Source organism: Lepidochelys olivacea (genome assembly GCF_965140295.1).
Source record: "Lepidochelys olivacea isolate rLepOli2 genome assembly, chromosome: 2".
NCBI classification, from domain to species: Eukaryota; Metazoa; Chordata; order Testudines; family Cheloniidae; genus Lepidochelys; species Lepidochelys olivacea.
Window position 1 is genome coordinate 198291868 of NC_140412.1, and position 71778 is coordinate 198363645.

Below are 71778 nucleotides of genomic sequence, written 5' to 3' on the forward strand. Positions count from 1 at the left end.
CACCCACTGTTGCATTCTTCCATTGGAGCTGATGCATTAATAGCAACAGTGGAAAATTTTAACCCGAATTCCCTAAATGTCACTGTAGCCACAAAACTTATTTTCTAATCAATGCTTAAATTTTTACAGAAACTGAGGAGGCCACTAAGGAAGTGCAGGGACAGTGATTTGGACCATGCCAACTCACTGCAACCCCAGCCTGTATTGTTTTTCTTCCAGTTCCTTCCCTTCCTCCTCTAACACTTGCTTTTTTTCTTCTCCTAGCTTTTCAGTGATGCTACTGGAAAATGGAAATGAAGCTATTTTTAAAAGATCACACCAAGGAATGTAGCTTCTTTTTTAAGCATTCTTTGACATCAGTTGACTAACAGCTGGAGAGTAGCTCTTCAAGGCACAGATTGTGTTCTCTGTCAAGGGACACTCGTCTGCTTTCTCACACAAGTCCTGTCTATTTTGTAACTTTTTTGAAATTGTATTGTTAATTAAAAACACAATGAACTCAAATTAATAAAAAGAACTGTCCATCTCTCACCTCACTGTATAGTTTTCAAAAAGAGATGAATTACGGACAGGCTATTTAATTAAAAAAAGACATTTCCTTTCTCTTTTCAGTTTAATCCCTAAACATTATTTAAAAATATTTTTTTCTTCAGATTGTTTGTCTATGGATTGAATAATGAAATCAAGCCTTTCTTATTTAGGGCCTGATGTAAAGCATGTTGAAATCAATGGGCTGTGGACTAGGCCCTTACAATAGGATTTTTGCCTGAGTAAGGGCTAAAAGATTTTGCCCATATTGTATTGAAGGAGATACAATATTTATGAATGAATATATTTTGTCCATGAACATACATATTTTTCTTGGCTCCTTCCTTGTGCAATTGGGAGCTGAGATGTGGATATGCAGTGTGCTTACTAGCTCATCTTTAATGAAGAGGTGTTTTCTCTCGCTCAGCTGTCATTCTTGGCCACATCACAGATTCTTTCAGACAGAAAAATAATTGGCCATTTTCTTTGAGCTTAGAAGCAGGAAAGCCATAGGGAATTGTGCAGTGTGTACAAATCTGGGACGATTATTATAGTGGCACCCACGAGCATCTCCTCAGACATAGGGATTCAACTTTCCATTAGCCTCCCGTACCTCCCAGGCCTTGTCACTCAGCTGTAAGCACTTGCATGACGTTTGGCATACATTTTCATGAAATTTAACATACAAGGTCCAAATCCTCAAAGGAAAAACATATCCCTTTCTGAGCTGTTAAACGATGGGACAGACATGCCAGTCTCTCCCACCCCCCAGTCTTCTTTAACTGAATTATTTTGGGATATCTGTCCAGACTTTGAATTGGCTTCTTTTGCTGTTTCCTTTAAAGAAGCATTTTTAGACCTACTGGGCTGTTTTACTTAGGAGTGCCTGCACATTGTGTAACAGCCACCTTCATCAAATATCGCACAGGACTATTCACGATGCAAAAATATTCAGCATGTGTAAAATGTACCCCTTGCTAGCTCCTAAACACCCAAGCACATGTGATGTAGCTATGCTGGCAGTCTCCATAGTATAGATATACCCAAGGATGGTAGCTCAAGCCAGCCTCTCAGGTACATACCCAGGGAGTCTGGGAGGGTTTGTGCTCAGGCAGCTAACCCCAGCCGGCATCCTTGCTACCCCCAGCTACACTGCTATTTTTAGTGCACTAGTTCCAGCAGAGCTAGCACCTGTCTGTCCTCCCAGGCTGGGAAGCATGCTCCCAGCTGAAGTGTAGACATTCCAGAGTGACTATGCAGCTGTATGACCGGTGCCCAAGTTGGAGATGTATTCTGTTCTGCTTCTCGGCCCCCTTCCCCTTTATCCTATCCTCAACTTTATGTGGTCTGGACTTAATATTTTGGAAGCCATACCCTTTAACAGTCCCTTTAGGGGAGCAGTCAATTAAAACTCCATCATATGAATTTAGTTAAATATTCTGGGCTGTTTTGATGGGTTTTACAAAGGGAGAGTATGAGATGGATATTTTTAATACCCAAAAAAGTCTAGGTTAAGTTGACACATAAAGGAAAAACCTTGTCTTTTTTCGCTTCTTTAGAATGTAAAACAAAGTCTTGAAAGGTTGTTGCTGTCTCTCCCTCACTGTCTTTGTTTTTATATTAGATTAGAAATATCAGATCTTTCTCTACTCTACTGTTGCTGGAGGACAGCTGGAAAACTAGTGAGATTATAATGTCTTAAGAGACTGAAACCTGAATAGGTGAGACGGGAAGGAACATTTAATCAGACTATTTACAACCATTTTTTGGTGGGTTTTGTTTTGTATCCTCTATATAATTCAGACTCCTTCAGGGGGACAGAATTCCCACTCCAGTTATCTAGCCCTTTGAAGTTATCCAGTAACATAAAGGAAGACAAAACTTAATATTTCCAAGTTAGAAAACAAGCAGAAATAAACTTACTGTGTGGGGAGCAGAAGGACCCTTTCAGACAATCTTTCCATGTCATGGAGGAGTGAAAAATGGCACCAGCATAACAGTTGTTCCTCTGTAGGTCACATTTAAAGTGACCACTTTCTTCATAATGTAGCTCACTTCATTGTACTAGGATATTGTACCCTATATACTGCACCTACATGGGGAAAAATCAGATGTGTATTTCTTCATTGGCGGTCGCAATAACAGAAACCATAGTATTGACAGGGCTCAGATGTTTTATCACTGTGTTGCCTAATGTCTGAGGGCTTGTCTACTCTACCAGCTAGATCGATGGGCAACGATAGATCCAGCGGGGGTCAATTTATTGTGTCTTGTATAGAGGCGATAAATTGACTGCCAATTGCTCTAGCGTCGACTCCAGTACTCCACCTCAACGAGAAGCGCAAGGGGAATTGACGGGAGAGCATCTCCCATTGACACACTACAGCGAAGACACCATGGTAAGTAGATCTAAGTACATCGACTTCAGTTACGTTATTCACATAGCTGAAATTGTATAACCTAGATAGATCTCCCCCACCCCTGTAGTTTAGACCAGCCCTGAGTCCTCTTGGCAGTAGAATTTCCTCCAGATGACTGACGTGTCTGATTTTTGCCAGTATAAACACGCCCGCCTTGTCTACACTAGGATGATTAGGACCCCTAATTCTCTACTAATGCATCCCCTCTGGTGGTAGCACAGTAGAATAGACAAGGCTCTTGACAAATATTTTAAAACCTGAGAGCCAAAGTTGGATTCTTAAATCTTTGTCTGGGCACTTATGTAGAGCTGACTCGATTCTGAGTGCCCACAAATGCCAGTAAAGTAAATCGGAGCTGCAGGTTCTGTGTACATTTGGAAATCAGGCCTCTTAGGTGCCTACATCTGAATTTTGAAGCTTAACTTTATGTAACCAGGTGTTTTAAAAAATGGGCCCTTGTGTTTTTTCCCATACTAGCCTCTTTTGCCTGGGTCTTGCAAATACTCACATGAGTAACTTTGGAGCTATTTATATACATAAAACTACTCTGGCGTGCAAGTGTCTAAGGAATTGGGTACTTAAAATGCATTCTTTAAATTAACAAATGAATGGCACCAGGAAAGTGCACTACCATGATCATATACAATACAGTAACTTCAAAGTCTCATGTTTAATCATCCCAACTGTCTACAAGCAGTCATTTCAAATTGTATGACCATTTCAAGGTGCTTTTTTATAACAGTCTCCTCTGTGATCTTGCTAAAAGTTTTTATTTGTTTACTTTTTACATGGTTGAACTATTTAGGAATGTATAAAACAGGAGTGAAGTATACAGAATCATTAATATAATCCTTACGTAATACAGCAATTGAATATAGTTATCTATTAATGGAGATTCTCTATGTCCTAGTAAGGAGGAGAGGATGGACGATGATAAAATGTGAGTAGACTCTGATGAGAAACAGTCAAATAAAAAAGAGTCCCGTTCAATATTATATAATGGCAGAGAGCTAAAAAGTGGCAATTTTTTGAGTGCTTATATCCAAATGCTGGATCTAAATAATAAGATGGGTGAACTTGAGTGCCTCGTATTAAATGAGAATATTGAGACAGCAGGCATCACAGAAACTTGGTGGAATGAGGATAGTCAATGGGACACAGTAATACCAGGATACAAGGTATATCGGAAGGACCAAACAGATTGTGCTGGTGGGGGAGTGGCACTATATGTGAAAGAAAGCACAGATTCAAATGAAGTAAAATCTTAAATGAACCAAAGTGTACCATAGAATCTCTATGGATAGTAATCCCATGTTCGAACAATAAGAATATAGCAGTAGGGATATATTACTAACCACCTGACCAGGATGGTGATAGTGACTGTGAAATGTTCAGGGAGATGAGAGAGGCTATAAAAATAAAAAACTCAATAATAATGAGGGATTTCAACTATCCCCAGATTGACTGGGTACATGTCACCTCAGGACAGGATGCAGAGATGAAGTTTCTTGACACCTTAAATGACCACTTCTTGGAGAAGCTAGTCCTGGCACCCACAAGAGGATAGCCAATTCTTGATTTAGTCCTAAGTGGAGCACAGAATCTAGTCCAAGAGGTGAATATAGCTGGGCCGCTTGGTAATTGTGACCATAATATAATTAAATTTAACATCCCTGTGATGAGGAAAACACTGCAGCAGCCCAACACAGTAGCATTTAATTTCAGAAAGGGGGACAACACAAAAAAGAAGAAGCTAGTGAAACACAAATTAAAAGGTACAGTGCCAAAAGTGAAAACCCTGCAAGCTGCATGGAAACTTTTTAAAGATACCATAATAGAGGCTCAACTTAAATGTATACCCCAAATTAAAAAAACATAGTAAGAGAACTAAAAAAGTGGCACCATGGATAAACAACAAAGTAAAAGATGCAGTGAAAGGAAAAAGGCATCCTTTACAAAGTGGAAGTTAAATCCTAGTGAGGAAAATAGAAAGAAGCATAAACTCTGGCAAGTGAAGTGTAAAAACATAATTAGGAAGGCCAAAAAATAATTTGAAGAACAACTAGCCAAAGACTCAAAAAGCAATAGCAAACATTTTTTTCAGTACATCAGAAGCAGGAAGCCTGGTAAACAACCAGTGGGGCCACTGGCCGATCAAGATGCTGAAGGAGTCCTCAAGGACAATAAGGCCATTGCAGTGAAACAAAATGAATTCTTTGCATCGGTCTTCACAGCTGAGGATGTGAGAGAAATTCCCAAACCTGAGCCATTCTTTTTATGTGACAAATCCAAGGAACTGTCCCAGATTGAGGTGTCAGTAGCGGTTTTGGAACAAATTGATAAAATAAAGAGTAAGAAGTCACCAGGACCAGATGGTATTCATCCAAGAGTTCTGAAGGAACTCAAATGGGAAATTGCAGAACTACTATCTTTGGTTTGTAACCTATAATTTAAATCAGCTTCTGTACCAAATGACTGTAGGATAGCTAATGTGATGCCAACTTTTAAAAAGGGCTCCAGAGGTGATCCTGGCAATTACACGCCAGTAAGCCTAACTTCAGTACAGAGCAATCTGGTTGAAACTATAGTAAAAAACAGAATTGTCAGACACATAGATGAACATAATTTGCTGGGTAAGAATCAACCTAGTTTTTGTAAAGGGAAATCATGCCTCACAATCTACTAGAATTCTTTGAGGGGGTCAACAAGCATGTGGACAAGGGGGATCCAGTGGAAAGAGTGTACTTAAGATTTTCAGAAAGCCTTTGACAAGATCACTCACCAAAGGCTCTTAAGCAAAGTAAGCTGTCATGGAATAAGCAGAATGGTCCTCTCATAGTTTAAACACAGGAAACAATGGGTAGGAATAAATGGTCAGTTTTCAGAATGGAGAGAGGTAAATAGTGGTATCCCCCCAGAGTCTGTATTGGAACCAGTTCTATTCAAAATATTCATAAATGATCTGGAAAAAGGGCTAAACAGTGAGGTGGCAAAATGTACAGTTGATATAAAACTACTCAGAATAGTTAAGTCCAAAGCAAAGAGCTACACAGGGGTCTCACAAAACTGGGTGACTGGGCAACAAAATGGCAGATGAAATTCTATGTTGTTAAGTGCAAAGTAATGCACATTGTAAAACATAATCACAACTATATATGTAAAATGATGGCATCTAATTTAGCTGTTTCCACTCAAGAAAGAGATCTTGGCTCAGTATCTGAAAACATCCACTCAGTGTGCAGCAGCAGTCAAAAAAGTGAACAGAATGTTGGGCATCATTAAGAAAGGGACAGATAATAAGCAGAAACTATCATATTGCCACTATATAAATCCATGGTACAACCACATCTGCAATACTGTGTGCAGATGTGGTCGTCCAATCTCACAAAAGATATATTGGAATTGGAAAAGGTCCAGAAAAGGGCAACAAAATGCTTAGGGTATGGAAAGGTTTCCATATGAGGATGGATTAATAAGACTGGGACTTTTCAGCTTGGAAAAGAGACGACTAAGGGGGGTTATGATAGAGGTCTATGAAATCATGGCTGGTGTGGAGAAAGTAAATAAGAAAGTGTTATTTACTCCTTCTCATAACAAAGAATTGGGGGCCTCTTCAAATGAAATGAATAGGCAGCAGGTTTAAAATAAACAAAAGGAAGTATTTCTTCACACAACGCACCTTTGTCAACCTGTGGAACTCTTTGCCAGAGGATGCTGTGAAGGACAAGACTATAACAAAAAGAAGAAGCTAGTGAAACACAATTTAAAAGGACAAAAATTCAAAAAAGAACCAGGTAAATTCATGGAGAATAGGTCCATCAGTGGACCAGGATGGGAAGGGATGATGTCCCTAGTCTCTGTTTGCCAGAAGCTCCGAATGGACGTCAGGGGATGGATCACTTGATTATTATGTTATGTTCGTTCCCTCTGGGGCACTGGCATTGGCCACTGTTAGAAGACAGGATACTGGGCTAGATGGACTTTTGGTCTGAGCCAGTATGGCCATTCTTATGTACAAATTCTGATGGAGGCTAATCATTGAGGGCCTGATCCAAAGTCCATTGAAGTTAATGGAAAGCTTTTCTGAACACACTAGCATTGACTTCTCATCAGGTCAATAGGAATCTTTCCAGTAATGGTTTTATGCTTTTAGCTAGTATCAATAAACATTGTAAATAGATTTTAAAGGTTCATTTGTTTGGCTTTCTCATTTTCTTCTGCATGATCTCTTTCAGTAGCTAATAAGCATTTTTGTGAATTTGCATAATATCTCATTTAAAAGACAGAGAACAAATGTGCTGTTCTGCTGCTATGAACTACAAATTCCTGATCTGTGCCCATTTAGTCTGCACACTGGAAATAGTCTGCGTGCATCTACTGGATTGTAAACAATGGGGAAACCTACAGAAGAGGAACCACCTGCCTCCCCAATGTGTCATACAGATCAGAAAGTTCCATCCTTCAATGTAGAGACTAACCAGTTTATTTGAGCATAAGCATAAGCATCCGATGAAGTGAGCTGTAGCTCAGGAAAGCTTATGCTCAGATAAATTGGTTAGTCTCTAAGGTGCCACAAGTCCTCCTTTTCTTTTTGCGAATACAGACTAACAGGGCAGTTACTCTGAAACCTATCCTTCAATGTGAAACCCACTCAGATCTCTGAAATTTAGCAAAGAGCTCCCCATTATCAGCTGATTTACAAGAAATGCACTTGCCTGAGGCTAACAGGAACGCCTCACTCAGCTCCCCCTCCTCCTTAACACTGATCACAATACAGCACCCCAGTAAAGTGATGGTCCCTGATTCATGTCATCCCTGAGAAATAAATATGTGTCTGTGAGTAAATCTTGCAGATCATGAACTAGCTTCCGATATTTAACTATTTAAATTGTTTTCGGTGTTATACAGCTCAGTCCTTACAAGCATATTGTTTCTCACGGACACACACTGCCCGGGAATAAGACGCTTTAAAGAGGCTCGCTGCGTGATGTGAAACTGGCAGCAGATTATTGTCAGTCTTCCAGAGGGAATGCTATATAGTCTTCCAGAGGAAATATATAACATTATGCACGCACAGGGAGCCAAAGCGTATGTCTGAGTACGTCTTGAACGATATATAACATGTTCTCCCCTCAGTTCTCTCTCTATGCCCGCTACATACATGCCTTGAGAGAGCGCTAGCGAAAGGTGCGAGCACTAGGCGCCCTGTAAGAAGACGCTCTGTAGAGAAACGTGTCCAGTCAAGAGCTCCATAATCATATATCTGCTGTGAGCCACACGCCCAGCGGACTATAGCTGCGGACCCCTAGGCCGTGTGCACGGGCTGTGGGGCGGCACGGGGGCGCACACGCCCCGTGTCTGTGGCCAGTGTGGGGGGAGGTGGCGGCTGTGGGCGCAGCCCTGCGCTCCGCTCTCTCTTGTGAGACTCCTAGTCAAGTCCGTGGGCAGCAGGACAGGATCGGGCCCTCAGCCCGGAGACTTGGACACGTGCGTGGCTCAAATGAAGGCAGCCCAGGGGCTTGTCAACGCCTCGGCCGCTTGGGCTGGGGGGCGGCCGCGGCGCACGCAGCGAGCGAGGCTCCAGCAGGGCCGGGGCTTGACGCTGCCGGGGGCGCGCTGAGTGTCTGCGCTCGGTGGGGGCGGGGGGAGGAAGAGGCCCCGGGCCGCGCTGGACAGGGGGAGCCCGGGGCGCTCCCGAGCCGTGGGCGGAGCGCGGCGCCGGCCGGGCTGCGCGGGGAGAGTGAGGCGGCCGGGGCCATGGCAAGCTCTTCAGCCGGCTCCCCCCCGGGCCGCGCTGGGTGGCTCCAGCCCCAAGCCAGCTGCGGGCCCCTGGGCCGGACGCCCGTGCCCAGCCCATTGGAGCCGCTGGGTCTGTGCGGGGGCGGGCTCAGTTCCCCTCCCTCCCACCTCCTGGCCGGCTCCCCAGCTCACCTTGTAGGCCTGCCCCATGTTCCCACCCCCTGCCTTCACAAATCCGCACACACGCCCCTGGAACCCCCACCTGGGGTATTCTGTCTGCTACCCAAGATCCATAAACCTGGAAATCCTGGACGCCCCATCATCTCAGGCATTGGCACCCTGACAGCAGGATTGTCCTGCTATGCAGACTCTCTCCTCAGGCCCTACGCTACCAGCACTCCCAGCTATCTTCGAGACACCACTGACTTCCTGAGGAAACTACAATCCATCGGTGATCTTCCTGAAAACACCATCCTGGCCACTATGGATGCAGAAGCCCTCTACACCAACATTCCACACAAAGATGGACTACAAGCCGTCAGGGACACTATCCCCAATAATGTCACGGCAAACCTGGTGGCTGAACTTTGTGACTTTGTCTTCACCCATAACTATTTCACATTTGGGGACAATGTATACCTTCAAATCAGCGGCGCTGCTATGGGTACCCGCATGGCCCCACAGTATGCCAACATTTTTATGACTGACTTAGAACAACGCTTCCTCAGCTCTCGTCCCCTAATGCCCCTACTCTACTTGCGCTACATTGATGACATCTTCATCATCTGGACCCATAGCAAAGAAGCCCTTGAGGAATTCCACCATGATTTCAACAATTTCCATCCCACCATCAACCTCAGCCTGGACCAGTCCACACAAGAGATCCACTTCCTGGACACTACGGTGCTAATAAGCGATGGTCACATAAACACCACCCTATACCAGAAACCTACTGACCACTATTCCTACCTACATGCCTCCAGCTTTCACCCAGACCACACCACACGATCCATCGTCTACAGCCAAGCTCTATGATACAACTGCATTTGCTCCAACCCCTCAGACAGAGACAAACACCTACAAGATCTCTGTCAAGCATTCTTACAACTACAATACCCACCTGCTGAAGTGAAGAAACAGATTGACAGAGCCAGAAGAGTACCCAGAAGTCACCTACTACAGGACAGGCCCAACAAAGAAAATAACAGAACGCCACTAGCCATCACCTTCAGCCCCCAACTAAAACCTCTCCAACGCATCATCAAGGATCTACAACCTATCCTGAAGGACGACCCATCACTCCCACAGATCTTGGCAGACAGGCCAGTCCTTGCTTACAGACAGGCCCCCAACCTGAAGCAAATACTCACCAGCAACCACACACCACACAACAGAACCACTAACCCAGGAACCTATCCTTGCAACAAAGCCCATTGACAACTGTGTCCACATATCTATTCAGGGGACACCATCATAGGGCCTAATCACATCAGCCACAGTATCAGAGGCTCGTTCACCTGCACATCTACCAATGTGATATATGTCATCATTTGCCAGCAATGCCCCTCTGCCATGTACATGGTCAAAGTGGACAGTCTCTACGTAAAAGAATAAATGGACACAAATCAGATGTCAAGAATTATAACATTCAAAAACCAATTGGAGAACACTTCAGTCTCTCTGGTCACTTGATTACAGACCTAAAAGTGGCAATACTTCAACAAAAAAACTTCAGAAAAAGTCTCCAAGGAGAAACTGCTGAATTGGAATTAATTTGCAAACTTGATACAATTAACTTAGGCTTGAATAGATACTAGGAGTGGATGGGTCATTACACAAAGTAAAACTATTTACCCATGTTTATCCCCACCCCCCACTGTTCCTCAGACGTTCTTGTCAACTGCTGGAAATGGCCCACCTTGATTATCACTACAAAAGGTGCCCCCCCCCTTCCCCGGCGCTGTTCGGCTGGTAATAGCTCACCTTAAGTGATCAGTCTCGTTACAGTGTGTATGGTAACACCCATTGTTTCATCTTATCTTTGTATATAAATCTCCCCAATGTATTTTCCACTGAATGCATCCGATGAAGTGAGCTGTAGCTCACGAAAGCTTATGCTCAAATAAATTTGTTAGTCTCTAAGGTGCCACAAGTACTCCTTTTCTTATTGCTGCTAAGGGATTCCACAGGCCACCAGCCTCTTCAGCTAGCTAGGTGCTTTGCGGGTATCAGACCATAAGAACGGCCAGACTGGGTCAGACCAAAGGTCCATCCAGCCTAGTATCCTGTCTACCGACAGTGGCCAGTGCCAGGTGCCCCAGAGGGAATGAACAGAACAGGTAATCATCAAGTGATCCATCCCCTGTCACCCATTCCCAGCTTCTGGCAAACAGAGACTAGGGACATCATTCCTGTGCATCCTGGCTAATAGCCACTGATGGATCTATCCTCCAGGAATTTATCTGGTTCTTTTTTGAACCCTGTTATAATCTTGGCCTTCACAACATCCTCTGGCAAAGAGTTCAACAGGTTGACTGTGCGTTGTGTGAAAAAAATACTTCCCTTTGTTTTAAACCTGCTGCCTGTTCATTTAATTTGGTGACCCCTAGTTCTTGTGTTATGAGAAAGAGTAAATAACACTTTCTTATTTTCTTTCTCCACACCCGTCATGATTTTATAGACCTTTGTCATATGCTCCCTTAGTCATCTCTTTTCCAAGCTGAAAAGTCCCAGTCTTATTAATTCTTATTAATCTATCCTTGTATGGAAACCATTCCATACCCTAAGCATTTTGTTGCCCTTTTCTGAACCTTTTCCAGTTCCAATATATCTTTTCTGAGATGGGACGACCACATCTGCACACTATTCAAGAGGTGGATGTACCATGGATTTATATAGCGGCATATCATATTTTCTGTCTTATTATCTTTCCCTTTCTTAATGATTCCCAACATGCTGTTCACTTTTTTGACTGCCGCTGCATATTGAGTGGATGTTTTCAGAGAACTATCCACAATGACTCCAAGATCTCTTTCTTGAGTGATAACAACTATTTTAGACCCCATCATTTTATATGTATAATTGGGATTATCTTTTCCAATGTGCATTACTTTGCATTTATCAACATTGAATTTCATCTGCCATTTTGTTGCCCAGTCACGCAGTTTTGAGAGATCCTTTTGTAGCTCTTTGCAGTCTGCCTGGGGCTTAACTATCTTGAGTAGTTTTGTATCATCTGCAAATTTTGCCACCTCACTGTTTGCCCCCTTTTTGAGAGCTATGTTGAATAGAACTGGTCCCAGTAGAGACCCCTGTGGGAAACCGCTATTTACCTCTCTTCATTCTGAAAACTAACCATTTGTTCCTAACCTTTGTTTCCTATATTTTAAGTAGTTACTGATCCCTGAGCAGACCTTCCCTCTTATCCCATGACAGCTTACTTTGCTTAAGAGCCTTTGGTGAGGGACCTTGTCAAAGACTTTCTGAAAATCTAAGTACAGTCTATCCACTGGATCCCCCTTGGTCACATGCTTGTTGACCCCCTCAAAGAATTCTAGTAAATCGATGTGGCATGATTTCCCTTTACAAAAACCATGTTGACTCTTTCCCAACAAATAGCATTCAACTATGTGTCTGACAATTCTGTTCTTTACTATAGTTTCAACCAGTTCACCAGGTACTGAAGTCAGTGAATTGATCCCCACTTACAGCTGTAAGCATCATTTTGATTGTCCCCCCAATAATCTGTACTCAGCTGAGGTGCCTGCAGAAGCCTAACACAGAACAAACCGTTAAAGATGAAATCCTGACCCCACTGAAGTCAATGGTAAAATCCCGTTGATTTTAATGAAGCTGGGATTTCACCCTAAGCAGGGTCGTTCCTACCCATACGCAAAGTACCCAGCTGCGTAGGGCACCAGAAAATTTGGGGCAGCACATTTACTGGTGCCCTGAATAGCTGCGTGCTGCTCCAGCCCTGCCCCGCCTCTTCCCAATAGCCACCGCCCCTGCTCTGCCCCAGCCCTGCTCCCATTCCACCCCTTCCCCAAAACCCCTGCCCTGCTCCGCCCCACCCCTTCCCACCCCCGTCCCCTGAGGACTCCAGCAAGACCAGGCCTGCAGTCACCGGCGGCAGGAAGTGCAGCGACCCGGCCCCAGCCATGCCGCTGGTGAGTGCTGGGGGGTGGTTCCCCCCTGCTGCCCAAGCCAGCCCCTGCTCTGAGGAGGCCTGCCCCCCTCCACATGGGGGGGCTGTGTTGGGGCCCAGAATAGCTAGGGATGGCCCTGACCCTAAGTGTTTTCTCTGTGGGTTTTCCACCAGCCTTTTTCTTCCTTCACACTGCCCACCTTCATGATCATCTAATGTAGACCTGCCACTGGTCTTACAATCGGGGGGGCTTCCACCTTTCTCCATGCAGGTCTAGACCAAATGGTGAAAATGCTGGCACCTTGTCTACCTTAGCCCATTGCTACCACTGGGGGCAGTAATGTAGGAAGTGCAAAAGGAAGGGCTGATGTGAACAAGGACCAAGATGCAGTGAGGCTGACCCATCTCTATTATTTGCAAGTGCTCCTGTAGTATGTACCTAGCTTTGGTTCTAATTTCTCCATATTTCTGTAGTTGACTTACTCTTTATTGCTGCAGTTAAGTAATATCTGGGTACTCACTAAACTTTCTTGTGTGATGGTTATCATAAGTGGTACTGGAACTTTCTTGTGTGATGGTTGTCATAAGTGAACAGTTACTGCTTCTGATATTACCATATCCCACTGTTAATTATTTTTTCAACCCACAGAGTTAATTGTTTTCCCACTGTAAGCCTCAGCTTGAGTCCACCTGGAGCAAAAATATCAAAAATGTAATATTTCTCTACTAACGTTGTCAGCAGGAAATATTTGATAGCTCTGACATGAACTCCAGTTATGCAAGCAGCTCAGCATGGGTTTTATCAGGGCCATCAGGATGAAAGTTTACTTTTTAAAGTGCTAGGGGAAAAAACAAAACATTTACAGAATTTAAACTGACAACTGCAGTAAGCAGATGGAATAAAGTCAATGATAGAAAGACAGAACAGCGGAGCTATTTCTGTTATCACAATCCAAGCATATTACAGTGAGCTTGTCAAAATTGTCTTGAAATCAAACAGAGTACTTTAAAGTGTATCCTTCTAATGGCACTGTATTCGCAACAGGGATTTGTTTTAGCTATCAGTGATTATTTAATAGAACAATATTTCCTTTTATAGTGAGACTGAGAATTTCAAAAAATCTATGTAGTAGGTAAGTTTGCCTTAAAAAAGTTTCTCCGAATTGTCTAGGCTCTCTTAATTACAGGTTATTGGAGGAAAAAAGCAAGTACTTGACGGAGTACTACTTTGGGAGCTCACAATAGGTGTATAATATATAATATGAGATGTTATATTATTTGTGGTTGAGGTTTGTTCTGTGGTTATTCAATCCTTACTCTAGTCTTTCTGCCCCTTCCTTTCAACTTATAATATTCCTTTTGGAGAAAAGAGAGCCACCAAACTGCTAATTCAACTTAATTCTGTTGTTATCCCTGTCCCAATCCTCTCTGAACCTCCCCTGATGCTTGTTGAAACTATACTGGCGTCCAACTTGCAAAACCTTCTACCTTCTGCCAGTGCAATGTTTCTTGTCTGTTTTTATAGCCCAAGGTTGCTAATTAAATTTGCCTTGCCTGTACAGATGGAACCAAACTACAGCTTTATCTACATTAACCAAAGTATCTTTTGCTGACAATACAGTAGATTCAGCTGGACCTAGTTTTCTCTCTAGCTAACCCCCACTTATGCCGAGCCTGGTTTAGCCTTCTCCATTGCTTACACCTTGAACTTCCCAGAGTGGGATGTGGGATCAGACTCTGATTAGCAAAGATCATCAAAGAAATCCATAGTTTCTAGTTGCTGTGTTCCATGTAACCTTGTAGGTGCGGGGAGAAGGAAAAGTGAATGGTTGCAATTATTTTAAAGTTGTTGAGAAGATTATTTTATTTTCAGACACTGAGCACTACTCTACAATAGATTCCAGCTCTTGATTCCTTAATTTTTGCCTGTTTGTTCTTTTCATTTGAGTTATTCCTGGTAGTCACTGATCTTTCCCATCTGTTGCTGAATTTTCAGGTAAGCGTCTTTCTTTTTAGTGTATGGTTTAGTTTAATGTTTATGCCCTGCCTTCCGCTATTTAAAATGTTCATGTTCTAACCTCTGATTTAAAGGACTAAATGGCCTATTCATCCCATTCACATTTTCCATAGCTCTGGGTCCAATTTTATCTTTCAGTAATTATTATAAAAAGGTAAATCTGATGATAGCCTAGTGAATGTTAAAGACAAAAGAACTTCAGTTTGTAGGAGTATTGTTTGCTTCTCTTTAAAAATAAGTATACCCTAGTTCTGATGAAGTCCAGCTTCACCTTTTAGCCCTAAAGGAATGCAGATTTTAAACTGCTACATATGGCAGCTTTTAAAAAATGTACATTTCAAATGCTCATCGAATATATCATTGTTTAATCTGACAGATTGGCCATCTTGATTACCATATAACACCACTTTGTACTTCTTTCTCTCTGGGGATCTCAAAGCACTTTACCAACACCCAGAGGAAGTAGGTGAACAGTTTCAGAGTAACAGCCGTGTTAGTCTGTATTCGCAAAAAGAAAAGGAGTACTTGTGGCACCGTAGAGACTAACCAATTTATTTGAGCATGAGCTTTCGTGAGCTACAGCTCACTTCATCGGATGCATACCGTGGAAACTGCAGAAGACATTATATACACAGAGACCATGAAACAATACCTCCACCCACCCCACTCTCCTGCTGGTAATAGCTAATAGATAAGCTATTACCAGCAGGAGAGTGGGGTGGGAGGAGGTATTGTTTCATGGTCTCTGTGTATATAATGTCTTCTGCAGTTTCCACGGTATGCATCCGATGAAGTGAGCTGTAGCTCACGAAAGCTCATGCTCAAATAAATTGGTTAGTCTCTAAGGTGCCACAAGTACTCCTTTTCTTTTAGGTGAATAGTATCATCCCCATTTGACAGACGAGAAAATGAAAGCAGAGAGAGGTATGCAGCCAACTTTCAAAAGTAGCCATTCAATTTCAGTGCCCAACCTGGAACAGCTGGGCCTGATTTTCAGAGGTGTTGAAAGCCGACAGCTTCCTCGACTGCCGCACAGGGCAAGCTATAGATGCTCATTAATTTTGAAAGTGAGGACCAAGCTATCTGAAGCAGGGCATATGTAAACGGAAGCATCCAAAATCAGTAGCCACTTTTGAAAATCTTGGGCTTAGTCACTTAGAAAATGTCACACAGAAAGTTTAAATATAGGAAAAAAATAAGACCTAGAACTCCTGACTTGAAGTCCCCATGCATGAACCACAAGAGCATCCCTACCTCCTTTGTTTGACCAGGTTATTTTTATTTGTATGTAGTAAAAAGGACAAACTAGGTGAATAGAGCACCTATGACTTCCTATTTCAAATATGTAGTATATATAAAAGCCTCCCAGCCTTTGAGATGGCATCTGTGCCAACCAGGCAGCAGGAGTTTAAAAGGGAGAGGCCAAGATACATTTAAACAAAAATAAATCCAAAGATAATTAGTCAAAGCCACAGATAATTTGCATATTTATCTAGGGTCCAAGAGAAGCCATGATTACCTGTAAATCTTGAGATGTTTCAGCAGAAAATGAACAAAGTGTCTGACCAACATAGAAAGTGATTGGATAACATTCTGTTAGTATGGATGAAAGTAAAAGTTTTCTTAAACTATTGATCTGGATCCATTGGGATGTGCATGAGAGAATCATGGAAGCTAGATATGGAAAAGACCTACTGGATCATAAGGTCTTTTCTTTAGGAGACCCGGTTCAGCAAAGCACTTAAGTATGTGCTAAAGGGCTTTGCTGAACTGGCAGCTGTATTTTGATATACAGATCTCATATGAAAGAGGTAACAGTTATTCCACTTAATCTTATCCAGAAGGCAACAAGTGTAATGTACATTAATGATACCTTACTGTAAATAAAACCGCATAAACAGGGTCTCCTTGAATAGATATTGCTTTTGATTCAGTGAGATTCATATATTTGAATTAAGTCGAACAATTCATCATTCTATGAAACAGTCTGAAACCTCAGATTTCCTTCCCCCCCCCCCCAACATTTATTTTGTGGTTTGGGGATCGTTTTAGTAGCTGTACTTTTTTGACACTCTTCTTTTTCTTTCTGGAAAGTCTGCACGTACCGTAATTTTATTTGAAGAGTTCAGTGATCCAGTTACAATCCCATATGCGTTATCCAATACGCGACTAAAATATGGCTCAGGCTTGCAGTGTAGTTAGGACTGAACTGCTACAGTTCTAAATCCATCATTCAAGAACATGGTTGTAGCTCACGAAAGCTTATGCTCTAATAAATTGGTTAGTCTCTAAGGTGCCACAAGTCCTCCTTTTCTTTTTGGTTCATTCCAGTATCCAATAGAAGGCTTAACTTTGCTTTTACTATCTCTGAGAATTACTGTCTTGTAACTGGATTCCCCTGTAATATAGATTTTTTTACAGTCTAGTTGGAATTAGAAAGTCTAGAAACAAATTGTTTTGTGTTAGCAAAGAGTTACAGAATAGATAACTCTTAATGTAGAGTGGGGCAAATTATTTTTCAACCATAGGGACTGTCTGTCGATTTCCCATGCAAAGAACAAACAAGTGTAAAAATATGTGTGTGTGCTCAAACCATCATACGGCCAGATTTCACCCGTGTGTATTGGGGGGAAGGAAATAAAATGTTAGTATATCCTTTATGCAGAGTCAAATCCTGCAGCTCTTACTCTGTCCAAAATCACATAGATTGCAATGGAAATTTTGCCTGAGTAAGCACAGAATTTGACCCATGATGAATAAGCAAGTTCCTAGCTCTCTGCTTCTTATTTCCCCAAAAGCCATATACTGTCCGTAGGTGTTTATACAACCTCCTCGGACTGCTGTGGGAGTTCCATGTCAGGATCGAGGCCAGCATATGTTTCTCGAAAGGTGATCTGAAATCTTAAAAGAATACTGAAAATGTAAAGAATCTGATTAAAATCTTAAATCATTAGCAGAATCCATGTGTAATCTTCATTACAAATATATTTGAAAAAAAACCGAAAAGCTTTACCTGTCATGGGTTTTTGTCTTCTCTACAGAAAAATCCCTAAGGGGATATGGAGTTGGAGTTGTTCCTGATTAGCTGATCCTGATAACTCCACGTGTGGTGTGGACAGGATATATTCTGGAATAACAGTGCCTTGTTCTTGCTTTTAGTTTAACTCACTTGGAAAGTTAATCAGATACAATTATTCGGGAACAACTCCATGGGTAGACAAGCCCTTTCAGGATCCTATTGAAACTCATTGGAGGCTCCAGATGAAATCAGTGGGGAACTGCAACTAGTTCGTAAAGCAGTACAAGGAGCTAAGCCTGTCCAGGTGGGATGTTCTCCGATTTTGTAGGCGAACTAAGGTCTGGGTAGATAGGTACGGGAGGACCCACTCTGCGACGCTTTGGATGACAAAGTGTACTTGTTATATAGTATTTTAATGATTTGGCATTTAAAATACTTTTTAGAATTAAACTCAGTTCACCTAGGTTCAAGAGCATGTGAAATAGAAATGTCTGTGCAGCGCTTAGATAGTGGGGCTTATAGGCGCTATATAAAAACCTTTGCTAGCGAGACGTTTTTCAGTATCTGTCGGGTGCGCTGCAAGTTCCACACGCGGGAGGAATTTTGATCACAGTAACGCCCCCCTTTCACGAGCGGTGGTCACTTCGCTATTGAATAGTAAATGGGGTGAGGTCTGCAGATCGCTTTGCCGTCCACTACTAGTGAAGATCCGGCTGAATGGTTTGTATCTGCGCCGCTCTTCTCCCCCCAGAACAAACCCATCCCCTTGCCGAGAGAAATAGCCGCGGTCCCAGCGCTCAGGACCTCAGCGCAGGCAGGTCTCCGCTGAACGCCCGGGCTCCTGACTCGGCAACTGGTTTGTCTTTTTCGTTCGCACCGCAAAAAGTGAGGCAAAACTTTACAAGAGCGAGACGGGACGAACCGGGGTGGCAGATAACAGTGATAACTGCAGGCTGTGAGCCGACCTGTCCTGCAGCACCAGCGGCCGCTTTACCATCTCCCCGTGCGTTTTGTTGCGCTGCAATTTAAATTTAGTGCTTAAGTATTTGCGAGCGTTTCGCTTCTTTCTTCGGCTTCTGATCATTACATACTAAGTGCACATCAGCTGCCCTTTAAACTGATCATCTAGCCTCTTTGCCTACCGTCCTTTAACCAAACCTTTGGCTAATATTTACAAACAAGCCCGGCACCAAATAGCATCGGAGTTCCTGTAACTGCAAAAGTTTTGTAAAGCTGGACAAATGTATTTTGATCCACGGGGATGCGCGGGTTTGGTTAATTCTGAGCGCCTTATCTTGGCTTCATGTGACCTTGTCAACCTGTTATGTTAAAAAAAAAGTCAAAATCCCGAAGGAGTTGCTCAAGGCAGTCAGACAAAGCGTGGCTGGAGTTTGGACTGTTATGTATTAGTAACTGTTAATTCATAGCGAATATGCTTCCGTCGCTTTTTTTCAGCAACGAAATATTGGGGTTTTTTTTTATAATTTGCTTTAAAAATTGGATGTTAGGAATATTCACTCTGTTGAAGTCATGGCAGATTTAGGCATCTGCACGAAGAGAGGTCGAAGGGGTTCAGTCATGACCCCATGCTCTGACTTTTAAAAATCAGAAATCAATCTAATTCTTCTTACATTCTAGCTCTTCGTCTGTCGGGGTTAAAACAAAACTACCCGCTGTATCAGTGATGGGGAGACATATAAAATTCTCCATCTGGAATTGTTAAAACAAGGAATCTATCAGACAATTAAAATACAATTCCGTTTTGCAGCACCGGATTATTGAAGCAAATAAATTTTATTTATTTATTTTTGGGCGGGGAAGGGTAGAATTGAAATAGCAAAACAGCCCTTACAGTTGCTTGAAAGAGAAGCCCCTGATAAGGTGTAAAGAGCTCTGGGTCATCCTGATGTAAATGATGCTCTGATCTTTGGTATAAAGGCGTTTCTACCCTAGCTGGCATGGCTGCAGAAAGGCTGAATTGTTTCAGGGGCGAGACCGCTGTTGAGAGCCTTTAATCTCGCCCATCAAATTTAAATGAAATGTGGATCTCGTTTCTTGGCTGGCAACGATAATCGCAGATGTCTCGCTTGCTAAATTGTTAAACACCGTCTACGAAGGCACTGGGGAGCAAAATCCGTGGATCTTTAAGGCTATATAACTACATGGATTTCAGGCTGCATCACTGACATTTTGTCCAGATCTTCTCTCTTTCCCCTCTGAAAGTTGCTTTCTTCCCATTAAAGTCTTCCACATGCAGGGTCCTTTTCTTTATACCCAAGCAGCTGTTATCTAAGAGGCCTGCATCATCTTTATTAAGAGATCGTCATTTTGCTAACGCCTGGCGGCGGGGTAAAATCCAAAGTAGATCACCCTAGCCACCAGGAAATCCACTTCAAGTTCCTGCTTCCTCTCTCCCTTTACCAAAGCAGGACACGAAGGGATTTTGATCTCCCATCAGGAGCCAGTTAAAGGGGGGGCGGGGGCGGGAATGGAGTCACAGGTGACTTGTTCCAATTAGTAGCTGTCTAATTAAATTAGTGTCACAGAAACCAGCCAATGGGCCAGCCAGGATGACGGGGGCTGCCACGAACTAGACCTCCCCAAGCCCCTCCCCGGCGGCCCGAGGAGCCCAGCGTGCCTATATAAATAGTCTCCGTTTAATTCAGCAGCAGAGGTGGCTTGTTTTCAGTGGGGAAGGTAGGAGTAGGGAGGGGGGGGCAGCGAGGGGGTGGGGAAGTTGCAGGGGAACTTTCCGGGCGGGGGGCCCTTGCGGCTCGGCACTTTCCCTCCCTGGGAGGAGCCGCGCTCCAGAGCAGCCCCGGGCTCCCTCCCGACTGGCGCTGGAGAGGATGCAGCTCGGGGAGCAGCTGCTGGCCAGCGCCGCGAGCCTGGCCGGGCCCCCCTTCTACCCGCCGGAGAGCGGCGGCGCCCGCGGCGGCCACCGCAGCCAGCCCAGCTCGGGCTCCCCGCAGCGCCTGGACTTGGACAAGGGGCCGAAGAAGTGCGGCAGCGCCGGGCCGGGCATGCTGAGCGAGGCGGAGGCCGGCGAGCCCTTCCCCGGCGCGGGCTCCAAGCAGGGCGCCCCGGACGGCCGCAAGGCGGCCCCTTGCGGGGAGGCCGAGCTGCCCCCGGCCGCCGCCGCCCGCTACCCGCTGGACAGCCTGAGCGCCGAGCGCTACTACCTGCAGTCCCCCGGGCCGCAGGGGGCCGAGCTGGGCGGGCCCTGCTCGCTCTTCCCCTACCCGGCGGCGCAGCACGGCTCCGTCTACCAATCGCCCGGCGGGGCGCGCTACCCCTACGGCTCCGTGCTGTCCCCGGGGGGCTTCTCGGCCGCCGTGTGCTCCCCGGGCGGCCGGGCGCAGTTCGGGGGCGGCGGCGGCGGCGGCTACCAGTACGGGCAAGGGGCGGCGGGGCCCCTGTACAGCCCCTACCCGGCGGCGGGCTCCTGCGGCGGGCTGGGCGCCTTAGCCGTGCCCGGCTCGGGGCCGGGGCTCCGGGCGCAGGTCTTCCTCTGCAACCGCCCGCTCTGGCTCAAGTTCCACCGGCACCAGACCGAGATGATCATCACCAAGCAGGGCAGGTACGGAGGGGCCCGGGCCGGGCGTGCGGGGATCCCCAAGCCCCACACCGGCTATAACCCCCACGCCACCGATTCCTTCTGGGCCCCCGGTGCCAGCCCTGGGCGTCAAGGGGGCTCTGGGTTCGCCGCCCGCTAAAGCGGCTTGTGCGGGGGGCTCGCCTGGGGGGCATCGGGCTCTTCCCGCTTCGTTTTACACGTCCCGTTTCTCGAGGGCGATCTGGAGCCCCGAGCTGCCTCTTGCTGCCCCTGAGCCGCGGGGGGGTTAATTTGTTGCCACGTTAAAAATCAAACCAAACCGACGCTCTTTTTTTTTTTTTTTTTTTTTTTTTTGGCCAGTGAAACTCGACGGGAGCCGGAGAAGGGCCATTTAAACGGCGCCTCCCCACCCGGAGCCCGCTCTGCCCCCGGGCTCGGGCTCTCCGCCCACGGGGAGGATTTGCGCTAATTCGGGGTTGCCCTGGGCTTGGGCGAGTGTGGCGGGCAGCGAAGCCCAGCAAGCGCCGCGGTTTTGGTGCCGGGCCGGTTTTCTTTTCTAAGCCGCCGACCTGGAGGACCGGAGCCCGTCCCCGTGCGGGGCAAAACCCCCGGGGCTTCGGGAAGGGTTTGGCGGAGGTGGCTGGCGGGGGAGCAGAACTCGCGGCTCCCGGGGAAGCGAATCGGATTGGGGGGGGGGTCAGTAAGTGTAATTGTGTGTGTTTGGCGGGGGGGTCCCGTTAGGGTTTCGGAAGGGCCAGTCTCTTAGCCGAAAACTCGCTGTCCGCGGGGCAGTGGCGGGGGTTGGGTGGGAGGCGGATGGTTTCTTGCTGGGGGGGGAAGGAGCCAGAAATGTGGCTCTTGCTGAGGTTTTCTTCGCGCCGGGTCCTGTGAGTAGCTCGCCTGTTGTCGGTGGGAGACTGAGGGGAAGGGAGCAGCGCCGTGGGGGCTGAAATCTAGCCGACTTGATAACGAATCCCAAGTGGAAATGGCCGGGCCCTGGCGGGGCTGGTTCCCCCCCCCCCCGCAAAGCCGAGGTCGATTTGGACCCCAAGAGCCGCTGAGACCCCCTGGCCGTGACCCTCCGAAGGCAGCCGGCTGGGACAATCCAGTCCCTGCCTCAGTTCCCCCCCCCCCCCCCCGCAGACTGCTTGGGCTCCAAGCGTCCCGGTGCCTGGCAGAGCGCCCCGAGCCGCGCCCCAGCGGGCAGACCCGGAGCCGGTCCCTGAGCTCTGGCTCGGAGCCCTTCCTTGGCGTCCCCGGGCGCGCCGCTGACTTGCGCGGTCTCCGCTTTTTTTCCCTCGCAGGCGGATGTTTCCCTTCCTGAGCTTCAACATCACCGGCCTCAGCCCCACGGCCCATTACAACGTGTTCGTGGAGGTGGTGCTGGCCGATCCCAACCACTGGCGCTTCCAAGGGGGCAAGTGGGTGACGTGCGGGAAAGCGGACAACAACATGCAAGGTACCTTGCGGCCCGGCCCCTCCAGCCAGGCTCTGGGAAACCGGCTCCCGATCGGCCCCGGCCCTTCCCCTTCCCAAGCCAGCCCGGCCACGGGGCGTGCTCCCCCCGCTGGCTCTTCCCTGTGGCCTGTGAGCAATGGCCAGGCCCGCAGGCGCGTCCCTGGGACATTTGCAGGGCAAACCCCAAATGCTCAACCCCCTTTCAAGGGTGGTGAAGGGTTTTAACGCGCGTGAGAAACCCCTGGGCTGGAAGATGGCGCTGCCATGGCCTCCCTGCCCCTCTGCAGGCGGGGCCAGGTGCTGTCCCCAAGCCGAGCTGGGCACTAAATGAAATTTCACAGCATTTAATATACAAAGATGTACGCTTGTCCTTCCGGGAATCTAGCAGCACCCAGGGACTAACTTGCAGTGCATCTGCCTCCCCTCCCTTTGTCCCATGGCTGGTGCCAAAGATGATCCCTGTCACTCCAATATCTGCTTCCTGAATTTTGTGTACAGGACTGCTCTTGTAATTCTTACATTTGCCTCTCTTCTCTCTCTCCTAGGCAACAAAGTGTATGTTCACCCTGAGTCCCCAAACACTGGAGCTCATTGGATGAGGCAGGAGATCTCTTTTGGAAAACTAAAACTGACCAATAACAAAGGTGCTAACAATAATAATACTCAGGTAAATAACTGATAAATAGCCTCTAAATCAAAAAAGTAGCATCAGATAGTGATTGGATTTTCAGGGCTTCATGACCCTATCTTGCAGATCTATACTAGCCTCAGAAAATCGAAAATCATTTGAATCTGTTTAAGTTCAATGGTCTTAACAGATATGGGATGAAAAACTTCCCCCTTCTGTTTAGTCAGTGCATAATGTAGTCTATATGTACTCTGTTGTTCTCTCAGAGCAGTGAATTTTGTGCCACTGTACTCCTAAAGCTATTATCCAGTCTGGTTAAATTGAGGATCACACCTTGCAAACTTCTTGTCTGAAGGCTAAATGATCAGCTTCCAAACATCTGATTGATTTTTCTCCCCTATGGTTAGCACTTTAGTTTTAGGTGCCTTTTATCTGAACAATATCCTAGACTATACTTTATGCATTGTTTCTTCTAGATGATAGTACTTCAGTCTCTACACAAGTACCAACCTCGACTTCATATTGTGGAAGTGACTGAAGATGGGGTTGAAGATCTCAATGACTCTTCAAAGACTCAGACGTTTATTTTCCCGGAAACCCAGTTCATAGCAGTTACTGCATATCAAAACACTGATGTAAGTCATGAGGGGGTTTAAACTTGGGGAAAACTATGGTGGAAGGTGCTTGAGTTAAATTTCTAAATTGCATCAATTCCATCTTCCCCCCCCTAGATCACTCAGCTTAAAATTGATCATAATCCTTTTGCAAAAGGCTTCAGGGACAACTATGATTCGTAAGTATAATTTTTATTCCTACCTCAGTCTAATCTGCCTCCATTTAGGAGGCATATTTCTGGCCTGTTTGTAGAAAGATTTCCATTTTTTAAAACAACTTAGAACCACTGCTTTTATTTTTGGGGATAAGCTATATCCACAACTTCAGTAGATGGTGCAACTCTTTCCTAGCTTTCATTAGATTTTTAAATGCCTTTTGTATGTGTACCATGTCTGTCTTCTGGTGGGTGACTGTAAATTTTGTCTAAAAGGAGCTGACCAAACCCTACACAGAGTAGGTAGGACCTCTTAGTTTTAAAGTCTCACCCAAAAGATCCAGGGTAGTGTGTGGTATTCATTTAATCTATCTTGGCACAAGGGAAAGGTTCATTGTTTACTTTACTCTAAAAATATTTTTAAAAAATATCTATAGATACCTCTTGAAAAGGTGCTGGTCACATTTTTGGTATGTTAAGAATTAAGATTTGTGAAAAGTTGTTTTTTCAAAGCATTGTGTATGCTATATTAAAAGGAGCTGTACTTAGAATTTAAGGCTTGGAAGTGTGTCCTGAGTTGAGGTCCAAGGTGAAACTGGACTTTGATCTTGCAGAATGTATCAAGTGTCCTAAATCCCAGATTTTTATCCTTGGCACATAGTTCAGTCCCTGTCTGTTTTTAATAGTACATGGAATTGTAAAGACCAACACTTAGCATTTCTCTTTTATATTGTAGCATGTACACAGCTTCAGAAAATGACAGATTAACTCCATCTCCCACGGATTCTCCTAGATCCCACCAGATTGTCCCAGGAGCCCGGTACAGCATGCAACCATTCTTCCAGGAACAGTTTGTCAACAACTTGCCACCAGCCAGATTTTACAATGGTGAGAGAACTGTACCTCAGACAAATGGCCTGCTCTCTCCTCAGCAGAATGAAGAGGTGGCCAATCCTCCCCAGAGATGGTTTGTTACTCCTGTACAGCAGCCTGGTACCAACAAACTGGACATGAACTCCTATGAAACAGAATATTCTCCTAGCACCTTGCTCCCCTATGGCATTAAATCTCTTCCCTTGCAGACATCCCATGCTTTGGGATATTATCCTGATCCAACATTCCCTTCCATGGCAGGGTGGGGAAGCAGAGGTTCTTATCAGAGAAAAATGGCAACTGGGTTACCTTGGACCTCCCGAACAAGTCCCCCAGGTTTCTCCGAAGACCACCTTCCCAAGGAGAAGGTGAAAGAAGAAATCAGCTCATCCTGGATAGAGACCCCACCTTCCATAAAGTCTCTAGATTCAAATGATTCTGGCGTCTACACTAGTGCTTGTAAGAGAAGACGACTCTCTCCTAGCACTTCCAGCAATGAAAATTCTCTAACAATGAAATGTGAAGACATGCATGCTGAGGACTATAGCAAAGACACTTCAAAAGGCATGGGCTACTATGCTTTCTATACTACTACTTAGAGCATTATTTCATCCCGATTTGGCTAAATTTTCAGGGTGGCTTTGAGTTTTGTTTTTCTTTCATTTTGTTTTTTCTACATAAAAGTTGCCAAAAAGGCTCTTGCCTTCCACCTTGAATTGTTTTTGTGCAGTTCTATAGAAGGTGCCAAAGCTTTTTGACTACTGGAGGTAATTGGGTGGGGAAGGAACTGTATTATAATTTGATCTTAACTTTTGGAAGGAACAGTAAGGGGGTTGTTAGCAAGATCCTGTTTTTTACAATGTGGATTATTTATTGGAGACACTAAAATGTACAGTTTGGCTGGCTCAGTGGTCTAGGGGTAAGTGCTATGCATTACCAAACAGGAGCTCTGGGTTTTTTATCCTAAACTCTCTTTGCGTCTAGGTCTCTGAGAAGTGTCTGCAACTGCTACACTGTGCTTCAGATAGAGTAGGCCTCATCAACACACTCAGCTGCCCAATCAGAAGCATCTAACTCAGTGCAGTTAGGGCTGCTTGGACAGAAGATAACACAAGAAGGGAGGATTACTTTTAAAAAAATTTTATGAATGGAAAGTTTTGACTTGAACACCCTGCTGCCCAGGCCCGGGGTTTGATCAAATCTGACTTTCTTTAACTTGGGTGGGAGAAAATGACTTAATTGTGGAGGGGGAGGGGGGGTTATGAGAAGTGAACTTTATGGAGGTGGCCAAAAAAAGACAGTGTACAGCTGTATTTGTCTAGGTACACTGTAGAGTACTGTGGAATACATTGTATAAATAGTCTACATATAGAGGTCTGGTTGGGATTATATGAAGTTGGTGCTTTGGCGTTCTAAAAGCATTTTTGATTATTCCAGCAAATTTAGCCTCTTGGAGCATTTAAAAAATGCATTGCTGAAAGTATATCAAAAGGTATCTATATTGACTTGTAGGTAAAGTGGTTTTTTCAGCTGCCCTGTATTAACTTGAAAGTGATGTAATTTATCCACTCTTCTCGCGACTAGTTTCAGATGTTTCAAAATAATGCAAACCCTAAAGCGCTGGCACACAAATTTCTGAAAATGTTTCTCTTGGATTTTTTTGCTATGTACATAGTAGTAATTTTTAAATAAATGTGATGTGTGCTGGGGCAAGACTGGGTCTTTTTTCGCCTTTTTTTTCCCCCCCACCCTCTCCAAAGTTATTGCGGATGGAGGACTCTTGTTGAAAAATGCAGTGTAGAGTTGTTTCTCCTAGCAGCTGGGGCGGACCCTCGGGCGGGATGCTTTTTGGGGGGAGAACTAAGTCTCCTAAGGATATGGGGTCAGTCATGCTATTTTTACCAAAGGTCTTAATACCGAGGAGGGGGTAATTTTGCGTGGCCTGCCCCCTGAAGAACTTGCGGGCGGGGAATCTCGAAGGTGGACGTTCTGTCTCTTCCAGCCCAGGCAGTGGCAGTCGGAGAAATCGAAGAAGGTGAACCAATAGCTGGATACTGCAAAGCCTACGGTTAATGCAGATGTCAAGTGTGTTTTGTTTTGTTTGTTTTGTTTGTTGCGGGGGGAGGGGTAGTTATTGTTCTTACAACTTGCAGGGGCTGATTCTGTAGAGGCCCGATCCCCCTCCCACTCATGGGGCGGGGGAATTTTAGCGTTTCACTGACAATGCTGAGACGTGGACTGGCGGCTCAGATCTTCTCCCAGGGCCCGTAGCGCTCGTTCTCGGCACGCCTCGCCCAGGTGGCAGCCTGTGAAGCTTAACTACAATCAAGGAGCCCTTCGCGGGGGGGGAGAGACGATTCTGCTGTTGTCTCTGAAATGAACAGCTGCAGGTAGGAGCCCACCCCTTCGCCACGTGAAGGAAGGGGGGAGGCTATCCCCTTTGCAGCGCGGTGCTCTGTCACATTTCCCCCCTGCCCCGCTTGGGCTAAAAGTGCCCTCTACACCTCCAGGGCCACCCCACTGTCTCTGTGAGCGAGGTGCAAACGAGCACGCTCAGCTGCAGGCCGGGGCTGAGCAGCGCCCCCCCTTTGCGGTTGTACCCTGCTCCCTGCAAAGTTACACGCACTCAGCCGCCCGGGGTCCCTCGGGGTGGGGCTGGCCCACTAGCCCAAGCCCTGTGCGTGCTGCCTTCAAAGCCCTCTCTTCCGATAAAATGTCATGCCCTACCCACAGCGGGGGGCGGCTGAGGGGGCGGCGAGGCATTAGCTCAGGCCAGGTCCCAACTGCGGGGAGACTTGTGAATTTCACTTATCACCTTCTGTGAGCTTCTCAACGAAGAGGCGCCTTAGCAGCGAGGCTGGGTGCGAGATGAGGCAGGAGTTCCCCTGCTCAGAGCGGCCCTGTACACCAACGTGGTGACTGCAGGGGGGTATTCTCTCGCAGGGGGTGGCAGTAGGTTTGGGGGATGGTATCGAGCAGCAGCCAAGTTTCCAGCGCCCTTTGAGACCGCTTTTCAACTGTTTCTTTGGAGGGAACAGCCAGAAGCCTCCTTCCCTGATGTTGTTAGTAGAAAATCCTCTTTTCTGCAATAATTCGTAGGGAGGGAAGCCCAAAGAACAAGACAATCTAGCCCAGACTCCAAAGGCAGCACGTTTTGCATGAGATAAACTTTGAAAAGGGACGATCCCTTTCCTTAGGAAATGCAGTTAGTAATAGGATTAAACTGTTAGCAATGCCCCAGTGGAAACAAAATAAAACAAACCTTCAGAAATGGGAACCTCCCTGACTGCATTAACGCAATCAAAGGATCATTTGCATCAAGTCTTTTACATGGACCGTGCAAACGTTAGCATGTAAAAAGCATTAACGCTTCTCGTAAAGCTTCTGAAACGGGGCCAACAGCTGTCATCAAACCTCGAGCCTGCGTTTCTTTCAGGCTAGAAAATAGGATCAAAAAGCATTGGAGAGAGATTCGTTAGTTTGGAGGTTTGAGGGCAAGTCTACGCGTTACCATGAGTGGTTCCACTCCAAAGGAAGTCGCGGTGCTCAGGTCTCTGGCCATCGTTCTCCCGAGCTGTCTTAAAGGAGTTTCACCTTCCACCGGCATGAGCCTAGGGTGATCCAATCGCGGGGGAGGGTTAGAGATGCCTGACGCTGTAGCAGATCTGGAAGAAATGATCCGGAAGGAGGGGTGGTGGTCTGATTTTTTTTTCAATCAGGTGCGTTATAAACACCATAAACCTGTGCCCGTATTTCTGCCTCTGTTTATTGACTGGCTCTGCAATGGGATTTTAACGAAATCGCTTCCATACTCTGCCTTCTCACAGTTGCAAAATGCCAAAGCTACTGACTTTAGGAGCCCGCTTCTACTGTAGTGTGGTTAAAATCTGTATATTTTTGCACTGCACAGTAAAAAGAACTTGTGAAAAGTCCTCACACTGTTTAATAGAAACATAAGTGCCTGGCTGGCCCCAATTAACACCTTGTGATTATAAGGCATTCCTAAAATGGGGTGTCAGACACCAAATTGTGAATAAATGCATCTAATTAATCTTCATAGGCTGACACGGATAAACAAGTCTATATTTAAATAAAGATCAAGGGGCTAGATGCTGCTTATTTGTTTACATTAGCAGTAGATAAAGTTAGCTACCCCAGCCTTTGCTTCGTAATGTGATTTACAAAGACAAACACAATAAATGGGTAAAGGAATTCAGTCCTCTACAGCTACACTGCTGATTATTTAACATGTGTTCCCTATTTTTTTTAAAAAAAATCTAACGATTATTTTTCCTTTCATGTAACTATCAAAACCACCCCAGGGAGGCCGTGGCATAGGGCTGCTGCGATCCATGCCGAATTAGTCCAAGATAGCTATGCTGAATCCGGAATCCAAGGTGTGATTTACAAAGAGCTCTTTTTTCCCTCCTCTCTGTCATTCCGGGGTTTGGGAGGCCATGGTATTAATACACCTTCAGCCAGTCCCTAGTACGTTTCAATCTACTAAGGTAGGGGGAGAGGGGATTTAAAACCCTTCTTAAGCTAATAGAGAATTAATGAAAGGCTCGCCCGCCGTGAGATCGCCGAATGGGAATTCGGATTAAACAGACTTTGGTGCCTCAGTGTTTGAATTCGTTTGCTGGTATTTCCTTTCGCTTCGTATAGGCTGCTGAGTTAAGAAGGAGGTGATTCGGTCTGTTGCCAATTATTGGGACATTTCCCTTTCCCACCCAAGTGATGGTGAACGATTGTTTCTTTAACGCGGCCATTCGTCAAAGAACAAGCTGCCCCCGGAGGGAGAGAGTCACTAGTTTGTGTGGCCTTTTGAAACCACCTTCTAATCCTGCTGTAGGGCCACATCAATATACCCCCTCCTCTCCCGCCACCTCTCAGGAGAAGGGTCTGGGGAGGGTCGCTGGCTGCCGTCAGCCCTAGGGGCATCACTTTTGAAAGCCATCACAGCGTCCCTGTCGGCTGGCTCGCCAGCGCTGGGAGGGGATGAGTGCAGCGATCCCAGCTGCGGCGACCAGCTTGCTGGGTGTGGGCTCGGTCCTATGCAGCCCAGAGACGCCGAGGAGGGGCGTGCTTCTTTTTGTTACCCTATTGCTTCCCTTTTCTGCTCGCAGCCGGCGGGGTTCTGGCTCGGGATGACTTCTGGCAACAAAAGGAAACGATTTATTTTGGGGCGCTGAATTTACGCTTTGTCGCTAGTATTTTTTGTCAGCTACTGTCCTGTAATGAATGAAGACTTCCTCTGCTTTACACGCTTTCCTCCTCCTCCTCAATCTGAATAGGACAAAGATAAATCTACCGCACGTGTGAACAGGATGCATTCTTTTCAGATTAAAAGCAGCACATATGATCCTTACTATCTATTTCTTTGCAAATGAGATAATACGTGCTCCTCTGAAAAGATCTAGATTTTAAAACGCTGTAGAAAGGATCTATAATAAAGAACGTTAATGCTAAAGGTTAGCAAGTTTTAAATATTGAATCAGAGGTGTATCAAATCCAATCTGCAGGTGTACCAAAGCGTTTTCCTTTCACTCTTAATTTCTCCATTTCTTTTATTCCACAAGCAAAGCAAATACGAATTATACCAACTCCGCTTGAGCTAGGGTTTTGTTTTTGTCATTCGATTGTGTTGTGAGTTTTCTGCCCCCGAAGGGGTGCACACGTGTGTTGTGTGTCAAGCGAGCCTTGCTCCTGATATAATGAACTTCCTGTGCAAATGTTGCCTTGTTGCAACTGGGTATCCTTGTTTATTTCGATGCCACACCGGCGTAATTAAAGGCAGGATTGCGTCCCGACCCCCAAAATGCCCCTTAAAAATGGAGCAAACCCAGCGCAGGCAACTGGCAGAATGGGGAAGCTCATATTCTACTTGTTATAGATTTGGTTCGATAATAATACACAAGCCCCGAGGCATCATGGTTTTTGTTTGTTTGTTTGTTTGACCCTCTTGCCGCTTGACCCATTTCCGTCCCTTACAGAAGCAAGTCAAAGAGTTACAAATTTTCTGCTAGGTTCAGCGCTGATACACGTCTCTCTCTCTCTCTAGCTTTAAATTTCCTTGATAATTAGCAAGGACGTGACCCTTAGAAAGACCAACACTTTGTGGGCTGCTTCTGCAGCATCTCTCCCTCCGAGCTCAAGGGAGCTTTCCGAGGCACTGGTGGTTTACCTTAACTTTTGCCTGCATCGTCTGGCTCTGCCAGACAGCCCCCCCCCCCTCCCCCGGCCATCCCAGCCGCTGCCTGAGGCTCCCCTCCAGAGACTCACTCAGCTGGGAAGCGCTTGGTTCCCTTGTGTCTTTAGGGAAGTTGGGAATAGCCCGGAGATCTCTGTCCCCCTCCTCCCTGCTGCCTGGGCTGGGGGGGGGATTGTCCTGGGGGAAGAGGGGGCTGCGGCGACTGTCCTGGGGGAGGAGGGGGCTCCCCCTCTCCCTAATATTCCTGCCCGCGCTGCAATCTAGTTTAGCTGAACTGCTCCCTTCCCAAACGGAGCGCCCCTGGCTCAGGGGGCAGAAGGCAACTCTCCGGCCTCCCCACGAAGCAGCAGCCCCGGGGGCCCAGCCCGGCCCTGCCCTAGGGAGGAGGCACCGCCGGCCCGACAGCTCCCTGAGCCTCCGGTCCGGCCGCTCCCGCCCGGCTGCGGTGAGGACCGTGCTCCACCTAGCGGCGGGCTGCCGCCTGCCTGGTGCAAGCCGGACCTGCGCGCCGCTCCCAGCCGCCTGACCCCGCCCCCGCTCCCGCGGGTTGGAAGCAGGCCCGCGCTGGGGCCCGCGGAGCCGGTGCGGGTCTGGGCCCGCGGCCCGACCGGCCCACTGCCCCGCCCTGCAGCCGAGGGGAGTTCAGCCCTGCCAAGTCCTCCTCGCCCTGCTGCGCGGCCTGGCGGGTCCTCTGCGAGGGACAAGGTGGGTGAGGCGATAGGCCCGGGGCTCTGTTCGAGGCGAGAGAGCCAAGCTTTGAGTTTACACACGGCTCCTCTTTTCCAGGTTGGGTTTCTTCTGAGGCGTTTTATTCCCCTTCTACCCCGTTTTCAACATTCCCTTTCCAGGCGGAGATTTATTTCTACCTGCAGCCTCCTTCCCCCCCCCAAAATAGCCCCAGTACTTGATGGCTAATATAAATACTCCTCTCCCCTTTCCTGGAAGGATTTTTAGTGCCTGCTGGAGATCACAAAAATATAATCCAGAGGAGAATGACATTAGACTGAAAGTGTGGAGTGCAAAATATGATTTGAATAAAGTGAGCGGGTGGTATCTAATATTTCCTTTGGGGAGTACTAGACTCTGAGCTGTCACAACAGATTGTGTAAATAAACTAGACTGAGGGCTGTGATCCTAATCATATTGATGAAACATTCATCTGAAAGATGGAGTGCAACCAGAAGAGACTCACCAGGAATACAATTAAATCCTAATCTGGGGAGGGGAACTCCTCTAAAGACACCACCTGGCTCTCTCCCCCCTCTCCCTTCCTTCACCCCCCCCCCCAAAAAAAAGATAGAAGAAAACTAGAAGGAGCAGTGTTTGCCTCCTTCTCATCAAAGGAAATGGAGCCTGGGTGATTTGCCCACCTGAAACTAATGAATGATCTCACTGGGTGATGTGGAGGGAGGGGAATAAAATCGATGGACCTGATCCTGCAAATATTACTTATATTCATGCCTAACTTTACTCATGTGAATAACTCTGCTGACTTAAATGGGACTCCTCACATGTGTAAAAGTATGTGCCCAAGTGTTTACAGGATTGGGCCCTATAGGACCCTGAACTGGCAGTCAATTTAACCCTAACCATGTGAACAAGAGTCACCATTAAATGCCCTTTAGGTTCTGTCAGCAATAGGAAAATGATTTGTTGCTTGTAACAGTTATCAGCAATGGGTTTGCTCTATTTTGTGTAGGTTCTTACACTGTACTTGTCACCGTAATATCTAACTACCTTCTAGTAGTGCATTACCCGTGTTAACTGCCATCCCTTAGTTCCCCTCTGTCTTTTCCCAGCCCACTTCAAATGGTATTGCAAATGGATTAGCTACTACTGTAGATGGGGCAACCCATTTTCAACATAGTTACAAGAAGTGCGATCCATATCTGATAGAACATGACCTCTCTTATGCTTTCGCAAATGGTGCTGAAAACAGTTTTGACCTAGTTAATAGTGTCTTTCTCATCACCAGTTGAGGAGGGAGGGGGCATGAATCAGCGTTCACTTCGCACTCCCTCTCAGTACCCGGCCCAAGCCGGGGAAGCTAATGATCCATCCAGTGGACCAAATTCTGTGATTAATCCTGGTCATGTGCCACCTGAGGCACGTTGCACATATTCTAAGAAGAAGACCAGTTGAGGGGGCCAGGTGGGACCCATTTTTTATTATTGTTAATAGAGGTCTTTTCCTCATGCAAATAAAGCTTTTTATGCCCAAAATATATATATCATATTAGCGTCTGATCTAAAATGGCAAAGATTTACAGCACAGTTCCTCTCTGAAAAGCAATCCTGTTTCAAAGGATGACTTCAGGCAAATGGCACCAGGGTTTTTCAGTGACCACATCACATGTGCTCAGTTTACAAGTATGGCCTTTATTTTCAGGAGTAACTTGCTTCTGGGTGCCTCAGGTTTTGGGGTCCCAATGTGAGACATTTTGAGGTAGCCTGATTGTCAGAGGCTGGATGCTGAGCATTTTCTGCAATTAGCCATCTTTAAGGTGTCTCGGCTGGGCATCCAAAAACTGAAGTTCCCCAGATCATGTCACTTTTGAAAATACACGACCACCCTTTCTAATTGCCAAACCAAACCTAGCTTGGGGTTTGACAGCCAAGTTGGATTGATTCCAGCTAGTGTATGCTCACCAGTAATAAAGATCCTGAAGGATAAATTCTGCCTTCATTTCACCTCTTTACACTTTCAGTGGGATTGCACAGATGTCAATGAGGGAAGAACATGTCCCTGCTATTGGAAATTAGCTCATAATTCTGTTGATGTATGAGCAAGAATAAAAACCAATGAGTTGTCTGCCACAGATATGTGGGCTCTGCAGAGCCCAATTTTGAAAAAAGTAAAACATTAATTTTTATCACAAATGTGGGCAGATCTTCAGAACAGAATGATCGTGAAAGAAGGTGCCAATTTCCAGAAGAGAACTACACTTATGGCTCATCTATGCTATAATTATTATCATGTTGTCACAAGGTCGGGGACCCACTTATAAGCTGGCTATTCCCTGACCTACTTACAGCATGGTTTGATTTTTTAGTGTAGACAGGACTTTTATTGTTAAAGTCCACAAAACAGTTAACTTACTAAATTCTGTAATAAAATATCAGGTCCACTGATATGCTTGCAATTGCAAAGCAGACGTAAACCATAATCCTCAAATGTACTTAGGCTCCTAAATTCTATTGTTTTCAATGGGAGTTAGGAACCTAAATACCTTTCAGGATCTGGGCCTTAGTCCTTCATGTCTCATCTATACTACTAAAATTAACAGGTTTCAGAGTAGCAGCCGTGTTAGTCTGTATTCGCAAAAGAAAAGGAGTACTTGTGGCACCTTAGAGACTAACCAGTTTATTTGAGCATAAGCTTTTGTGAGCTACAGCTCACCTCATCGGATGCATAAAGTTAAAAATACAGTGAGGAGATTTATATACACACAGACCATGAAAAAATGGGTGTTTATCATACACATTGTAAGGAGAGTGATCACTTAAGATGAGCTATTACCAGCAGGAGAGTGGGGTGGGAGGAGAGAAAACCTTTTGAAGTGATAATCAAGGTGGGCCATTTCCAGCACATATCTATTCAGGGGACACCATCATAGGGCCTAATCACATCAGCCACATTATCAGAGCCTCTTTCACCTGCATATCTACCAATGTGATATGTGCCAGCAATGCCCCTCTGCCATGTACATTGGTCAAACTGGACAGTCTCTACGTAAAAGAATAAATGGACACAGATCAGATGTCAAGAATTATAACATTCATAAACCAGTCGGAGAACACTTCAGTCTCTCTGGTCACTCGATTTCTGACCTAAAAGTGACTATTCTTCAACAAAAAAATTTCAGAAACAGACTCCAAGGAGAGACTGCTGAATTGGAATTAATTTGCAAATTGGATACAATTAACTTCAGCTTGAATAGAGACTGGGAGTGGTTGAGTCATTATACAAAGTAAAACTATTTCCCCTTGTTTATTCCTCCCCCCACTGTTCCTCAGACGTTCTTGTTAACTCCTCGAAATGAGCTGGAAATGGCTCACCTTGATTATCACTTCAAAAGGTTTTTCTCTCCCTTCTATCCCACTCTCCAGCTGGTAATAGCTCATCTTAAGTGATCACTCTCCTTACAGTGTGTATGATAAACACCCATTTTTTCATGGTCTGTGTGTATATAAATCTCCTCACTGTATTTTCCACTTTATGCATCTGATGAAGTGAGCTGTAGCTCACGAAAGCTTATGCTCAAATAAATTGGTTAGTCTCTAAGGTGCCACAAGTACTCCTTTTCTTTTTACTAAAATTAACCATGTTGTGGGATCTGTATAAAGTGAAGCTGTCTCACAGTATCAAATCATGTTTGAATGCTATCTATATGCATGCTTTAACAGTGTGTGTGTATGGGGGGGGGGCACGACACATGGAAACTGGAAGCCTCAACATTGTTGTTTTTTAATAGTGTAGATAGGAATTAAACGTTGATTACTCACAGAAGGGCAAAAGAAGGTTTGTTTTGTTTGAGTTTCCATGAGTGTCCAACACCCTTTGGTTATAATTTGATGTGTTTGCAAAACTAAAGGGGAATCACAAAAAAGAGTACTTGTGGCACCTTAGAGACTAACAAATTTATTTGATCATAAGCTTTTGTGAGCCACAAGTACTCCTTTTCTTTTTGCAGATACAGACTAACACAGCTGCTACTCTGAAACCTGACAAAAAAGAGTAAGGATCTGTTCAATCAAGCAGCAGTGCTCTGAGCCATCGGCTACTCCCGCAAGCATCTAGACATATCTAGGTGAAGTAAACTAAATACATATTCTCAGTCACAATAATTTATTCTTCTGACAAACCTCTCCTATCCCCAGTAAGGATTTAAGAAGTTGAAGAGGACATTCCTACTCTGACAAACAACATAGCCAAAGAGAGCTTTGCAATGGAGGCTAATAACTTCCGAACATGGGTAGATTGTATAATATTGACTCACAGGCACATCCAAAATCTCCTTACAGGAATATTTTATGCTTTATCTGACTGCAAACACAGCAGTTAAAGCCTCTCCTGCCTAACCTAAGGAGCCTCTGGTGGAACAACTGTACACAAAGCAGCTTACTTTGCCAGTAGCTTTCTGTTTTATGCCTTGAAGATTATTGTTCAACAAGAAATTTCTTGCTCTTAACCTTCCAGCTTCTTGATCCTGCAGCGAGTCCAAATTCTGCTCTGATGTCACTGCATTGTTAGCATTTTGACTTAATGGCAGGATCATTTGAGAGAAAAAATTGGGCAAAATCCTGTTTAACTAGAATGTCCTTGATACAAAAATGGCTAGGAAGGTCATGGAAAACCTGTGACAGTTGAATGGATCCATTTTCAAGTACAGCAGGAACTATTTTAAAATTTTCCCCAGTTCCTCTATATTCAAAAGAGAGATCTGAGCCACAAAGCTCGCATCCAAATCTGAACTTTTCTATTAATCTATTTTACCTCATACAACTGTGTATTTCTAGTTCACTAGTAAAAATCCTCACCTGGCAGGAGTGGAAGGATAGTCCAGTAGTTAGGACAGAAGTTTGGCACTTGGTCCAATTCCTTGTTCTACCAACTTCTTATGTGGTCTTGGGCAAGTCACCTGGACCAACGTCCATGAAGGTATTTAGGCTCCTAGTGTCCATTTAAATTAATGGAAGGAGCCTAATTACCTTGGTGGGTCTGGGCTTTAATCTCTCTATATTCTGTACAATGGGAGGCTATTGCTTCCCTTGCACTCATATACGGGGGCAATGGAGGTATCTTCGTAGATGTGCTATTAATTCAAGAAACTGTTAGCTCAAGTGCTTGGCTGATCTCAGCTTGCATATTACCACATGAGGAGAGAGGCATTTTCTAGGGTATTAAAAAATGTGCATTATGTATGGATCTCCCAGTTCCTACTGTTACAACAAGTTAATCAGTAGGGTCATTTAAGAGAGTTTGTGCAATAGCCTAAATCTGACTAGCTCAAAAACAGTTAGGATCAAGTATGGTGTTCAGCTACTGTTTTTGATATCCCCCTTGAGTAGATGATTGTAAGAATACTTAGGGAATTATGATTCCTCAGAATGGGACTTAAATATTCAGAACTCCAGTGTGTAGGGTTTTTGATCCCAGAGAATATCATGGGTACTCGGCAACAGACATTTCCTCACTCTACAGAGTGGGATTCCTGTTAATGAAGGGTGTCCCACTTAGTGTTAGAAACAGCACGGTTTTGTAGGGGTTGCTTTCCCATTCCTACACAACAGTCCGTACTCGGAGAAAGATTACTCTTGGGGTGTTTCACTAGAGAATACCGCAGCTTTTTTAAAAAAACATTCTCTGGTGGTTTATTGAACTGGAGGATGACAGTGGCTAGAAAATGTTTCTGAAATTTTTTTTTAAGTGACCAATGAAGTTGCATTACCAGAGATGACACCTACATGGGGCCAGGGGAGATTTGATTTAAATCACTAGTCAGGAAGAGTCGATTTAATCATAGATTGCTACATAAAAGTGCATTCTGGGTGATTGTTATAACATTAATACATATTCTTCACAACTCAAAGATAGATGTAGGTTTCATTTTTAGAAGGTACACACTGTACATTTTTAAAATGATTTATTTTGAAAACTTTACAAATTAGTTTTACAGCTATATCAGAAAATGAATGATTGTTTGGTTATTTCATTTACCAAAGGTAATTGAAGCAGATATTTATGAAGTCATTGGGTGGTGAACTATCTCTAATTCAACAGGTTAATCATTAATATTTGGAGGATTTTCTTGCCATGCTGTATTAGGAGGAGAACATCACCAGACAGACATTTAAATTGTTTTATTTAACTAAAACAACAACACTATGTATTCTGGACTTTTTTCTTCAACATCAAACATATAATATTTTAACAAAACAAGTATATGAATTTTTGAATTTAGTTAAACATTCAAGTTTTTTAAAATCAGGTTTGTTTTTGTTAAAATTGTTTTTAACTAAAATAGTTAAATGAAATATTAAAAAAAAAAATTAAATAGACTATGTCAGCCAGGTCAACACGAGAAACTTAAATATTGACTTCTGCAGCTAATTGAGCTGTCTTTCTTCATTTTCCTGTTTGTTCATAATCTGGAAAAGAAAAACAAGCTTTCCTGTTTTTTCAGGTCCCAAACGATTTTTCAATTTGGAATGAATTAGTCCAAAGGAAGAAAATATTCTTTCTACACTGGCAGAAGAAGCTACTGCTGTTAAAAGTGAGATCATCACTTCAACAGTCTCTGAATCCAAGTGCTTAAGTGACTTCCACCAGTTCACTGGTGTGACTTTCTTTAAAACATCATCAGCAAACATATGTTTCTTGAATGGTTCTTATTCCCAAACTGGGTCTCTTTTACGGCCTGCTGCCGTTGTAGGTTTTCCCTTCTACTGAGAGAATGGTATGGTATATCTCAAATCAAGGAAGGCTACACTCAGAAAGACCTCAAGACTTCTGGAATATGCTGCCCAAACAGTTTCACTTTTGTTTCTACTGCCTGTCCCTCCCTTCTCACATTTATGTCCAGACTTTTTCTCCTTGTCCAGATCTATTCCGCCCCCAACAATCTTCTATTCATTTAACTTTTTGAAACTTTATTCTTTTAGAGAGAGGTAAGGGATTGACTCTGTACACAAATTTGCAGAGGGACAATAGGGTTGAGGTCTGTTATTTCTCACCTCTCTATATTTATTTATTTAAAAACATTTTTGCTGTTAACAAGCATGTTACCTCTGGAGACACAAATCCACAGTTTGAGAACTGCAAAACTAAGCATCTTTGATGGTATCTTCTAGACTGAGCCCCATTGGGTAGATCGAAAGATTAACCTAAATAATATATACAGAAGCCCCTGGAACCTATAAGATTGGGTCCCTAATCCATGAACTATTGGAACTCATTTACAAAACTTTTCTTAAACCTTACATGAATATATTGTCTCATACTATAGAATTAGAATTTATAATCCCTATTCCATGATGAGATATCTTTGAGCTATAATGTATCTTAATTAAAAACTATCTTTAGATAAAATGCTTTTTGAGGAAAAAAACTTATCAAAAAATCCAATTGAAATAAACAAAAAAATCGGATTTTTTTTATATCATTTATTTTCATCTACCCTGCATGGATTCCAGAGAGCGTGGATAGGGGGCAGGGTGAGTGTCCTCGGGTACCTCCATCACTGTCCTAGTGCATCACCTCTCATTCATAAACACACTTGGGCTGTTTTCCTTCCATCACATATACCTTTTATTCCTCTGCTGTTTTACATACACAACAGAACCCAGGCATCTTGTAGCAGAAGCTTTCCACACATCCTCCCTCCACAGCACAGCTCACTTGTGACTAAGTTTCCCCTTCCTTCCTGCTCCTTCTACTTCTTTCCTCCCAGTTGCATCATTAGTCCAGTGGTTACCACCCAGGTGTGCATAATCCCCGAACAGAAAGTCTTCAGTTGCTCACAGCTGAACCTGCAACCCTCTTCAGGCTGCAGCAATGCACTGATCAGGGTGCTGCTGCTAGCACTGTGTAGCTGTGGGTCACAGAGGCAGCTGAGCCCCCTTCTGCATAGTAGGAGGGGGAGCAGTGCAAGGAGGGTCTCTTGCATGTATGAATCTCAGGGGGGCATTTGGGCGATAGCAGAGACTAAGATGGGCACTTGGCCTTCCCCCACCCTGTTCACCTCAATGAGTTTTGAACTGCATTGCCCTCCAGCCCCTTCTCAATGAGGCATTAATATTGTTATGCTGAGAGCTGCTAATGGCTGGTCATTAGGGGTCATTTATGTATAGAAACAGTTAAAGATGGCATGTTACAACCGCACCCAGAGAGACTGAGTGAGACTCATTTTCTTTAGTATGAGAGACAAGGTGGGTGGGTGAGCAGAACAGTGTGTACAAATTTACTTTCTTTTGTCTAACCTTGAAAGCTTTCAGGCTTCTTTTTTTGGCACAGCTGTCCAAAGAGAGGAAGGTGGCCAGGGCAGTGTTAGGTGAGGCAGTCTCCTTGAGTTTGAGCAGTTACAGTATGTCTTCGCTTCAGACTTAACTTGGGCTCTTGCTCATGTTGCCCCTACCCTAACTTGTCTCCTGAGCACCCACAAAGCCCTCTCTCCCAAGTTTAGTAGTGCTTTCAACCCAGGTTGACTGGCACAGCATGGGGTTAGAGACTGGGTTTCACTTGGGCTGGTAACATTCCCCTTTGTAGTGAGGACACAGGCTGAGTCACTTGACTGCTGATTGTCCTCGAATGCCATTGCCTACCCACAATTTCCCCCATGTGTGCAGCTGGGAAAGAATGATAGTGGCTCAGCTTACAGTACTAAAAAGAACCATGGGATATGCCCCCAGAAGTCCGAGTGACACAAATGGGGGAACACAGCACCGGTGAGAATGTGATGACTCAGGCATGGCTTTGCAGACTGGCTGCTCACTGTTGTGGTAGGGTAGCCCCAGTGTTGACCAATCAGTCAAGTTAACTCTGTAGTGAAGACCTACCTAGAGGGGGTTTTCCTAGGTTAGCTGATCTCAATTTGCTTGTTACCACAGGAGGAGAGAGGCATTTTTTAAGGTATTAAAAATATGCACTATGTATGGATCTTCCTCTGAGACACATTGTGTGTGTTAAACAGTCAGATAAGTGCAGTGAAGGCACTTAAAACCACCCCTCCCTCCCCAAACCAAACAAACATTAGGTCAATCTGCACTACAAAATACGCTTACTGACTAATTGATATGGTTGGACCTATTTATTTAGAAGGTATTAAATCATGAGCCAGATACTATGATCCTTAGCTGAATAAAACTTCCATGGGCTTCACTGGGAGTTTTGCTTAAGTAAAGATCACTGACTATGGCCCTATGGTATTACCAGGTTTTTAAAATAAGCTTTTAATAGGGATAAAGCTATTGAACTCCTTTGTAAAGTGATTTCAGACCTAACAATGAATAGTGCTATGTAAGAGCTAGGTGGTATTATTATTAATTATTATTGGCTTTTACTGAACTGTAGACTGCAAGGGGCTAGAAAACGTTTCTAAAATGGTTATTTTAAAGATTTTAGGTTGAAGTTTTTAATGTTTCCCGTGGCAGCCCTCTTTCCATTGTCATTTCCAGGATCCAAGGTCTATAATATAGACAGAACACATATATACTATAGATCTATGAAGTCTGTCCTGCCCGTCACGGGACTTCTATTTATGGAGAAAGCTAAACAGCTGTTATGTGACTTAGGGTTTTCAGATTTCACAGCAGTTAAGGTAAGCTGGTGAGAGATGGAGATCATAACATGCCATCTAAGCAATCTGTTTAAAGAAATAAAAAAAAGACCGATGAATGTACAGTTTGAGCAATAGCATGGATTTCTCTGTCATCTCTTGGAAGAATATAAACCCTAACTTGGCTTCAATAAAAATGAGATAGCCATGTGCAAATGTGCCATTCCTGACAGTACATTTGCCTTTATGTGTCAAGGTATCGCTGGTGCAAAGAAGGCAAAAGACACATGAACACAAATACCGCCAGTAGGTATGGATGGAAATTAGTCTGAAGTCTGAATCCATGCTCTTTGAATAACAAAAAGTCATCACTGCTGCAATATAATGCAAAGAAAAGTGCTTGGATGAGATGGGAGACCTGTTTTTAGAAAAGAAAAAAAATGTTATGCAGCAGTTGTATAGCCTATGAAATAATTGTAAGTTTACAAACAAGTTATTTTTCTTGCTGCAAAGAGGAGATGACCAGTACAGTCACAGGCTGAGGATGTTGCCCTCACTAATGTTAAAAAGCAGTGTCATTTCTTTGTTCTTTGCTGGGTTCTGCACATTGTTGCGGCAGAATGTGACAAATACACAAGACAAAAACTCTGAAACTATTTTTGTTCTTTGTGAAGAGAGGTCTGGAACCTGCAACATCCACACACACCTCCAGCTTCTATAGAATGGCAGGGTTTCACTCAAACAGAACAATCTGCAGTGACTCAGTTGCTGACACTTAACAAGAAGTTTGTTCTTCCCAAGATGGAGAGAAAAGATTTTGACCACTGCGAACAACTTGACGCTGGGATCACTATGGGAGCAAGGAAAACGTGATTCACAGCTGTGTACTGAACTGCAGCCCATACATGGAGACGTTTCATTTAAGGATATCAGCAAGTCAAGCACCATCAGCAGTTATGCCAGCTAGAGGCAAAATTCCTACCTTCCAGTAGGCAGTGGTGTGCCGGGGAAAAGGGAGAAGATGAAAAGCCTGAGTGATGGGGCCTGGAAGTAGTAGTCTTTGAAAGGCATAAAGCTTCCTATGGCACTGGGAGAGGTGGCCTGGAAGTGGTTCTTGCTCTGCTTTTGGAAAAGTATAGCCCAGTGGTTCTCAAACTATTGTACTGGTGACCCCTTTCACATAGCAAGCCTCTGAGTGCAACCCCCCCTTTAAAAATTAAAAACACTTGTTTATATATTTAACACCATTATAAATACTGGAGGCAAAGCGAGGTTCGGGCTGGAGGCTGACAGCTCGCAACCCCTCATGTAATAACCTCGCGATCCCCTGAGGGGTCCCGACCCCCAGTTTGAGAATTCCTGGTATAGCCAGTGGACCCTATTATAAAGCTCTGTTAGGTCTCAATCCTGCAAGATGGTGAGCACCATGGCTCCAGTCCAACAAAGCATTTAAGCATGTGCCTCACTTTAGGAATGTGGATAGTCCCATAGAAGGCAATGGGGCTACTTTTGTGTTTATAATTAAGCACAGTTTAAGAGTGTTCCTAAATTAGGCCCAGAGTGCTGCTGAGCACCTTGCTGCATGGTGTCTGTAGTACCTGAATGGACGAGGGCCTGGTCTCTTTGCTCTCTATTTTCCTCTTCAATCACATATCCAGGGGACAGTGCAATGGAGCCTTAGATACCTGATGTTTAGGCACAAATGGTGTTAATTTATACAAAAGCTTTCATAATCCTCAATCACTTGTTTATCAAGTTCACAATCAGCAAGTTTCTTTACTGTGCTGTGAAATTTGAAAGTCATCATCATTTGTAATAACCAAGGTGCACTAGCCATTTGTTATTTTTTAGCTACAATGTGCAGTGTCTGTGTGAGGGGAAACACCACATGGCACTCTGGGGTTTGTTGTTTGTTATAAGCCATTGTCTGATATGCTTTTTGAAAATTAAGGGTTAATAAGCACGCATAATTTTAAAGGTAAATCAATGTGCAGTAATGTTGGGAAACAAAAATCTTTTTGTGCAATAATATTTAAACATGAAAAGGTATCATTATATTGAACAAAGTCACCCTTATTGAAAAATCCCATTAAGTTTAATAGGTTTCTCTAGAAATTTAACACAATTCTGTAGCAATTGCTCTAAAATGCCATTCAATATAATTCATAGTGCATGATATCCTTTCTATAGAATTGAATTATATAGAGCAGAATAGCCTTGCTTCCTGAATTCTGTAGGTTGCATTAAAATTCTTTGGAAATGTTTTCATTCTCTAGTAAATTATTCTGACTTTTCTAGAAGGGTAGGAAACATTTCAAATGGAAGAATTTTGACTAGTGTCTTGCTCCCTTGCAAAATGTTCAGACTTCTAAATGCTTAACTTCGTTAGAGCATATTTAGCTTGTTGTTGTCTCATGGCTGTGCAAATAAGCAATATGCCTTATGGGTTCAGTCCTGTTCTCACTAACAGCACAACTACCATTAATACCAAAGCTCCCAATGACTTGAGTGAGAGCAGGAACTGGGCCTCGTAGTTATATTTTTGTGCAGTGAAGAGAATGTGTTGTTCTCACTGCACTCTTTGCTCAGTATTACAGCCCCTTGGAAGGGAAATTCTGTCCTGTTTAAGTTTAGTATGATCCCTGAAGTCCTCTGCTCTCCTCAGCTTTAAACCAAACTATTTAGCAACTGAACTTTAAAGCCCTTTTATGCTTTTCCCAAAAGAGACAAATTTTATGTTCTTAATGAACTGTTTGAGTTAGCAGTTCCTGGCTGCACATTTAGGGCCAGACTGTAGAGCTCTTGCTCGCATTGGTGAGCACTTAGGCCTTTTCTACACTGACAAGTTGCTGGGCAGTAAAGCAGCTTCCTGCGGCTGTAACTCCCGAGGTGCACACACGGCCAAGCCACTTAGCCCTGGTCTACACTAGGACTTTAGGTCGAATTTAGCAGCATTAAATCGATGTAAACCTGCACCCGTCCACACGATGAAGCCCTTTATTTCGACTTAAAGGGCTCTTAAAATCGATTTCCTTACTCCACCCCTGACAAGTGGATTAGTGCTTAAATCGGCCTTGCCGGCTCGAATTTGGGGTACTGTGGACACAATTCGACGGTATTGGCCTCCGGGAGCTATCCCAGAGTGCTCCATTGTGACCGCTCTGGACAGCACTCTCAACTCAGATGCACTGGCCAGGTAGACAGGAAAAGAACCGCGAACTTTTGAATCTCATTTCCTGTTTGGCCAGCGTGGCAAGCTGCAGGTGACCATGCAGAGCTCATCAGCAGAGGTGACCATGATGGAGTCCCAGAATCGCAAAAGAGCTCCAGCATGGACCGAACGGGAGGTACGGGATCTGATCGCTGTTTGGGGAGAGGAATCCGTACTATCAGACCTCTGTTCCAGTTTTCAAAATGCCAAAACCTTTGTCAAAATCTCCCAGGGCATGAAGGACAGAGGCCATAACAGGGACCCGAAGCAGTGCCGCGTGAAACTGAAGGAGCTGAGGCAAGCCTACCAGAAAACCAGAGAGGTGAACGGCCGCTCCGGGTCAGAGCCCCAAACATGCCGCTTCTATGACGAGCTGCATGCCATTTTAGGGGATTCAGCCACCACTACCCCAGCCGTGTTGTTTGACTCCTTCAATGGAGATGGAGGCAATACGGAAGCAGGTTTTGGGGACGAAGAAGATGATGATGAGGAGGAGGTTGTAGATAGCTCACAGCAAGCAAGCGGAGAAACCGGTTTTCCCGACAGCCAGGAACTGTTTCTCACCCTGGACCTGGAGCCAGTACCCCCCAAACCCACCCAAGGCTGCCTCCTGGACCCAGCAGGCGGAGAAGGGACCTCTGGTGAGTGTACCTTTTAAAATACTATACATGGTTTAAAAGCAAGCATGTGAAAGGATTACTTTGCCCTGGCATTTGCGGTTCTCCTGGATGTACTCCCAAAGCCTTTGCAAAAGGTTTCTGGGGAGGGCAGCCTTATTGCATCCTTCATGGTAGGACACTTTACCACTCCAGGCCAGTAACACGTACTCGGGAATCATTGTAGAACAAAGCATTGCAGTGTATGTTTGCTGGCATTCAAACAACATCCGTTCTTTATCTCTCTGTGTTATCCTCAGGAGAGTGAGATATAATTCATGGTCACCTGGTTGAAATAGAGTGCTTTTCTTCAGGGGACACTCAGAGGAGCCCATTCCTGCTGGGCTGTTTGCCTGTGGCTAAACAGAAATGTTCCCTGCTGTTAGCCACGGGGTGGGGGGGAAGGTTGAGGGGGTAGCCACGCGGTGGGGGGAGGTAAAATGTGACCTTGTAACGAAAGCACATGTGCTATGTATGTAATGTTAACAGCAAGGTTTACCCTGAAAGAGTGTAGCCACTGTTTTATAAAATGTGTCTTTTTAAATACCGCTGTCCCTTTTTTTTTTTCTCCACCAGCTGCATGTGTTTCAATGATCACAGGATCTTCTCCTTCCCAGAGGCTAGTGAAGCTTAGAAAGAAAAAAAAAGGCACTCGCGATGAAATGTTCTCCGAGCTCATGCTGTCCTCCCACACTGACAGAGCACAGACGAATGCATGGAGGCAAATAATGTCAGAGTGCAGGAAAGCACAAAATGACCGGGAGGAGAGGTGGCAGGCTGAAGAGAGTAAGTGGCGGGCTGAAGAGAGTAAGTGGCGGGCTGAAGAGAGGGCTGAAGCTCAAATGTGGCGGCAGCGTGATGAGAGGAGGCAGGATTCAATGCTGAGGCTGCTGGAGGACCAAACCAGTATGCTCCAGTGTATGGTTGAGCTGCAGCAAAGGCAGCTGGAGCACAGACTGCCACTGCAGCCCCTCTGTAACCAACTGCCCTCCTCCCCAAGTTCCATAGCCTCCACACCCAGATGCCCAAGAACGCAGTGGGGGGGCCTCCGGCCAACCAGCCACTCCACCACAGAGGATTGCCCAAAAAAAAGAAGGCTGGCATTCAATAAATTTTAAAGTTGTAAACTTTTAAAGTGCTGTGCTTAAAGTGCTGTGTGGCATTTTCCTTCCCTCCTCCACCATCCCTCCTGGGCTACCTTGGTAGTCATCCCCCTATTTGTGTGATGAATGAATAAAGAATGCATGAATGTGAAGCAACAATGACTTTATTGCCTCTGCAAGCGGTGATTGAAGGGAGGAGCGGCGGGTGGTTAGCTTACAGGGAAGTAGAGTGAACCAAGGGGCGGGGGGTTTCATCAAGGGAAAACAAACAGAACTTTCACACCGTAGTCTGGCCAGTCATGAAACTGGTTTTCAAAGCTTCTCTGATGTGCACCGCGCCCTCCTGTGCTCTTCTAACCGCCCTGGTGTCTGGCTGCGCGTAACCAGCAGCCAGGCGATTTGCCTCAACCTCCCACCCCGCCATAAATGTCTCCCCCTTACTCTCACAGATATTGTGGAGCGCACAGCAAGCAGTAATAACAGTGGGAATATTGGTTTCGCTGAGGTCTAAGCGAGTCAGTAAACTGCGCCAGCGCACCTTTAAACGTCCAAATGCACATTCTACCACCATTCTGCACTTGCTCAGCCTGTAGTTGAACAGCTCCTGACTACTGTCCAGGCTGCCTGTGTACGGCTTCATGAGCCAGGGCATTAAGGGGTAGGCTGGGTCCCCAAGGATACATATAGGCATTTCAACGTCCCCAACAGTTATTTTCTGGTCTGGGAATAAAGTCCCTTCCTGCAGCTTTTGAAACAGACCAGAGTTCCTGAAGATGCGAGCGTCATGTACCTTTCCCAGCCATCCCACGTTGATGTTGGTGAAACGTCCCTTGTGATCCACCAGAGCTTGCAGCACTATTGAAAAGTACCCCTTGCGTTTATGTACTCGGCGGCTTGGTGCTCCGGTGCCAAGATAGGGATATGGGTTCCGTCTATGGCCCCACCACAGTTAGGGAATCCCACTGCAGCAAAGCCATCCACTATGACCTGCACATTTCCCAGGGTCACTACCCTTGATATCAGCAGATCTTTGATTGCGTGGGCTACTTGCATCACAGCAGCCCCAACAGTAGATTTGCCCACTCCAAATTGATTCCCAACTGACCGGTAGCTGTCTGGCGTTGCAAGCTTCCACAGGGCTATTGCCACTCGCTTCTCAACTGTGAGGGCTGCTCTCATCTTGGTATTCACGCGCCTCAGGGCAAGGGAAAGCAAGTCACAAAGTTCCATGAAAGTGCCCTTACGCATACGAAAGTTTCGCAGCCACTGGGAATTGTCCCAGACCTGCAACACTATGCGGTCCCACCAGTCTGTGCTTGTTTCCCGAGCCCAGAATCGGCGTTCCACAGCATGAACCTGCCCCATTAGCACCATGATGCATGCATTGGCAGGGCCCATGCTTTCAGAGAAATCTGTGTCCATGTCCTGATCACTCACGTGACCGCGCTGACGTCGCCTCCTCGCCCGGTATCGCTTTGCCCGGTTCTGGTGCTGCATATACTGCTGGATAATGCGTGTGGTGTTTAATGTGCTCCTAATTGCCAAAGTAAGCTGAGCGCCCTCCATGCTTGCCTTGGTATGGCGTCCGCACAGAAAAAAGGCGCGGAACGATTGTCTGCCGTTGCTCTGACGGAGGGAGGGGCAACTGACGACACGGCTTACAGGGTTGGCTTCAGGGAGCTAAAATCAACAAAGGGGGTGTCTTTACATCAAGGAGTATTTCAGGCAGGACTTCACGGAGGGTTCCAATAAGAAATGGTGCACCTAAGTTATTGTTCTTATTGGAACGAGGAGGTTAGCCTGGCCTCTGATTGATACATGGCTAGATTTACCTCGCTGCACCTTCTCTGTGAGTGACTGCAGTGTGACCTAGAGGAATGAGTCCCCTAAACAGGGGAGGAGGCAAATGAGTACAAAACAAATCTGGTCTATTTCTTGTTTTGATCCACTCCATCTATCTTTTACATCTTTGGCTGGCAGCAGACGGTACAGAAGGACTGCATGCCATCCACATCTCATGGCTGCTCGGCAGAAGATGGTACAGTACGACTGCTAGCCATCCTCATCTCTTGCCTGCCTGGCAGAAGATGGTACAATACGACTGCTAGCAATCCTCATCTCTTGCCTGCCTCTCAGAAGATGGTACAGTACGACTGCTAGCAATCCGTATCGCCTGCCTGCTCACCATAAGACGGTTCAATAGGACTGACTGCAGGACTAAAGAGAATGACCTGGTCAAGTCACTCCAAATTTAGTCCCTGCGCCCATGTCTGCCCAGGCGCTCCCAGCCGACGTGGCCAGGAGCACCTCGGACACGATGAGGACAGCTACCAGTCGTACTGCACCGTCTGCTGCCAGAAGGCAAGGGGTTGCTGCTACTGTGTAGCAAAGCCGTACCGCGTCTGCCAGCACCCAGGAGACATAGGGTGATGGTTACCTGAGCGGGCTCCATGCTTGCCGTGGATGGCGTCTGCACAGGTAACTCAGGAAAAAAGGCGCGAAACGATTGTCTGCCCTTGCTTTCACGGAGGGAGGGAGGGAACGGGGGCCTGACGATATGTACCCAGAACCACCCGCGACAATGTTTTAGCCCCATCAGGCATTGGGATCTCAACCCAGAATTCCAATGGGCAGCGGAGACTGTGGGAACTGTGGGATAGCTATCCACAGTGCAACGCTCCGGAAGTCGACTCTAGCCTCGGTATGGTGGAAGCACTCCGCCGAGTTAATGCACTTAATGCACTTAGAGCATTTTCTGTGGGGACACACACACTCGAATATATAAAACCGATTTCTAAAAAACTGACTTCTATAAATTCGACCTTATTCCATAGTGTAGACATACCCTTAGTGCGCAGAAATTGCACAGTTGCAGCACTGTAAAAAAAACCACCCCAATGAGAGGCGTAGAGTTTTCTGCGCCAGGGCTACAGCACTGCAGTGCCAGTGTAGACGCTGTGGTGACTGGCCTGCAAGTGTCCCACAATGCCTGTTCTCACCTCTTTGGCCATCGGTTTGAACTCTACTGCCCTGCCCTCAGGTGACCAACTGTCATCCCCACCCCATATATTCCTTTGCAGATTTGAAAGTCCCCCTCCTGTTTGCTCGGTGATGCGTGCAGTGGTCTCAGTGCATCTTTCCAGGTGGCCATGCCTGCTCCACGCGCCAGGCGATCCACCGTTTCGAGCAGTGCCGAGCTGCTGGACCTCATTGGCATTTGGGGAGAGGAGGCTGTGCAGTCCCAGCTGTGCTCCAGCCGCAGGAGTTATGATACCTACAGACAGATTTCACTATGCATGATAGAAAGGGGCCATGACGGGAGGACACTGCAATGTAGGGTAAAAGTGAAGGAGCTGTGGAACCCCTGCCACAAGGTGCGGGAGGCAAATTGCCGCTCTGGTTCTGCGCCCACGAGCTGCCAGTTCTACAAAGAGCTGGACGCGATATTCGGTGGTGACCCCACCTCCACTGCAAAGGCTCCTGTGGATACTTTGTTGGTTCGTGTGCCAGTCAAGAGTGGACTGAGCCAGGAGGAGGAAATCTTGGATGAAGAGGGGGAGGGGGACCCAGAGGCAGAGGATGATTCGGAGGCCAGAGAGGCATGCAGCCAGGAGCTCTTTTCTACCCCGCAGGAGCACAGCCAGTCACAGCAGTTGGATCTTGGCAAAGTGTAAACAGGAGAGGAGGCCCCGGTAAGTGGATCTGATTTGGGGAATCGCTGAAGCAAGTTGTTGGGGGCAGGAGGGTTGCAGGAAGCAGGCTTGTCTCCCACCGCATGCCTCGTCTGAGTGGCAGAACAGGCTGTTGATTGACTCCCTCACTTCACGGGACTCTCCCTCAGAGATCTCCAGGAAACTCTTGTGGAGATACTGGGCAGTGTGGAGATACTGGGCAATCCGCTGTCACAGGTTTCTCGGCAGTGCTGCTTTGTTTCTTGCCCTATTAACGATAACTTTCCTGCGCCACTGTGCTGTGTCAGGGGGACAGACGGACAGGACCAATGCTGCACACAGGTGAGCCGCATAGGGGCCAGGGTGGAAGCCGAAGTCTTGGAGAAGACCCTTTCTTGATTCCCTGCTCACCCTCAGCAGCGAGATATCTTCCATAATGAACACATCCTGTGAAAAATGTGGGGACAGGAATGATTATCAGGCTCCCACTACAGTGCTGGCTCTCCCCAAGAGCCACGTGTCCAGTGTACAGTAGGGTCCGGGAAGGGTGATTTACCCTGCCCGTGTGGCTACTCACCATTTTGGGGGTCTTGTGGCTCATGTGTGCTTGCCTGGGGTCAGACAGTTAGTGACAGGTGTGAGAGTACTGGCTGGGTTTTAAAGCACTAAATCAGTGTTGTCTGTTTTGCAAACAATACTGCTTCTGTAAAATGTTGCATTTAAATTTCACAGAAATGACTTTTGGTGCCCAGCTTCCCTCTTTGTTATTGGCGGCAGAACGGCGGTGCAGAATTAGAAAGCAGCCAAGAAGAACTAAAGAGGACTTTCTCTGTGAGGTTGTGATGCACTCCGCTGCTGCTGAACAGGAATTGAAGGAGTGGCAGGACAGTGAGAAGAGGGTCCGAAAGGAGAATGTGGCACACCAGAAAGAAGCCATGGAGCGGCTTTTAAACATTATGGAGCGCCAAGTGGACATGCTCCAGGTGATATAGGTCTTTAAACTGAGCAGCTCCGTGCCCACCCTAGCTTGCAGCTGCTGTTACAAAACTCTTTCTCATGCGCTTCCCACACACCGCCAACACAGTGTTATCAACCTCCTGGCTCCACTCTCTACCTGCAGCATTCCACTCCTCCCTCCTCACAGTCCAGCACTGTGGGCTCCCAATACTCACTGCACTCAACATCCAACCCTCTATAGTTTGGCCCTGCTGAAGTACAGCACCCACTGCACTGCACTCCAAAAGGAGAAGGTTGGGTATGATCCCTGGATATACACAAATTAGTAGAGGTCCCAGGACCCCTCCTCCTCTTGAGACCTTCTCTTCCCCCATCCCCATCCCTGCTGATGATTTTTTTCATTTGACTCTCTCCTCTGGTTGTTGTCTTTTAATAAAAGAATTGTGTTGGTTTGAAAGCAATCTTTATTCTATGAAGTGAAAGCAAAAAGAGCACTGAAAAGCAACATACAAGTATGTTAAGCCCCCTTCTTGCATCATGTGCACCAATCACCGCCTAGCATTACAAGCACTGCAGTCCCGAGCATAGCAACAAATATTAGTGGCTTTCCGCTTGAAATTGATGCCTTAAGGCATCCCTGATCCTTATGGCCCTGCGCTGTGCCCCTCTAATAGTCCTGGTCTCTGGCTGTTCAAACTCAGCCTCCAGGCGCTGACCCTCTGCGGTCCAGCCCTAAGTGAAGCTTTTGCCCTTCCCTTCACAAAAATTATGGAGTGTACAGCATATGGCTATAAGCATAGGAATATTGTCATTGGCCAGGTCCAGCTTCCCATACAGGCATCGCCAGCAGGCTTTTAAACCGCCAGATGCACACTCAACTCATTCTGCACTTGCTCAGCCTGTTGTTGAACCACTCCTTGCTACTGTCAAGTTGCCCTGTGTATGGCAACTACGGTGATCTTCTGGTCCAGGGAGAAAGTTCCTGCTTGCAGCTTCTTGAACAGGCCAGTGTTCCGAAAGATGTGTGCATCATGCACCTCTCTGGACCAGCCTGCGTTAATGTCTGTGAAATGCCCACGGTGATTCCTCTGATGAGGTTCAATAAGGATAAGTGCAGAGTCCTGCACTTAGGACGGAAGAACCCAATGCACAGCTACAGACTAGGGACCAAATGGCTAGGCAGCAGTTCTGCGGAAAAGGACCTAGGGTGACAGTGGACAAGAAGCTGGATACGAGTCAGCAGTGTGCCCTTGTTGCCAAGAAGGCCAATGGCATTTTGGGATGTAGAAGTAGGGGCATAGCAAGCAGATCGAGGGACGTGATCGTCCCCCTCTATTCGACATTGGTGAGGCCTCATCTGGAGTACTGTGTCCAGTTTTGGGCCCCGCACTACAAGAAGGATGTGGATAAATTGGAGAGAGTTCAGCGAAGGGCAACAAAAATGATTAGGGGTCTGGAACACATGACTTATGAGGAGAGGCTGAGGGAATTGGGATTGTTTAGTCTGCAGAAGAGAAGAATGAGGGGGGATTTGATAGCTGCTTTCAACTACCTGAGAGGTGGTTCCAGAGAGGACGGTTCTAGACTATTCTCAGTGGTAGAAGACGACAGGACAAGGAGTAATGGTCTCAAGTTGCAGTGGGGGAGGTTTAGGTTGAATATTAGGAAAAACTTTTTCATTAGGAGGGTGGTGAAACACTGGAATGCGTTACCTAGGGAGGTGGTGGAATCTCCTTCCTTAGAAGTTTTTAAGGTCAGGCTTGACAAAGCCCTGGCTGGGATGATTTAGTTGGGGATTGGTCCTGCTTTGAGCAGGGGGTTGGACTAGATGACCTCCTGAGGTCCCTTCCAACCCTGATATTCTATGATTCTATGATTCACAAGTGCCTGGAGAACCATTGTGAAATACCCCTTGTGATTAATGTACTTAGTGGCTAGGTGGTCAGGTGCCAGAATTGGAATGTGCATGCCATCTATTGTCCCGCCGCAGTTAGGGAAGCCCATTTGTGCAAAACCATCCACAATGTCATGCACGTTGCCCAGAGTCACGGTCTTTCGGAGCAGGATGCGATTAATGGCCCTGCACACTTGCATCTACACAAGTCCAACTGTTGATTTTCCCACTCCAAACTGGTTAGTGACCGATCGCCACAGGGCAATCACCACGTGCTTCTCCAGGGGCAGGGCAGCTCTCATTCTCGTGTCCTTGTGCCGCAGGGCTGGGGCGAGCTCATCACACAGTCCCATGAATGTGCCTTTCCTTATCTGAAAGTTCTGTAGCCACTGCTCATCATCCCAGACGTGCATCATGATGTGATCCCACCATTCAGTGCTTGTTTCCTGAGCCCAAAAGCGGCGTTCCACTGTGGTCAGCAGCACCTCTGTGAATGCCACAAGCAATCTTGTGTCGTAGCTACTACGCGTGGCGAGATCAATGTTGAACTGCTCTTGCCTTTGTAGTTTAAGGAATAACTCCACTGCCACTTGTGACGTGTTGGTCAGAGCGAGCAGCACACTGGTCAGCAGTTCGGGATCCATTCCTGCAGCCCGAAGAGGCAGGGCACACAGTACACAAGCTGTTGAAAGATGGCGCCAAATGTGGATGGAAGTACAGGGATTGCTGGGATGCGAAGCAATGCATCACGGGGCACTGGAACAGGACCCAGGATGCCCCGCAACCCCCTCCACCTCCCCACAGGTTTTAGCAGTAAAAGAGAAAGAGGTGCTCTGTGAGATAGCTGCCCAGAGTGCTCCTCTCTGAATAGTGCTGCAAGTGCCACAAGTGTGAACACGCTCTTGCACAGGCAGCTATCAGTGTGAACACGCCACAGTGGTTTTCGTTCTGCGCTCTCTGAGTGACGCTGTAACTGCCGGCTCTTAACTTTGTCAATGTATAAGTGCCCTTACTCACATGGCTAGTCCTATGTTAAGTGCTCCTCAGGGCAAATGAAGGTTCCCCCATCTAGTGCTTAGATACTATGCTTTAGTTCTGTCAGGGAGCATCAATTCTCAGCTTCAGTGTTGCAACCTATGGTGGTTTGCAAATCTGTTTTCTGGGGTGGCGGCACTTTCTCTACCAGCTCTGGCTGCAAACATAATACTTAGAATATAAATTGTTGAGGTAATAGAGGTTATGGAATATCTAGCACATTACTAATTACACACAATTAAAGGGAATTTATGAAATGACTGACACAGTGTACTATCTTATGTATAAAAATCTGAGCTAGGGGATTGAAGGAGTCTGCGTTAGGTTATCATAGGAGAAAACTTGGGCGTTTTGTGGTCATGGGCTAAAGAACTCCTGCTGTCAAAGCAGAAAATCAAAGGGGCTTTACAAATATACAGAAAGCCAGGGTTCATGTTGACAAGATATGAGAGTGACAAGGGCCAGATGTTGTAACCTTTGGACATGCAAGTGGTTTCATTGAGTAGTACTAATTCATGCGTCTTATTGAAGTCAATAGGAGCAGAAGATGCTGAATTTGGCCGTAGGTTAGTGACCTAAAAATCTAGCCTTTTAAAATGGATGTGAAATGAGAGGCTCAGGCTAATGCCACATTGGCACTGACAGTATTTTTGCTCAGTTTTCTTATGGTGCTAATACGAAAATAATCAGTTTAGAGGTGGATAAAATTAGAATTTGTTCCCTTAGATATAGTCTGAGGTACTGCCCAAGTCCTCTAACAGCTAGAGCTTTTTGTGTGTTTATATTCAATAGCAGCCCCCCAAAAGATACATTTCTGTTGCCTGGGGTTAACAACTCCTGAGATTTCTGAACTCAGGCTAGTACATTAACACCTTAGATTTAGGTAGTGCATGGCTACAAGCAAGTGTCTTTGGATGATGGAAGCAAATCAGACACTGCTTTTGTACATCACAAGGGATTATTCCATTTTACTGCTATGCCCTTTGGCTTTACAAATGCACCTGTAATGTTCCTGAGGGTAATGGAAAAAAATGTCTTGGTAAAATTAACTTACCATAGTTGTTTTACCTCTGTCGATGACAAAATATTAGAACTGACTACATACAAGAAGTATTGCCAGACCCACGTGCATTGTTTGCTACAGTTCAGAGTACGGAATCATTTCATTAATGCCAGCAGTGCTTTAATCAATGTAGCTTTATATTAATAAAAGAAAAAACATTTTTTTCCCCAGTAAATTTGCTATGATAGCTGATGTGATGGGGTGAACTGCCCACCACAAGCCCTGAACTGGTTAATGTGGGTAAGAGCAGTATATTTCAAACTTTGGGTCGTGACCCACTATTGGTTCGAGGGATGTGAGGTGCTGGGTTGCGGCGGCTCTGGTCAGCACTACCAACCAGGACTTAAAAAGTCCAGTTGGCAGTGCTACCCAGCTAAGGCAGTCTAGTGCCTACCTTTTCCAACACTGTGCTGCACCCCGGAAGCAGCCAGCAGCGGATCCGGCTCCTAGGCGGAGGGGTCATGGGGATCCGTGCACTGCCCCCACCCCAAGCACTGGCTCTGCACTCCCATTGGCCAGCAACTGGCCAATGGGAACTAGGGGTGTGTGTGTGCCTGTGGGCAAGAATTGCGCGGAGCTGTTTGTGCGCCTCCGCCTAGGAGCCAGGGTGTTATCTACCCTGGGGGTGGGGGTGCTATTAGTGCAGCTTTGTCAGTGTAACTGCCCCACCAGTGTAAGCCCTTGTGCAGACACACTGTGCAACTGTAAGCTGTGACTTGTACCTGTGCAGCTTGGAACTGGGGTAAACTGCTCTGGTCACTCTTTGCAGCAGAGCAGCACATCTGCACTCGGGGTACCAATGCAGCTATATCGTGATGGCTACTCTGTCAGCTACTAGTCTGTGTGGACAAGGCCTCGCACTAAATTGTTCTGCTGAGTTTGCTTCTGTAGTGAGTCGCTTGCTGGGCTCTAATGCAAACTGCAGTGATAGCTGTCGCTATACTGCCACCTTGTGCAAAAGAGAGCGGAATAAAGATGGCTGACTCAGAAGTGTTGTAAGTAGTGCTGAGGCCTGGTCACAACTTAAAAATTAGATAGTCCTAGCTACATTGCTCAGGGCTGTGAAAAATTTTGAGCCCTGTGCGATGTTGTTTGGTCAGCCTACCCCACCAATGGATTTTGTCTGCTGACCTAGCTACTGCCTCTTGTGGGGGTAGAGTAACTAGAGCAGTGAAAAAACCTCTTCCATTAGTGTTGGGAGGGAGCGTCTACACTGTGGTGCTGTCGTGGCACAGCTGCAGCGCCATAGCTGTGCCATCATAGCAGGCTATAGTGTAGACCTGTCCTGAGAGTCAGAAATGAAACTAATCACCAGCAATGTGCCTGGTTTTCTGTAAGATGCAAATATAGAGACAGTTTTTGGTTTGGGGCTCTTTCAATCTAAAACTGGTCTGCTATTCAATATACTGCTAGTCATTCTGATATCAACTGGGGGAGTATTTCCGTTGTGATAGTATGCAGAGGCCCTAATATGGACTAGGGCCCCATTGCGCTAGGTGCTGTACAACCCCTAGATATTGTTCCTGCTGTACTGGAGACCTTATATCTTAGCAAGAAGGAAAGCTGGTCATCTCTGGGCAGGACTAAGAAAATGGTTTTGCCCTAAGAATCTTGTCAACTACACTTCATCTACCTCAGAAACTACAGAAGCTGAATGAATACATCTTGCTGAAAGAGAGGAAAATTCCAAAGAAGAGAGGGATCAAAACTAAGTGAGCAGGACAGACCCAGGAGGTTTTTTGACATGTTACCTTTAGAAAATGGCAAAGTGGATACATCTGCTGTGATCATCCTGTTTGAAGATTATTGCAAGGCAAGAAAAACACCATGCTTGAGCAACATGTGTTTAACAGTGACAAACAAAAATCAGGAAATATTTTCCTACTGTGTAACTGACTTTTCATCACACATCAGAAATTATATCAGTCTTTCAGAGAATATAATTTATGATTAAAATCGTTGAGGGGTTGTAAAAGATGACCAAGGGAGATGACAATTATATTAGCAGAATTAATTTATCCCAAAGTATGTGAAACTGTGGAGAGTATCAAACATCAAAAGTAAAATCAAGACAGTAATTGTACAGTAAACTCTTAACAAGAGATCAAATAGCATCAAGTGAATAAACCACACTGTGTTAGAAGCATGTAAGGCCTGATTTTCAGAGGTGTATTCCTAATACAGCCCGTGGGAAGTTCTCTCTGCAAAATCAGGTCTATTCTAACCTAATATAAAAAATGTTGAAAGTTCAGTTTTAATGTGATTTGCTTTGTAGTCCAAGCAGGAGAGACTGGGAAGGTACAAAGTGAGGGCAGAGAGAAAAGAATCAAATAAAAATGCGAGGAGAGAGCTGGCAGAGTGGAATACAAATACCGAGAGAGACTGGGGTAGGGAGGAGCAGAGAGGGAAGAATGAGGAATTCTAACTAGAGCAGTGGCTCTCAACTTTTCCAGACTACTATATCCCTTTCAGGAGTCTGATTTGTCTTGTGCACCCCAAGTGTCACCTCACTTAAAAACTACTTGCTTACAAAATCAGACATAACAATACAAATGTCACAGCACACTATTACTGAAAAATTGCTGACTTTCTCATTTTTACATGTAATTATAAAATCAACTGGAATATTATTATTATACTTACATTTCAGTGTATACCATATAGAGCAGTATAAACAAGTCATTGTATGAAATTTTAGTTTGTATTGACTTCATTAGTGCTTTTTATGCAGCCTGTTGTAAAACTAGGCAAATATTAAGATGAGTTGATGTACCTCTTGGAAAACCTCTGCATACCCCTGGTTGGGAACCACTGAAGAATTTGGCCATTATATAGCTGCTCAACTACTCCCATCTTCAGTTCCTCTTGCTTGTCCCATTCATTCTCCCATCTGTTGTGCAGTTGGACACATGGATTGTATCTGTAAATACCACCACCTGTCCTTATGCTAGGGCAATAAGAGACTGACATGGATTTCGGATGATACTCACTGTCCTCTCGCATATTGAGACAGACAGTTCACTTAGAATAGTGCCCTTCATCTGAATGAAAGAGTGTGTCATAAACTTAGCTCATTCACTAGTTATGCCTCAATGAAGAAAGATGTAATATCCCCTGTGACAGTCAGTCCTGAGAGATATAGAGAGTCGGGGCCTAGAATGGTGAAAAGCCTGTTCCCTGTGAGCTGAAAAGGGTTACCTCAGGTTAACTAGAGACAACTGAGGCCAGTTATAGGCTGCCAGTGACCTTTTAAAAAACCCATCTTCTGGTGAGAGAGGGAGGGGAGACAAGTTTTGGAAGGCTGTTCTTCCTATGAAGCAACCATTGCTAGTAGACTGTTTGGGGAAGGACTGGCACCCAGAGGCCAGCATAACAAGGCAGTGCCCCAGATTGGGGGCAGGGAAAGTTATTCTCCTTTTTGTGTTATGAGCTTGTTTTGTATGGCTAAAAAGTATCCTTGAGGCCAACCTTGTAAATATGAAGGAATAAAAAACCCAAGTGAGGAATAAAAACTCTCCACTGTGGGACTGATTTGCCCCCACCACCACAGGAGGAACTGCTGTGCCTGGCGAGGTGAAGGAGGTGCCCTGCCACGCTACCCATGGGGGAAAGTGATGTAGAGATATAAACCAAAGTAACTATTTATATTTTAAATTAGGTTAATTTTCCCTTTTCTCACATTTTTCACCTGAGGACCTTGCAATGCTTTACAAATATTACTTAACAAGTGGATGTGTAAAAAATGACATGATGGTATTTCATGCTTATTGTATCTCTTTTATTCCACAGTAGATGTGTTCACTTTACAAATACAGGCCTCAATTAAAGTCAGTGGGATTCCTTGCAGGTGCAGGGATCTGATTGCAGGACTCAGGCCATAAAGATATTTTTTCCTTTAATTGCAAATGCTGCCTAGGATCTGAGATCCAAGCTGGTTTTCTTTCCTTTTTCTGCATCATCACTAGTACTAAAGATTCTACAGGCAGAATTATGGCCTCTGTTTCCCCTGTGCAACTCCTATTTTCTGTCCAAGACTGGCTATTGGGAGTAGGAGGAGGAGGGAACAAGCAAAAAAAACATTGTATGAAAATATGATATGGAATCAGTGCAAAAAAAAACGTGGAACCCTTCAGTACTGTTTTCACAGGGTCACTTTTCAAAAGCGAGACCCCCTTTAAAACTGTCAAGATAGATCCAGTGCAAGGCCCTGATCTTCCCAAAACCTATACTTCTGCTTAACTTTGAGTACATGAGTAGTCCCACTGAACTGCTTGCAGGCTCAGAGCCCAAATTAGGGAATGGCTACACTGATAAAACCTGTGTCAGCTGACTCGGGCTTGTGGGGCAATAAAATTGCAGTGTAGATACTAGAGCCTGGTTTCTGGGATGTGGGGAGGGTCTCAGTGCCTGGACTTCAGCCCTAACCCAAATGTCTACACTGCAGTTTTATAGCCCTGCAGCTCAAGCCCCACAAGGCTGAGTCAGCTGGCAGGGGCCAGTCAGGGGTTTTATTGCTGTGTAGACACCCTGAAGGTCAAATGGGAGTAGACAGCCCTGGTGAGGCGATCAGCAGTGAAAGAGAGAGTGAGAATTAAAGGAGAAGATAGGTCACTCGGCATGCAGGAAGAGAGGCTCTTCCAAATGTAGGTGGCAACATGAAAATAGGAATGAAATGAAGATTAGGAGGAGACTGAAGAGAGAGGCCTGACTGGAAAATAAATCCTTAGGAGTACATAGGAAAGTGAGAGCTGAAATGGAAGCAGAATCTATTTGGGCCTTGCAGATGAGGATGGGGAGATAGAATTTATGCTGAAAGAGAGAGTAAACCAAGAATGGGACATAAGGACATGCTGGTAAAAGTGAATACTGCACCCCATTCACCATGCAAGGACATACGGGATGCAGTTTTTCTAGACATAAGCACAGTAACTTTCCTTATTTCAACTTCAAATGCAGTAATACAACCTGGTTTGATCTGATATCCTTTCCTAGTGAGAGTTTGAGGTCCTGGAGTGTTGCCTCCCCAAAAGCCGTCTCTGTGATAAGAATATTTTCTTCTTCAAATAAATGAAATAGGTTAAAGTGTTTCCAGTTTCAGAATGCTCTTACTCCAGTAGATGCCGATAAACTTGTAAATTAAGATTTCTCAAAGTGCTAATTATTCCTGAGTCATCTCTTGTTTAGCAGGTTTTCAGATTGCTAATTTATGGTTACAATAATTTGAAAAATCTAGACTGTGTGTGTGTTGTGCAGGGGTGGGGGATAAAGAGAAGCCTCTGTGATTTTCCAGCTTCTAGATCCACCGATGTTTAAAGTCCCAGCTACACGGTAAAATTGTCATATTAGGGAATGTAACAGGTTAGCTGGCCCATTTAGTGCAACTGGGCTCAGAACTCCTGTTCCAGCCCAGGGGCTCCTGGTTGGGCCAATCAAGAGGGTGGGGCATCACCAGTGGAGACAGCTGAGGCCTGGTGGAAACCACTCTCAGATCTAAGCCAGCCAGGAGAAGGGTGGGAGAGAGTACTGCGAGAGAGAAGGTGGCTCCTTGGGAGAGGGCTGAAGGCAGGAGAGCAGCAAGGGGGGGTTGCTGGTTGGTGTCTCCAAGCCAGAGAGTTGCCTGCTGGCTCTAGGTCAGAGAGCTGGAACCAAGGGCCGGAAAGGGCTGAAGGAAGAGGGAGCAGTGGAGGGGCTTACCTGCTGGTGTCTCCTTGCCAAAGAGCTGGGCCCCAGAGGACCCATGAAAGGGCTGGGGAGCGAGGGATGCTGGCAAGGATGCTCCCAGCAGTGGGAATTCCTGCTGGGAAAAGCGGGTTGTACCCCAAAAGGAAGGCCTGGGGTGGCTTTCCTGGCAGAAGGCTAGAAGAGGACTGGCAGAGTCCGGGCATGGCAGAAGAAGCCAGAATGGGGTAAGTGTTATGTTAATGCCTAAGAGGATATGTGATTTTTAAGGACTACATGCAGTGGGGTAATATGGACCATGTTTTGGGACTTTTGTTATGGGTTGCTGGCACAATGCTTATCCATAAGCTGTTGTTGGACTCGAGGACAAGATCCTCTGAAGTTATTGGGGATCCAAGAGGGAAACGGAGGTGAGGGGCCACTTGCAGGTCTGCACTGAGGCCACTGCAGGGTGCCCAAGAGGAGGCTCTCGGTTACGGGGCACCAGGTTACAGCATAGTAGTCTCCCGATATGGTTACAAGCTGTCTTGTAGTCTCTGGGATCAAAGCACATTGAACCATTCTCAGTGGCTCAATTACAGTTATAGGCTATGAGTCTGCAACTGGCTCTATGCAGGCAGATCCCTGCCTCTGTGCAAGGCCCTCTGATTGCAGTGGGTTTCTGCGTGGGTGCAGGGGTCTGCCTGTGCAGAGACAGTTGCAGGACTGGGGCCGTAGTGCAGATGAGCTCTGAGCTCCTCTCTTTGCCCAGCTTTTCCTCACTCTCCCTGTCTCAGTAAATACGATACTTGTATTGTGCACTAATAAAATATCACAACGATGGCAAATTTGCTTGGCAATTCTACGGTAATAAACTGGAGGATCCGATTTTAAGAATCGGCCATAAACTAACGTTAAGGTGGAGAGTGGGCTACTTCTGGACAAATCTGCTTTTCTTATGAGTATGTGGTATCTAGTTTCTCTAATGATGAGAACAGTAGGGGCTCAGGCTTGCAAAAGTGCTGAGCACCTTCAGCTCCCATTGACTTCAGCAGAGTAGCAGACCTACGCCCTATAAAAGCAGCGATAGATTGTATGTATTTTATCTGATGAGCCTTTACATCTTTACTTGTCAGGCAAATAACTGGTTTTTTAGACAATTGAGATGAAAACAATGATAGTCTTATATGAGGAGCAAGCAGATTTTATAGTGTAAGGTTACCATTTCTGGCGTATGGCCAAAATAAATATACAGATAACACTGAGGCTGAAAGGAGTACTTGTGGCACCTTAGAGACTAACCAATTTATTTGAGCATAAGCTTTCGTGAGCTACAGCTCACTTCATCGGATGCATCCGATGAAGTGAGCTGTAGCTCACGAAAGCTTCTGCTTAAATTGGTTAGTCACTGAGGCTGAGCAAATACAAAAGTGTTTCTTAAAAGTGATAAGTACAGGGGAATCAGCAGAAGTAGAACTGCGTGGATGATTTCCATAAGAAGGGAGTTGTAGAGCAGCTGATTATTACTTACATGATTTAGAGAGAAGGGGGAAAAACAACAGAGGAAGAGGAAAACTTCTGGAGGACCTGATACATGGGTATAATACCATGAAGATGAGATGGAGTAGCTAATTATGTTTTGACAATGAGTGCTGCAGCCTATTGACCAGACCTTCTAAACCAGTATTTATGGACTAGAAAGGCCTTCTAAACTCGTATTGCCAGAAGCTGGGAATGGGCGACGGGATGGATCACTGGATGATTACCTGTTCTGTTCATTCCCTCTGGGGCACCTGGCATTGGCCACTGTCAGAAGACAGGATACTGGGCTAGATGAGCCATTGGTCTGATCCAGTCTGGCCGTTCTTATGTCTTTGTGTGGTTGCTGTTTAGAAATCTGAGGCCCTCTTGATTCTTTGAAGGTTAAATAATATATTAGTAGGAGAGAGATGGAAATTGTTTTTAAAGTTATGGATGAGATTTATTACTATGTGGAAATGTGAATTCATTAAGTTAATGTTAAGAAGGATAAACATCTATATAATGCATGGGTTCTCAAACTGGGGGTTGTGACTCCTTGGGGTCATGAGGTTATTATGTGGGGGGTTGTGAGCAGTCAGCGTCCACCCCCAAACCCCGCTTTGCCTCCAGCATATATAATAGTGTTAAATATAAAAAAGGGTGTTTAATTTTTAAGGGGGGTTGCACACATAGACTTGCTGTGTGAAAGGAGTCACCCATACAAAAGTTTGAGAACCACTAATATAACGTAAATGATTAAATCTTCTTTTCATGTATGTTAATGACAAAAATAACTTTAAAATCCCCTGTTTTAAAAACAAAACAAAAAACCTTAGCCTATATTTGGATTCTGGGGTCTATTTAATATTCCCTTTTATTTCCAGCAGAGGGCAGATTTGTGTCATAAACCTTCCATTTGTTCATTCTATCAGAATTGAATTCTGAAGTACATCAGTCTGTTCAACCATCGTTAGAACATCAGTCTCTTCCTTTGGTAATTTTACTGTTAGGGTATGATCTTCTCTCTAATGTACCTTGCAAGGAAAACAAACAAACAAAATCCCAGTAGCAACTTCTCATCTTGTTAAAGGATTTGGTTAGTCTGCTGTGCACAGAGGAAATGCAAAGTCTTTCATCTGATTCCGAAAATCTCCACTGGATTGTTTCTCCTGGTGATTGTTTGCGTATTTACCCCGTGCATTAGTATGGAATATTCAAAACATTTTCCACACTCATGTCAGCTGATGATGATCAAATGACACTGATCCTGTTGCAGAAACATAACTTTTAAAAAATGCTACTTATTTTATACTAGTGAAACCCAAACATAATTTACGGCCTGGAGGCTAAAAGTGGGGGAACCTCTGATATGGTTCTGTCATGCAAAATACTCTTACAACAACCTGAGCGCTTTTTTTTTTTTATTATGGTGACAAGCCCTGACACAGTGTGCTGCATGCTCATGTTTGTATAAGTCATCTGAATGCTTAAATGCTCCCCTAGTTCCAAAGCAACGTGTTGTGGCAGTGCTGGCTGGGGAAATTCTGAAGCAAAGATGCATGCTTTGCTAATTTGCATGTCATCGCACAGAATCCTCTTTTCCCTTACGGCTATTTCATATATCAGTCATGGTGTGGGAACCAACAGGCATCAAGTTTATGCATATACTTACTGCTTTAGTGTCTCATCACAGCTTCCTTCAGCTTCGCTGTGTTTTGCGTCTCATTTCTCAGTTGTTGCATCCTGTCCTGTGGCCAAAATAAGATTATTAATGGAAATGCTCTCATTTTATAGGCATCTACACACACGTTAGCAGTTGTTGCTTTCACTTTGTTCTCTCATATGTATGCCCAACATGTCCTTGCTGTTCTAGGCTTGCTTGGCTTTTTCTATATATTCCTTTTTCCACCCTGACTTTCAGCAGTGTAAATGTTTTGTGAAATATTACATGGCACTGCAGACAATACAAGTGCAGTATTACTGTACTCCAGTAACTGTAGTATAGTCTAATGATTACAGAGAAATACACTGAGTATAGTGTAGAGTTGACAAATTTTAGCACTGCTCCATGTCTCCGTGAGGGACATTTTTCATGGACGAGTATATTGCATGTTACTTGTCATGGGGGTGTGGCTGCTACTTAATACCCTCTGGTACTCCCTGCTTCAGTTTCCCTCCTCAAGGCTGGTGTCCTTTGCTTCCCAGAGACTGGTCTGTGCTAGAGATGTGGCTTTAATCCTTCAGCAAAGTCACAATAAACACAACCTTTTTCCAGGGTACCAAGGTCCAAATTAAAAAGTCCCAAACAAACAAAAAGGTTCCCCTGCCCTTCAGGGCTTTGCTTCAGCCCAGCCTTTGGGCTCTGTTCCCAGCTCCATTCTGGGCTTTGTGCCTCATGTCCTTCCCAGCTCGAGTATAGAACCCTGGGTCCCCTGGAGTAACCTTTTCCTTGCACACCTTGGCTCAGGGCCTTCCAGAGGAGAGACAGCCTGCCTACTCGCTGTAGTTTACAACCCCTCCTCCACTGATTTCACTTTGTCTTCTTATAAGGCCCAGGTATTTCTTAATCTATCACCTGGCCCTCCTTAGTCTGTCCCCCTTGGGCTGGAAGCCACTAATTAATTATGCCACAAATGTGGCTGCCCCCTGCTCAAAAAAGGGCCAGTCACCCTTTTACCTTTTCCCCCCTTTCCCTCACATTTGGGTCTGTCTTTGTCTGGTCAGATCATGCACTATTCAGGGTAGGGTCAGTCTCCTCCTCTGTACTTGAAAAGCATCTAGCACATTTTGGGCACTACCCCAATCTAAATAACAATTCATAAATCATCACTGTCCAGGGTGATGTGATGTAGTATCCAGAGAGAGCCTGAATTCATGAAAAATCAGGGAGTTTGTTTTAAGTGTCCTTCAGTTTGGTGGTCAAATTTCAACAAGGACCCCTGCATGTCTTTGGCACAGGAGTGTCCCTAGCCATTTTGCCAGCCAGGGCAGAAAATATTTTCGGTGGCCCCTACCCCTCTCCAAGCAGCTGAAGAGCAGGGAGGGGGAGGGAAGCTGAGTGGCATGGTTGACAAGTGCCTCCTGGAAGTTGGCACCTAGCCCTGCTTGCCCGCTCCTAGAAGTGGCCTTGCTCTGGCACATAACTGAGTGGGCCAGTTTTGAACCCGGGTCTCTAGAAGTGAAGGACTAGCATATGAATCCACTAGAAAACCTGCTCCCAAAGAAAAATACCTTTTCTAATTGCCATCACATTTATGATAGTTACTAGGGCAGAATGATGTTTTGTGACCTTTGGATTGTCCCATTATTACTACATAATCTTGCAGTACAAGCTTTGCAAAGGTCACTATAAGAGTTAAAAAATCAACTGTGGTATATACCCTTAAACACAGTGAAAAGTAAATATCCTGACAACTGTAGTGACATTTGCACCATAGGGCACAGTGCAAAGGTTATGAACCATTATTCAGCACTAGTAGCAATGTTATCCTTTTATTTTTGCCTGGCGGATACTGGATGACATTTGTGCTTCTGGAGGAAATTCCTGTGAATATCAATACCTTAAAACATGCTGCCTTGGGGGATCTGTCAATCTCCCACTGAAATCAATGGGAGTTTTTGCCTTTTATTTTAATGGGAGCAGGATTGGGCCTGAATTTCCCATGACACTTCATCAGAAGTGAGATGATCACATGGTTGAAAAAAACATTTTTAATGAAGAAATAGAAACTATAGCTCACCTTACCTACAATATAGGGTAAAACACAGCAAATGTAGTATTAGGAGGATGGCTTTTATCATTGGTTGTCTTGAAAGGCTTTTGGATCATACCGTTTAGCACTGATACCATGCTTTACATCTTCACTGCACAAACATTGGCTGATTTATCTTCACCACGCTCCCACGAGGTAGGTAAAAAACTATTCCCCCATTTTACAGAGAAACAGAGAGATTTGAGCCAATATTTTCTGAGTTGGATGGCTAGTATAATGCTTCTAAATCCATAGATACGTAAGCTTCTAAAACAAGTGGCCTGACTTTTTCAGAGCTGTGGGAATTCCTGAACCTCATAGACTCTGGCCCTCTGCTACTTGTTTACACATGTTCAGCAGCAGAATTTTTAAAGCAAAGGTATATGACAGTCTTCTTCACCAATCTAATCTGAGATTATAATGGAGCCCTCAGGGTGAGGGAAATTCTGTCTGCAACTGCAATACATGTTGGCCCCTGTCTAGAAACGCACCTTAGCAATCAAAATGGTGGATAAGATATACAAATCTGAAAAGAACACCACGCCTCCTCCTGTATTCCAGGACAAACCTATCTGGATACAATGAACTATATGGAAGTTAACACGCATGACTAATGATGATAGCTCCTGTTTACTCTTTACTTTCAGCCATGGTGTGCCAGTCCCTAGTGTGGGTGCATGGTCAGGGAGACATAATGAGCCGTTCCCTCTCCTCTTTTTGCTCTTGCCCAAGAATCAGGCATAATGACAGTCTTTGCACTTTGGGAAGTGCAGGGGCTGCTCCCTCCTCGCACCCCCAGAGAAAAAAAGCACCCCAGAGGGTGTCTCTGGTCCTTCTTCATGCTGACCAGAGGCGCTAGCTAACCACATGAGGAGGGGAAGGAATCAAGCTGTACTGTCTGGGAGGATGATAGTGCAGTGCACATTGTTACCCTGGGCTTCAGGAGGCTGGGGGAGATACTGGGCCTTCTGAGACACAGTCCCCCTCTGGATCTTCCTCTTGGGGGGCAGTGCCCATGCTGACTGCAATTTGGGCTAGTAACTAAAAGGCACCATCTGTCTCTTTGTTTATTTTGGTGTTGTATAGTACGCAAAAATGTCAAGTGTGATTTTTTTTTTTTTCAATGAGTGCTTCCATTTTCTGTGGGCAGTTTTGCAGCTGGAGTGGACTGTGCCCATAATTTTGCATTCATCCTTTTCCTGGCAATTCACCTGCGGGTGTTAACTTGTGGGATCCTCATTAAAGGTGCAGAGTTGTGACCACAGAAATGGACTGATCTGAAAAGGGGACCACGAATTTGCTGTTGGCTAAAAACATACATAGTTGTCCTCTGTTAATTTTATGCATCTTATAGCTACAAAGAGGTACAGCATGTCATCATGAGGAGCTTTTCATGAATCAGTTACAGAGAATCTTGCCAATGACTGCAATGGGTCAAAGATTTCACCCTCATCATTTTTAAATTAAAAATGACGTGTTACTCAAACGCCGTACTACAAAGGACTAAACTGGTGTTAATTTCACAAATAGCAGTTTAGATTTGCATGCACATCAAGAAAGAGAAGCTAAATCCATCATATGGCTTTTCACTGATTTCTCAAAGCTGTTGAGTGACATTGATGGCAGACATAAGTGTTAGCAGGAATGGCTTGGCCATAGACTCTTTGTGAGAGCCTCTCTGACTTGCTTTCATTTTTCAGCCATAACATACTTCACAACCCACAGTGTTTGGAGGGTGGCTGTCCTGGTATATTGTTGTGGAAAGCAATTGCAAGAGTTGTTCAAATGAGTGAATAGTTACAATGGGCAACATTTTCAAAGGCGCAAAATTTTCAAAGGCACCTAAATCACTTAGCTTCCGAGTGCCATTTTCAAAAACTCACAAATCACAAGTGATTTTTGAAAATTGTACCCACTCTGTCTATAACAGTGCCCCACTAATAATCTGAGCCCTCAGCCCAGAGCTTTTGGGATCAACTTCATGAGCAAGACAAGTCAAGCTTCTGGTTGGATTATGTACTTTTAATTATGAAGGACCAGATTCTGTCACTATTCCATATAGCAGTTACCCTACACTGTAGTAGTCACATTGAAATTAATGGGATTACTCACAGAGTAAAGTATGAGTAATAGTGAATAACATTAATACTCAATATGAGTAAGAGTGGCAGAATAGAGCCCTAAATATGTAGTTAGACAAAGGAGGGTCTGCTGGGAGCCAGCATCTCATTCACATGAACTTCCTATTTTCAGTCAAGTCAGGTTGTTGCTTGATCCTCCCAAAGCACAGGCTATAGAATTAATGCACTGTTTTACCAAAGACTTCTCAACTGTATTTTGGTCTTTTTCTCAGGGTGTAGCTTACACGCTCAACAGAAAATGTGTCATGCACACAGCTGGTCCCCTGACCTCTGTTCTATTTAATTTTGGTACAGTTTATATCCTTACAGAAGCTTTTACTTGAGGTTCGTATTTCAAAAACTTTTGACAATGTCCCTCCGAGGAGGTGATTTGTAGTCACAGAGTGAGCGGTGAAATGCTGCCATGAAATCAGAAACTGGTTAAGAAATGGAAAACAAAGTGTGGAAATGGTCAAATTTCCCCATGGTTAAAGGTTTATAGAGAAGTACCTTAGGCTCTGTAGTAGAACAAGTCATGATTTTTATTTATTATATATATGCTTATTATCAGAAAGAAAGGAAAAATTGTTGATACACAATTATTTAGGCTACTGAGGAAGAATATAACAAATCTAAGCAAATGAGTAACACAATGGTAGATGAAATCATGTTCCAACGTACAAGGGAATGAACTATGGCAGGAACAATTAGAACTACGCACTACGGGTTTCTTTTACTGAGTTTTAAAGTAACTCTAATAACACAAGGCAAAAGGGCTGGGTGTCGTTGTGGACAGCTCAGTGTAAATATTTCCTCACTGGACAGTGTTGGCCATGTCCTTCTCCCTTACTGTAGTGGCACGGATAAGGGGAGACCGTTACAATCAAAGTTTTGCTGGGGTGGGGAATGAGGAATTCAACACTCCACTCCAAATATAAAGGTTTCAGAGGAGCAGCTGTGTTAGTCTGTATCCGCAAAAAGAAAAGGAGTACTTGTGCACCTTGGAGACTAACAAATTTATTTGAGCATAAACTTTTGTGAGCTACATTGGATGCATTCAGTGGAAAATACAGTGGGGAGATTTATATAGACAGAGAACATGAAACAATAGGTGTTACCCTACACGCTGTAAGGAGAGTGATCACTTAAGGTGAGCTATTACCAGCCAGGGGCGGGGGGGGAACTTTTGTAGTGATGATCAAGGTGGGCCATTTCCAGCAGTTGACAAGAACATCTGAGGAACAGCATGGGGGGGGGGGAGGAGGAATAAACATGGGGAAATAGTTTTACTTTGTGTAATGACCCATCCACTCCCAGTCTTTATTCAAGCCTAAGTTAATTGTATCCAGTTTGGAAATTAATTCCCACTGTTCCTCAGATGTTCTTGTCAACTACTGGAAATGGCCCACCTTGATTATCACTACAAAAGGTCCCCGTCCCCTTCCCCGTGCTCTCCTGCTGGTAATAGCTCACCTTACCTGATCACTCTCGTTACAGTGTGTATGGTAACACCCATTGTTTCATGTTCTCTGTGTATATAAATCACCCCACTGTATTTTCCACTGAATGCATCCGATGAAGTGAGCTGTAACTCACAAAAGCTTATGCTCAAATAAATTTGTTAGTCTCTAAGGTGCCACAAGTACTCCTTTTCTTTTTCCAAATATAAAGTAAGTTCTACTCCTGCTCTAAAGTGGGTGGTGAAGAAGAGATGTGCCCTTTCCTCACTCCCCAAAGCCTCAGCTGCCTCCTCTTTGCCAACCCTCCAAAACTGATTCCTTCTTGGGTGCGAAAAGCCCCAGCTCCCTACCCAGCTGTTAAAGCTTCAAGCTTTTGTCCAGCACCCTCTGTGGTGATATTATGTGTTGCCATCTGCCGATAAAAAAAATCTGTGGAACAACCATTTGCAGGCAAAATAAACAGATTTGATTTATATACTAAAGATACTATTGATTTGGCTGGGCTGAGGGAAAGGGAATGAGAATGAGAGGGTTTGGGGAGAAGGCAGTGCCACATAATTCAGGGATCAGGCCCTGAGGCATAATTTAGGTCATCTGTGCCACACACAGCTAGTATGGCTTTGACTAGAGTAATACACTAAGGCCAGTAGGAGCTGTGGGTGCTCAGTAGCTCTGTAAATCAGGCTACTTTTATTTAGGTATCTAAATATGGACTTAGGAATCTAACTTTACGTCCCCTTAGTGGAAAATGTTGACCTGGGGACTAATGCCTGACCAGAACAATATTGAATGGTTTGACCTACTATAAGAATGGCCATACTGGGTCAGACCAAAAGTCCATCTAGCCCCGTATCTTGTCTTCCGGCAGTGGCCAATGCCAGGTGCCCCAGAGGGAATGAACAGAAGAGATAATCATCAAGTGATCCATCCCCTGTTGCCCATTCCCAGCCGCTGGCAAACAGAGGCTAGGGACACCATCCCTGCCCATCCTGGCTCATAGCCACTGATGGACCTATCCTCCATGAATTTATCTAGTTCTTTTGTAAACCCTGTTATAGTGTTGGCCTTTAAAACATCCTCTGGCAAAGAGCTCCACAGGTTGACCGTGCGTTGTGTGGAAAAATACTTCCTTTTGTTTGTTTTAAACCTGCTGCCTATTAATTTCATTTGGTAACTCCTAGTTCTTGTGTTATGAGAAGGAGTAAATAACACTTCCTTATTTACTTTCTCCACGCCAGCTATGATTTTATAGACCTCTATCATATCCCCCCTTTGTCGTCTTTTTTCCAAGCTGAAAAATCCCAGTCTTATTAATCTCTCCTCATATGGCCATTCCATACCCTTAGTAATCTTTGTTGCCCTTTTCGGAACCTTTTCCAATTCCAATATATCTTTTTTGAGATGGGGCGACCACATCTGCATGCAGTATTCAACATGTGGGCGTACCATAGATTTATATGGAGGCAATATGAATTCGTTGCTTAAGAAAAATTACATGGTCCAAGGTATAAAGTGATTAGTATAGGCAGAGAATTAGTATAGGCAGACACAATTAATGTAATTATAGTTCAAGTCAGAGCAGACTCTGTTATGACCACATCAAAGGCTACAGTCAAATTTTGCTCAGTAATGATTTTGTAATGTGGATAAAAATTTACCAGCACCTCAACTAAGGTCATTAAATCCATTTTATTTTTGCTTTTAAATGTCAGTCCAGGTATTCAGCTGCAGTGGGTTACTTTGCTGCTGCCTAGCCCAAATAGAGGATTTATCATCATTTGTGTTGATAAAGAAGCTGATTTGGGTACAACAAAGTAATATAATTCCGAAGTGTTCAGAACACTTGTTTTTATTGAGAGGAGCACAACTAATCTGCTTTAAAATTTAGCCCTTGCTCAAATTCACACCCTGTAAATTACTTGTGTAAAATCAGTGTGATCTAATCAGTAAAGTCAGTGGAGTTTGACCTGTGTAAAAACTGGTGTGAGGAGAATCAGGTCCACTATGTTTCAGCTGAAGTGTCACCCATGGCTTGG

General features: G+C 45.1%; 2 protein-coding genes and 1 long non-coding RNA gene across 3 annotated transcripts; all 3 read left to right on the top strand.

The window, feature by feature from the left end:
- The first annotated feature begins 20651 nt into the window (after positions 1–20651).
- EOMES (eomesodermin) lies at positions 20652–26836 on the top strand. Its single transcript, XM_084622025.1, has 6 exons — positions 20652–21450; positions 22731–22885; positions 23430–23551; positions 23989–24147; positions 24244–24305; positions 25018–26836. The coding sequence occupies exons 1-6, from the start codon at positions 20720–20722 to the stop codon at positions 25751–25753; spliced, it is 1965 nt and encodes a 654-aa protein (XP_084478151.1). The 5' UTR covers positions 20652–20719; the 3' UTR covers positions 25754–26836.
- A 5076-nt stretch (positions 26837–31912) lies between these two features.
- On the top strand, positions 31913–39354 carry LOC311515340. Its single transcript, XR_014710111.1, has 3 exons — positions 31913–32070; positions 36059–36175; positions 38552–39354. It is a non-coding gene; the product is annotated as an uncharacterized lncRNA (long non-coding RNA).
- A 4673-nt stretch (positions 39355–44027) lies between these two features.
- LOC311515650 (uncharacterized protein) lies at positions 44028–49723 on the top strand (the record flags this gene model as incomplete). The annotated part of the gene is made up of 3 exons (XM_084618884.1): positions 44028–45493; positions 46085–46315; positions 49692–49723. The coding sequence occupies exons 1-3, from the start codon at positions 44911–44913 to the stop codon at positions 49721–49723; spliced, it is 846 nt and encodes a 281-aa protein (XP_084475010.1). The 5' UTR covers positions 44028–44910.
- Positions 49724–71778: the final 22055 nt, after the last annotated feature.

Excerpts from the sequence above, each read along its gene's own strand:
- EOMES (XM_084622025.1), top strand. The coding sequence starts at position 20,720 with ATGCAGCTCGGGGAGCAGCTGCTGGCCAGCGCCGCGAGCCTGGCCGGG. Across the intron at positions 21,451-22,730 it reads ATCATCACCAAGCAGGGCAG|GCGGATGTTTCCCTTCCTGA; the intron begins GTACGGAGGGGC and ends TTTCCCTCGCAG. Across the intron at positions 24,306-25,017 it reads TTCAGGGACAACTATGATTC|CATGTACACAGCTTCAGAAA; the intron begins GTAAGTATAATT and ends TTTATATTGTAG.